The sequence below is a fragment of the Hordeum vulgare genome, chromosome 5H (genome assembly GCF_904849725.1).
Source record: "Hordeum vulgare subsp. vulgare chromosome 5H, MorexV3_pseudomolecules_assembly, whole genome shotgun sequence".
NCBI classification, from domain to species: domain Eukaryota; kingdom Viridiplantae; phylum Streptophyta; class Magnoliopsida; order Poales; family Poaceae; genus Hordeum; species Hordeum vulgare.
In genome coordinates this window covers 492,243,366-492,315,280 of record NC_058522.1, presented here as the reverse complement: position 1 = coordinate 492,315,280, position 71,915 = coordinate 492,243,366, and the positions used below count along the sequence as shown (strand labels likewise).

At 44.7% G+C, this 71,915-nt stretch overlaps 4 protein-coding genes and 3 pseudogenes across 5 annotated transcripts; 5 read left to right on the top strand and 2 right to left on the bottom strand.

Moving 5' to 3' along the window:
• Window positions 1–28,449: 28,449 nt before the first annotated feature.
• On the top strand, window positions 28,450–32,565 carry LOC123399919 (GTPase-activating protein gyp1). Its single transcript, XM_045094302.1, has 11 exons — window positions 28,450–28,808; window positions 28,909–29,083; window positions 29,606–29,738; window positions 29,815–29,998; window positions 30,516–30,586; window positions 30,679–30,816; window positions 30,904–30,995; window positions 31,261–31,532; window positions 31,780–31,865; window positions 31,938–32,039; window positions 32,182–32,565. Exons 2-11 carry the CDS (start codon window positions 29,007–29,009, stop codon window positions 32,341–32,343), a joined length of 1,317 nt encoding a protein of 438 aa, XP_044950237.1. The 5' UTR covers window positions 28,450–28,808; window positions 28,909–29,006; the 3' UTR covers window positions 32,344–32,565.
• A 1,547-nt stretch (window positions 32,566–34,112) lies between these two features.
• On the top strand, window positions 34,113–35,486 carry LOC123396998 (annotated as a pseudogene).
• A 1,991-nt stretch (window positions 35,487–37,477) lies between these two features.
• Window positions 37,478–41,517, bottom strand: LOC123396997 (annotated as a pseudogene).
• A 208-nt stretch (window positions 41,518–41,725) lies between these two features.
• Window positions 41,726–42,686, top strand: LOC123396996 (annotated as a pseudogene).
• Window positions 42,687–44,569: 1,883 nt separating this feature from the next.
• On the bottom strand, window positions 44,570–46,686 carry LOC123399918 (RNA polymerase II transcriptional coactivator KIWI-like). Of its 2 annotated transcripts, XM_045094301.1 has the most exons (4): window positions 46,545–46,686; window positions 46,343–46,448; window positions 45,285–45,307; window positions 44,570–44,816 (listed from the first exon to the last, which is right to left on the bottom strand). In XM_045094301.1, the coding sequence occupies exons 1-4, from the start codon at window positions 46,668–46,670 to the stop codon at window positions 44,757–44,759; spliced, it is 315 nt and encodes a 104-aa protein (XP_044950236.1). In that variant the 5' UTR covers window positions 46,671–46,686; the 3' UTR covers window positions 44,570–44,756. The 2 variants fall into 2 exon arrangements, with proteins under 2 accessions (XP_044950236.1, XP_044950235.1); XM_045094300.1 differs by lacking the exon at window positions 45,285–45,307 and having other exon boundaries at window positions 46,545–46,685.
• A 4,891-nt stretch (window positions 46,687–51,577) lies between these two features.
• On the top strand, window positions 51,578–53,701 carry LOC123396401 (pentatricopeptide repeat-containing protein At1g71060, mitochondrial-like). Its single transcript, XM_045091347.1, has one exon. It carries the CDS (start codon window positions 51,801–51,803, stop codon window positions 53,496–53,498), a length of 1,698 nt encoding a protein of 565 aa, XP_044947282.1. The 5' UTR covers window positions 51,578–51,800; the 3' UTR covers window positions 53,499–53,701.
• Window positions 53,702–57,280: 3,579 nt separating this feature from the next.
• LOC123451871 (PAMP-induced secreted peptide 1-like) lies at window positions 57,281–57,793 on the top strand. Its single transcript, XM_045128418.1, has one exon. It carries the CDS (start codon window positions 57,378–57,380, stop codon window positions 57,606–57,608), a length of 231 nt encoding a protein of 76 aa, XP_044984353.1. The 5' UTR covers window positions 57,281–57,377; the 3' UTR covers window positions 57,609–57,793.
• The last annotated feature ends 14,122 nt before the right edge of the window (window positions 57,794–71,915 follow it).

The window sequence follows — 71,915 nt, the reverse complement described above, 5'->3', positions numbered from 1 at the left end:
TTTTTATTCACCACATGTTATGTGTTTTGCTTGGAGTGTCTTGTATCGTAGGAGTCTTTTATTTTTGTTGTGTCACAATCATCCTTGCTTCACACCTAGAGAGAGATACATGCACTCACCGTGATTTTTTCGACCTTCACTTATATCCTTTGGTAGACAATTCAGCTCACATGTGCTTCACTTATATCTTTTGAGCTAGATACTTTTGCTCTATGTGCTTCACTTATATCTTTTAGAGCGCAGTGGTGCGTGGCTTGGTAGTTGATCTATGCTTTGAAAGTAGTCTCAAAATGAGTAGTTATCCAAAGGGATACGAAAACTTCCACCTTCATGTGCATTGAATAGTTAGAGAAGTTTGATTCATCTCAATTAGTTTTGAGTTGTGGTTATGGTAATTTTGAAGTCATGCTAGTAAGGTGTTGTGGATCTAGAAATACTTGTGTTGAAGTTAGTGATTCCCGTAGCATGCACGTATGGTGAACCGCTATGTGATGAAGTCTGAGCATGATTAGTCTTTTGATTGTCATCCTTTGTGTAGCGGTCGGGATCGCGCGATAGTTTATACCTACCAACCCTTCCCCTAGGAGTATGCATTGAATGCTTTGTTTCGATTACTAATAAAACTTTTGCAACAAGTATATGCGTTCTTCATGACTAATGTTGAGTCCATGGTTTAGATGCACTTTCACCTTCCACCATCACTATCTTCTTAGTGTCGTGCAACTTTCGCCGCTGCACAAAACCGACCATTAGCCTCCCTCAAAACAGCCACCATACCTACCTACTATGGCTTTTTCAAAGTCATTCCAAGATATATTGCCATGCAACTACCACCATGACATGTGTCACCACGTCTACATTGCCATTGCATGATCGTAAGATAGCTAGCATGATGTTTCCATTAATGTCTATGCCATGCTAGATCATTGTCATGGTACACTACCGAAGGCATTTCAGATAGAGTCATCATTGCTCTAAGTTTTGAGTTGAAAGTGTGATGATCATCATTGATGGAGCATTGTCCCATGTGAGGAAATAAAAGAGGCCAAAGATGCCCACCAAAAAAAAAGAGGCCAAAGATCCCACCAAAAAAATGAGAGAAAAAGAGAGAAGGGGCAATGCTACCACCTTTCCACACTTGTGCATATTAAGCACCATGATCTTCATGATTGAGAGTCTCTCGTTTTGTCACCACCATATAGCTAGTGGGAAATTTTCATTATATAACTTGGCTTGTATATTCCAATGATAGGCTTCCTCAAAATTGCCTTAGGTCTTCGTGAGCAAGCAAGTTGGATGCACACCCACTAGTTTTCTTTAAGAGCTTTCACATACTCTTAGCTCTAGTGCATCATTTGTATGGCAATCCCTACTCATTCACATTGATATCTATTGATGAGCATCTCCACAACTTATTGATATGCCTAGTTAATGTGATCATCTTCTCCTTTTTTGTCTTGCAACCTCCACCACACTCCACACCACTTATAGTGCTAAAACCATGGCTCACGCTCATGTATTGCGTGAGAGTTGAAAAGGTTTGAGAAAGTAAAGGTGTGAAACAATTACTTGGCCAATACCAGGGTTGTGCATGATTTAAATTCGTTGTGCAATGATGATAGAGCATAGCCACACTATATGCTTTTGTAGGGATAACTTTCTTTTGGCCTTGTTATTTTGAAAGTTCATGATTACCTTGCTAGTTTGCTTGAATTATTATTGTTTCCACATCAATAGCAAACTATTGTTTTGAATCTAACGGATCTGAACATTCATGTCACGTGAGAGGAGTTACAAACGACATCTATGCTAGGTAGCATGCAACATCAAAAAATCATTCTTTATCACTTCCCTACTCGAGGACGAGCAGTAGTTAAGCTTGGGGATGCTTGATACGTCTCCAACGTATCTATAATTTTTTATGGTTCCATGCTATTATCTTGTCAACTTTGGATGTTTTATATGCATGAATATGCTATATTATATCTTTTTTGGGACTAACCTATTAACTCAGTGCCAAGTGACAGTTTCTGTTTCTTCCGTGTTTTTGGCCCATTTTCAGACGGAGTCCAAATGGAATGAAACTTTACGATGATTTTTTTGGACCAAAAGAGACCCCCGAAGCTTTGGGAGAAGGCCAGATGGGCCACGAGGGAGTCACAAGCCCTCATGCCACCCCCCCCCCCGGTGGTGGTGCACAGGCTTGTGACCTCCTCGTGGGCCCAACTGACGCAATTCCACCGCCATAAATTCCTATAAATTCAGAAACCCCCAAAAAGAAACCTAGATCGGGAGTTCCACCACCGCAAGCCTCTGTAGCCACCAAAAACCAATCTGGAGCCTGTTCCGGCACCCTGCCGGAGGGGGAATCCATCTCCGGTGGCCATCTTCATCATCCCGGCGATCTCCATGACAAGGAGGGAGTAGTTCTCCCTCGGGGCTGAGGGTATGTACCAGTAGCTATGTGTTTGATCTCTCTCTCTCGTGTTCTTGAGATGTATTAATCTTGATGTATCGTGGGATTTGCTACAATAGTTGGATCTTATGATGTTCTACCCCCTCTCCCTCTTGTAATGAATTGAGTTTCCCCTTTGGAGTTATCTTATCGAATTGAGTCTTTGAGAACACTTGATGTATGTCTTGCACGTGTCTATCTGTTGTGATCAACTTGCGGGTTTGTGACAATTGGGAACCTATGCATATGGGTTGGCACATGTGGATTCATGTGAGTACTTGATGTATGTTTTGGTGATCAATTTGCGGGTTCGTCACATTGGGAACTTATGCACAGGGGTTGGCACACGTTTTGACTCTCTGGTAGAAACTTTGGGGCACTCTTTGAAGTTCTATGTGTTGGTTGAATAGATGATTATGAGATTATGTGATGCATATCGTATAATCATACCCGCGTATACTTGAGGTGACAATGGAGTATCCAGGTGACATTAGGGTCTTGGTTGATATGTATCTTAAGGTGTTATTCTAGTACGAACTCTATGATGGATCGAACAGAAAGAATAGCTTCGTGTTATTTTACTACGGACTCTTGAATAGATCGATTAGAAAGAATAACTTTGTGGTGGTTTCGTACCCGACAATAATCTCTTCGTTTTTTCCCCGCTATTAGTGACTTTGGAGTGACTCTTTGTTGCATGTTGAGGGCTAGTTATATGATCCAATTATGTTATCATTGTTGAGAGAACTTCACTCGTGAAAGTATGAACCCTAGGCCTTGTTTCCACGCATTGCAATACCGTTCGTGCTCACTTTTGTCATTTGTTACCTTGCTATTTTTGTAATTTCAGATTACAAAAACCTATATCTACCATCCATATTGCACTTGTTTCACCATCTCTTCGCCGAACTAGTGCACCTATACAACTTACCATTGTATTAGGTGCGTTGGGGACACAAGAGACTCTTTGTTATTTGGTTGCAGGGTTGCTTGAGAGAGACCATCTTCATCCTACGCCTCCCGCAGATTGATAAACCTTAGGTCACCCACTTGAGGGAAAATTGCTACTGTCCTACAACCGTCTGCACTTGGAGGCCCAACAGCGTCTACAAGGAGAAGGTTGCATAGTAGACATCAGTGGCCAAGGTTTATGAGGACAGAGTGAGATCCAACCCTCGAGCTCGTGTTGAAACAACTATGACATACACAAAGAAAATGTTTGGTGTGCATGTGCCCAAAAGCTTGGCATATAGGGTAAGGAAGCAAACAGTTGAACTTGTGCAAGGAGATCACAAACTACAGTACCACAAAATAAGGGACTACTTGCAGTGCGTGCTAAATACTAACCCTGGCAGTAGGTGCATAGTGACAACAATGGTGGACCCACTAAATCCAGCTCCTACACCGAGGTTTCATTACATGTTCTACTGCTTGTTTGCATACAATGATGGTTTCCTCAATGACCGCATGCCATTTATAGGTATTGAATTGATCTAAGATAGTTTCATACATGTTATTTAGCACTAATTTGATCATATCTTCATGTATTGACGGGTTCTTCATCAAGCTCGGCATTGGGCAACATATATTGGCATCTATAAGGAGGGATGGGAATAACAGCATCTTCCAAATAGCATTTGGTGTTGTTGACAAGAAAGAGACACACAACTGGACAAGGTTTCTCACATAGCTCAGAACAGTTATTGGGACTCATAACAAGTTTGGCAAATACACAATTATGTCCGACATGCAAAACTTATGTGCTACAACAATTCATGACCATCTTGTGTTTTAAACCATACTTTAGAACTTATTCATGAGTGAGCCATGTCTTAACAGGGACTATTGAATGCAATCAATGATGTGTTCTGTGACTCCCCACAAAGGTTTTGTCTTAGACATATTTATGCCAACTTCCAGTCAATTGGTTTTAGAGGAGAGGAACTGAAGAAACATTTAGATCAGGCAGCCTATTCCTTCACTAAGCATGGTTATGATATAGGCATGGCAAATTTGAAAAAGGAAAGCTTGGAAGGTTGGCAGTGGTTTTCTCACATACCAGCCATGCATGGGCCAGATATAAAATGGACATTGTGTGCAAAACATACTTCGTTGTTAATAACCTTAGTCAAGTTTTCAACAGAATGATATTGGATGTTAGGAACAAGCCCATCAAGACTATGTTGGAGGGCATAAGAACAAAGTTGATGATCAAGTTTTAGAAGATCAGAGAGAAGACAAAGGCATGCACATGGGAGATCACACCCACCTACTCTAACATTTTAGAAGAGGACAGGAAGTGGGCTAAGTACTATCAAGCATACATGACAGGTCCAGGCATGTGGCAAGTGACTAGCAGTTCTGAAAACATATACTATGTTAATTTGAACAAACATATCTGTGACTGTAGGACGTAGGACATGAAAGCTATGCCATGCTCTCAGGCCATTTCTACAAATGCAGAAACCAAAGCTATATCGTGAAGACTTTGTCAACAATTTCTTCAAAAAGCCCATGTACTGTGAAACCTATAAGCACATAATATTCCCAGTGTTAGGTCCTAACCATTAGCCTCATACACCTGGAGATGTGATTTCTCCACCAGTGTTCAAAGAAAAGAAGAGCAAAGGACAAACTGCCACGAGGAAAGGTCTATTTGAGGTGCAAGCTAAAAAGGACACCTCAAGAATTGGCACTGTGGCTTGCATCAACTGCAACAAGCAAGGGCACATGTTTAGTAACTGTGGTGACCCCTTGAAGCCTAAGTTACAGATGAGGAAGAACCAACACCAGGTGAAAGGACGTGGATGTCGCCTAGGGGGGTGAATATGCGCTTTAGAATAATTACGATTTAGGCTTGAACAAATGCGGAATAAAACAAACGTTTAATTTGTCAAGCACAAAACTAAAACAACTAGGCTCACCTATGTACACCAACAACTTATGCTAAGCAAGATAAACAACTAAGTGATAGCAAGATATATGACAAGAAACAATATGGCTATCACAAAGTAAAGTGCATAAGTACAGGGTTCGGGTAAGGGATAACCGAGGCACGCGGAGACGATGATGTATCTCGAAGTTCACACCCTTGTAGATGCTAATATCCGTTTGGAGAGGTGTGGAGGCACAATGCTCCCTAAGATGCCACTAAGGCCACCGTAATCTCCTCACGCCCTCGCACAATGCAAGATGCCGTGATTCCACTAAGGGACCCTTAAGGGCGGTCACCGAACCCGTATAAACAAGGTTGGGGCAATCTCCACAACTTAATTGGAGGCTCCCAGCAACACCATGAAGCTTCACCATGATGGCATATGGTTTCGGTTGACCACGATTGCTCGGGGCAATCTCCACAACTTAATTGGAGACCCCGATGCTTGCCCAGAGCTTTACACCACAATGATTGAGCTTCGAGGCACCACCAAGCTTCTAGGGCTACCAAGTACCCAATGGTAATAAGCTTCTCAACTTCTCACTTCCACGTATCATCGTGGAGAAATATGAGAGAAAGAACAAGGAGCTCACAAAGAACTCCAAGATCAAGATCCAAGGGGTTCCCCTCACATAGAGGGGAAAGTGATTGGTGGAGATGTGGATCTAGATCTCCTCTCTCTTTTCCCTCAAGAACTAGCAAGAATCATTGGAGGGATTGAGAGTTAGCAAGCTCTAAGAAGGTCAACAATGGGGAAGAACACGAGCTCAATAGATGTATAAGTCAAACGGGGAAGAAGACCCCTTTATATAGTGGGGGAAAGAATCCAACCGTTACCCCCACTCATAGTCGAGCGGAGCGGTACTACCGCACGGTAGTAAAAAATTACTACCGTGATAACCACCGCTGAGGATGTATATGCGAAGAAAGTCCAAGTGAGCGGTACTACCGCCCAAGAGCGATAGTAAAAAACTACTACCACTCCAGGAGCGGTACTACCACTCGAACCAGGAGTGGTACTACCACTAGATACTGAAACTGCCATAACTTTCGCATACGAACTCCGAATCGTGCAAACTCAAGCTTGTTGTCCCACAGAGATGGCTCAAGGACACACATTGCACGAGGTGTGCAGTTGCCTGATAACCCACAAGTGTAGGGGATCGCAACAGTTTTCGAGGGTAGAGTATTCAACCCAAATTTATTGATTCGACACAAGGGGAGGCGAAAGAATATTCTCAAGCATTAGCAACTGAGTTTGTCAGTTTCAACCACACCTGAAAGATTAGTGTCTGCAAGCAAAGTATCAGTAGCAAAGTGGTATGATAGCAACGGTGCCAGAAAAAGATCTGTTGACGGTAGACTATTCCTAACTTGTTGTATCAATGGCGCCAGAAAATAGCACATTGACGGGGGACTATTCTTGAGAATAATGCTTCCCCGGCTATGGCTCCAGAAAAGTCTTGCAACAAGTAACAGCAGTAGTGACAGCAGTAGCAAGTAACAGCAGTAGTGACAACAGCAGCAAGGAACAACAGTAACCAGTAGCAGCAGAGTAACAACAGTAGGAACAGTAGTAGCGACAAAGTAACGTAGCAAGGACTAGTAGTAAAAGACTCGTAGGCATTGGATCGGTGATGGATGAGTATGACGGATGTGATTCATCATGTAACAGCTATAACACGGAGAGATGTGTAACTAGCTCCCGTTCGTCAATCTAACGTATGCATGTATTCCGTATGTAGTCATACGTGCTTAGGGAAAAGAACTTGCATGACATCTATTGTCCATCCCTCCCGTGGCAGCGGGGTCCTAATGGAAACTACGGGATATTAAGGTTCTCCTTTTAATAAAGAACCGGACCAACACATTAACACTTGGTGAATACATGAAGTCCTCATACTATGGTCATCTCCGGGAGTGGTTCCGGCTATTGTCACTCCGGGGTTGCCGGGTCATAACACATAGTAGGTGACTACAACTTGCAAGATAGGATCTAAAACACACATATATTGGCGACAACATAATAGGTTCAGATCTGAAATCATGGCACTCGGGCCCTAGTGACAAGCATTAAGCATGGCAAAGTAGTTGATACTAGGGATCAATCCCCATCAAAACTAACTCGATTACATGATAGATCTCATCCAACTCATCACCGTCCAACAAGCCTACGATGAGATTACTCACGAACGGTGAAGAGCATCATGGAATTGTCGATGGAGGAAGGTTGATGATGACGATGGCGACGATTTCCCCTCTTCGGAGCACAGAACGGACTCCAGATTTGTCCTCTAGATGAAGAACAGGAGGTGGGGGTTCCTTCGTATCGTAAAACGCGATGAATCCTTCTCTCTGATTTTTTTCCGGGCGAGACGGAAGATATAGAGCTGAGTTTGGAGGCGGTGGTGCCACATGGGCCCCACAAGCCCTCACGGCGTGACCAGGGGGATGGCCGCGGCCCAGGGGCTTGTGGCCCACTCGCACACCTCCTCCGGTGGATCTTTGCGCGGGTATTTTTCATTTATTCCAAAATAATTCTCCGTAAATTTTCAGGACATTCCAAGAACTTCTATTTCTACACAAAAACAATACCATGGCAATTCTGCTGAAAACAACGTTAGTCCGGGTTAGTTCCATTCAAATCATGCAAATTAGAGTCCAAAACAAGGGCAAAAGAGTTCGGAAAAGTAGATACGACGGAAACGTATCAACTCCCCCAAGCTTAAAGCCTTGTTTGTCCTCAAGCAATTCAGTTGACAAACTGAAAGAGACAAAAGAAAAACTTTGACGAACTCTGTTTGATCTTGTTGTTGCAACTATGTCTAACTCATAACCAGAATTTCAGCAAGATCACAAGCAAACCACATAAGAAAATGACATCTAGGTCTCACGGTAAACTCATATCAATGGCATAATCAACTAGCGAGCAAATAATAATAAGCCTCAAATGTCAACACTTCAGTCAAAACAACATGAAGTGGTACGAATATATGGTATCTCACTAGCTCTTTCTGAGGCTACAAAACATAAATGCAGAGCACCTTCAAAGACCAAGGGCTGACTAAACATTGTAATTCAAGGCAATGAAGATCCAGTCACAGTCATACTCAACATAGTTAAAAGCAAAGCATAAAAACGATAGAGGTGCTCTCTAATTGGTGCTTTTTGTAAGAGGAGGATGACTCAACAGGAACATAAATAGACAGGCCCTTCGCAGAGGGAAGCATTGATTTGGAGAGGTGCCAGAGCTCAAGCTTTCAAAACATGGATAATAATTTTGGGTGGCATGCTTTCATTGTCAACGCAATGACTAAGAGTTCTCAACATCTTCCATGCTACACATGCTATAGGCGGTTCCCAAACAGAAAAGTAAAGTTTTGGCTCCCCCACCACCAATCAATCACACTCCACGGCTAGCCGAATCCTCGGGTACCGTCCATACCAACATCAATCCTGGGGGAGTTTTGTTTGCAATTATCTTTTCGATTTGAGCATGGAACTGGGAATTCCAATTACCGGCCCCTTTCTCGTGAATGATAGTGAATAAACACATATCGACGATAACACGCCTAGCATGGAAGATACCAATAGCCCCCTGTCACCACATGAGCGGTTCGGGCATGAAAAACAGATTATTTCTTGAATATTTGGAGAGTGGCACATGCAAATTTACTTGGAACGGCAGGTAGATACCGCACAAAGGTAGGTATGGTGGACTCATATGGAACAACTTTGGTTTTATGGAAGTGGATGCACAAGCAGTATTCCCGCTTAGTACAAGTGAAGGCTAGCAAAAGAGTGGGAAGCGACCAACTAGAGAGCGACAACAGTCATCAAAATGCATTGAGATTAACTAACATTGAGTGCAAGCATGAGTAGGACATAAATCACCATGAACATGAATATCATAGAGGCTATGTTGATTTTGTTTCAACTACATGCGTGAACATGCGCCAAGTCAAGCCACTTGAATCATTCAAAGAAGGATACCATCCTATCATACTACATCATAGTCATCTCAACATTCATGTTGGCAACCAAGACAAACCATTATAAGCTCCTAGCTAGGTAAGCATGGCATAAGCAACTATGATCTCTAAGTTGTCATTGCAAACATGTTTCTCTCACAACAAAGCTGAATCAGGCATGATGAGCTAGTCATATTTATAAAAACAAAATAGATCGAGTTCATACCAGCTTTTCCAGGCTCAGTCGCTTCATCATATATCGTCATTATTGCCTTTCACTTGCACGACCGAACGATGTGGACAATAATAAGCGTGCTCATGCATTGGACTAAACCTGGAATCTGCACGCAAACACAAACGAGAAGACAAAGTAATATGGCTCTTTGAAAGCTAAACAGGTATGCATGCAAGTGCCACTAAACATTGTAACCATGGTCTTCTACCTTGACCCAAATAAAAAGAAAACTATTTACACGGGAAAGCTCCCAACAAGCAAAAGAAGAAAGAAAAAAAAAATCTTTTTGGGTTTTCTCAAACTAGACAGACACACGAAAAGAAAACGAGAAAAAGAAATAAACTAGGATGGATGATACAGTGGCAAAGTGTGAACACCGGCTAACAAAGTGAAAGCATAAGCAAGAATATAAAGTCGGTGCGAACACGTACTCCCCCAAGCTTAGGCTTTTGGCCTAAGTTGGTCTACTCCCAAGGAGGGAAATAACCAGCTCCGGGGTACTTCGGAGTGGACTGAGGATGCCACTGCTATGTGAGCTCCTCTGGCTCCCACTGATAAACTACGTCTGGTACTCGACTGGCGGCTCGGGCACGGGCACCTGTGGTTGGGCTAAGCCCCAATATGCGTGGATGTCCAAGGGCATAATAATGTACCTGCCTGCATGAAGATTGAACAAAGAAGGAGTAGGCAAAGTAATGGTCTCACGAGTACCCTGACTAAATACCAGGTTATAAATCATCCTTCTATTTATATCTCTATCAAGAAAGTCATGGCGAACCATGCTATCGTAATCTAGATATCTCTCGGGAAGAAGAACCTCTTCTTCCTCCTCCAGTCTAATAGGTATCTCAAAGTGTCTAGCAAGATGAGTAGCATAGATACCTCCATAGACAACACCTTTAGAACGGTTCAGGTTCAACCGTTGAGCTACTATAGCGCCCAAGCTATAAGTTTTATCGTTATAAAGGGCTTCGCGCAAGACCGCAAGATCCGGGGAACTAAGTGACCCAGCTTTCCCACGACCAATCAAACATTTTCCCACAAATAATGAGAAGTACCGAAGCACGGGAAAATGAATGCTAGCAGCTCTAGCGCAAGACACTCCTCTCTCCTCTCCTACAACAATAGTACCGATGAAAGCTTCCAAGTCCCCTGGACGAGGTTCACGAATATCCCCAACAAAAGGCAATTTGCAAACATTGCAAAAATCATGGAGTGACATGCGCTGGGGGATATCGTAAAGTTTAAACTCACCCATAGGAGGATTCTTCCTCGGGTAGAAGTTAAAGCTTTGTACGAAGATATTAGTGAGGAGGAGGTATTGCGGACACTTATCTTCAACGAAGGCGGTAAGGCCTGCGTTCTCCACCAAGTGATAAAAGTCCTCATAAATTCCAGCGGCGCGTAAGAACACGTCGCTTGGCCACTCGCACGCTCGAACTTCTGCGACTGGAGGGACCAAATACTTGGGCTTCTTCTCACTCCCATCATCCTTGGGGTCACGACTTGACGAGCCTCTTAAGAACCTCCTCATCTTTTCCTTCTTCTATCTCTGAAATTTTCTGAAATTTTTAGTGACTCTAAGGAAAAGTGAAAAAGGCTCAACATAACTCATAGCAACTACTCCAACAAGTGCCTAGAGGCCATATTACGCATCAAAACTACTTGGGACCAGCTAGAATTAGCATGCAAAGCTCAAAAACATGGTCACCAAGGCAGCAAAAATATGCGGAGTATAAGGCACTAGAGCAAAAACTAATTGGACCAATGGAGGAGTCACTTACCAAGGAGTAATTTCCCCAAAACAGTTCGGAGAATGGTGATTTGAGCAAAGAGATCGAAAATCCCAACAAGAGGAGCAAGAACACGGGTTTGAGCTGCGAAACGATTTTTTCTAGAGGTAGGAGAACCAGATGAGAGCAAGAATGAGTGGAGGGGGTGCCTGTGGGCCCCACAAGCCTGGGTGACGCGGCCAAGGGGTTACCCGCGCCGTCAGGGCTTGTGGCCTACTAGTACAGCCCCCAGACAAGCTCTTTGTCTCAGATTTTTTCAAAAAATCCACAAAAAATCATACTTGATTTTCAGAACGTTCGGAGAACTTTTATTTTCGGGGTATTTTTCTACCGGATGCTAAAACAGAAAACAAGGAAAACTAAACTAAATCTATCCTTTTTCTTCTAAGCAACCTAAAGTGGAAGCTTGGAACAGAGGTTTGTGACTCCTCGATTCATCCATCTCATGGTCATCGAAAGAAATCCGTCAATGGGGTTGATCAAATCCCCTCGACAAAACTTTTAGAATCATAAAAGAGAACGGAGAATTTTTGAATAGTCACTAGGTCACCTCAATGGGGATGTGTATCTCCCCAACAAGCAAATCATACTTTATCTTGACACGAGGAATAGGGCATTCAAAGCTCCCAATAAGAATCTATGAAGTTTTTTTGATAACATTGATGCAATGTACTCGATATTGTTTCTTCGGAAAGTGCACCGTATGCTCATTACCATTGACATGGAAAGTGACATTGCCTTTGTTGCAATCTATAACAGCCCCTACAGTTTTTAAAAAGGGTCTTCCGAGGATGACAACCATGGCATCATCCTCGGGAATATCCAAGATAACAAAGTCTGTTAAGATAGTGACGTTAGCAACTACAACAGGCACATCCTCGCAAATGCCGATAGGGAAAGCAGTTGATTTGTCGGCCATTTGCAGAGTGATTTTAGTGGGTGTCAACTTATCCAGTTCAAGTCTACGATAAAGAGAGAGAGGCATAACACTAACACCGGCTCCAAGGTCGCATAAAGCAGTTCTAACGTAGTTGCCTTTAATGGAGCAAGGTATAGTGGGCACACCGGGATCACCTAGTTTCTTAGGAGTTCCACCCTTGAAGGTATAATTAGCGAGCATGGTGGAAATCTCAACCTCAGGTGTCCTCCTCTTATTAGTCACAATATCTTTCATGCACTTAGTATACGGAGACATTTTGAGCATATCTGTCAAACTTATTTGCAGAAAGACAGGTCTGATCATTTCAACGAATCGCTCAAAATCCTCATCATCCTTTTTCTTGGATGGTTTGGGAGGAAAGGGCATAGGTTTCTGAACCCATGGTTCCCTTTATTTACCATGCTTCCTAGCAGTGAAGTCATTCTTATCGTATCTTTTAGTCTTAGGTTGTGGGTTATCAAGATCAGGTTCAATCTCCACATCCTTATCATTGCTAGGTTGAGCATCAACATGAACATCACTATTGATATTATCATTAGGCTCATGTTCATCACCAGATTGTGTTTCAGCATCAGAGACAGAGACATCGTTTAGACTCTCAGGTGCAGCAGCAACAGGGTTGCTAGCATGCAGGTTCCTATCATCTTTCTTCTTCTTTCTAGGACGACTAGGTGCATCAGTGCTAACTCCTTGAGAATCTTGTTCAATTCTCTTCGGATGACCCTCAGGATACAAAGGTTCGTGGGTCATTCTACCTCCTCGAGTGACGACTCTGACAAAATTGTCATTCAACTCATTGAGCAAGTCATTTTGAGCTTTAAGTACTTGTTCTACCTGAGTAGTAACCATAGAGGCATGTTTACTCAGAAGCTTAAGATCATTGACATTCCTGTCCACACAAGCACTTAAATGACTAAGCATACGAGCATTTTGTTCCAATTGTCTGCTAACAAAATCATTGAAACTCTGTTGTTTGGCAACGGAGTTATCAAATTCATCCATGCATAAGCTAGCAGGTTTATCAAAAGGAATATCACTCTCAGCAAACCTACGCAGAGAATTTACTTCTACGACCTGTATCGGGTTATCGAGACCATGGATCTCTTCGATAGGTGGTAGATTTTTGACATCTTCAGATTTAATGCCTTTCTCTCGCATAGATTTCTTAGCTTCTTGCATATCTTCAAGACTGAGGAATAGAATAGCTCTTTTCTTCGGAGTTGGCTTAGAAGGTGGTTCGGGAATAGTCCAAGCATTCTCATTGCACAAGATGTTATTCAATAGAATCTCAGCTTGTTCTATGGTTCGTTCCCTAAAAACACTACTGGCACAACTATCTAGGTGGTCTTTGGAAGCATCGGTAAGTCTATTATAGAAGATATCAAGTATTTCATTCTTCTCAAGAGGGTGATCAGGCAAAGCATTCAGTAGCTGGATGAGCCTCCCCCAAGCTTGTGGGAGACTCTCTTCCTCAGCTTGAGCAAAGTTGTATATTTCCTGCGAGGCAGCTTGCTTCTTATGGTCAGGGAAATACTTTTCAGAGAAGTAGTAGACCATATCCTCGGGGCTACGCACACAACTAGGAGCAAGAGAAGTGAACCAAGTCTTAGCATCATCCTTTAGTGAGAAAGGAAACAACTTGAGGATATAGTAGTGGCGGATCTTTTCCTCACTAGTGAATAGGGTGGCTATATCATGCAGTTTGGTAAGATGGGCTACAACCGTTTCAAACTCATAACCGTGAAAAGGATCAGATTCGACCAGAGTGATTAACTCAGGGTCGATAGAGAATTCATAATCCTTATCGGTCACAAAGATAGGCGAAGTAGCAAACTTCGGGTCGTATTTCATCCTAGCGTTCAGAGATTTTTCTTTCCACTTACGCATTAGTTTCTCAACATCATAGCTGTCCTTACATGCAAGAAAGTCCTCAACTATCTCTCCCTCCATAACATAGCGCGTATCAGGCATAGGAGAGCTAGTTCTAGTAGGCAAAATAGCAGGTTCTACTTCAATAGTATCAGCAGTTTCAGAAGTATGATCACGTCTAGCAGCAACTTTAGCAATATGTGCACCAAGGAATGCACCTAGTGGCAAAGCAGTATCAAGCATAACATCATCAGGCATAGTATCAAGCATAGCATCATGGGCAGCAGAAGTAGCATCATCAAGCACAGGCCACATATCAAGATTTCTAGCACGAGGTGATGTCGCAAACTTACTCATAACTGAAGGTGAATCAAGTGCAGAGCTAGATGGCAGTTCCTTACCTGTCCTCGTAGTGGAAGGCAAGATTTCAGTTCTTGGATCTTTCGGATTCTTCATAGTGACCAGCATACGTCAATCCCAAGTGACTCGGAGAATATAGTTGTGCCTCCCCGACAACGACGCCATAAAATAGTCTTGATAACCCACAAGTGTAGGGGATCGCAACAGTTTTCGAGGGTAGAGTATTCAACCCAAATTTATTGATTCGACACAAGGGGAGGCGAAAGAATATTCTCAAGTATTAGCAGCTGAGTTTGTCAGTTTCAACCACACCTGAAAGATTAGTGTCTGCAAGCAAAGTATCAGTAGCAAAGTGGTATGATAGCAACGGTGCCAGAAAAAAGATCTGTTGACGGCAGACTATTCCTAACTTGTTGTATCAATGGCGCCAGAAAATAGCACGTTGACGGGGGACTATTCTTGAGATAATGCTTCCCCGGCTACGTCTCCAGAAAAATCATGCAACAAGTAACAGCAAAGTAGCAAGTAACAGCAGTAGTGACAGCAGTAGCAAGTAACAGCAGTAGTGACAACAGAAGCAAGGAACAGCAGTAACCAGTAGCAGCAGAGTAACAACAGTAGCAACAGTAGTAGCAACAAAGTAACGTAGCAAGGACCAGTAGTAAAAGACTCGTAGGCATTGGATCGGTGATGGATGAGTATGACAGATGTGATTCATCATGTAACAGCTATAACACGGAGAGATATGTAACTAGCTCCCGTTCATCAATCTAATGTAGGCATGTATTCCGTATGTATTCATACGTGCTTAGGGAAAAGAACTTGCATGACATCTACTGTCCATTCCTCCCGTGGCAGTGGGGTCCTAATGGAAACTACGGGATATTAAGGTTCTCCTTTTAATAAAGAACCGGACCAACGCATTAACACTTGGTGAATACATGAACTCCTCATACTATGGTCATCTCCGGGAGTGGTTCCGGCTATTGTCACTCCGGGGTTGCCGGGTCATAACACATAGTAGGTGACTACAACTTGCAAGATAGGATTTAAAACACACATATATTGGCGACAACATAATAGGTTCAGATCTGAAATCATGGCACTCGAGCCCTAGTGACAAGCATTAAGCATGGAAAAGTAGTAGCAACATCAATCTCAGAACATAGTGGAGATTGTTGGAAATATGCCCTAGAGGCAATAATAAAATGGTTATTATCATATTTCCTTGTTCATGATAATCGTCTATTGTTCATGCTATAATTGTATTAACAGGAAACAGTAATACATGTGTGGATAAATAGATCACAATGTGTCCCTAGCAAGCCTCTAGTTGGCTAGCTCGTTAGTCAATGGATGATCATGGTTTCCTGATCATGGGCATCAGATGTCATTGATAACGGGATCACATCATTGGGAGAATGATGTGATGGACAAGACCCAATCCTAAGCCTAGCACTAGATCGTATTGTTCGTATGCTAATGCCTTTCTAATGTCAAGTATCTTTTCCTTTGACCGTGAGATTGTGCAACTCCCGGATACCGTAGGAGTGCTTTGGGTGTATCAAACTTCACAACGTAACTGGGTGACTATAAAGGTGCACTACGGGTACCTCCGAAAGTGTCTGTTGGGTTGGTACGAATCAAGATCGGGATTTGTCACTCCGTGTGACGGAGAGGTATCTCTGGGCCCACTCGGTAGAACATCATCATGAGCTCAATGTGACTAAGGAGTTAGTCACACGATGACGTGCTACGGAACGAGTAAAGAGACTTACCAGTAACGAGATTGAACAAGGTATAGGTATACCGACGATCGAATCTCGGGCAAGTTCTATACCGACAGACAAAGGGAATCGTATACGGGATTGATTGAATCCTTGACATCGTGGTTCATCCGATGAGATCATCGTGGAGCAAGTGGGAGCCACCATGGGTATCCAGACCCCGCTGATGGTTATTGGCCAGAGAGGTGTCTCGGTCATGTCTGCCTGTCTCCCGAACCCGTAGGGCCTACACACTTAAGGTTTGATGACGCTAGGGTTATTGGGAATTGTTGTACGAGGTTACCGAAAGTTGTTCGGAGTCCCGGATGAGATCTCGGACGTCACGAGGAGCTCCGGAATGGTCCGGAAGTAAAGATTGATATATAGGACGGATGGTTTCAGACACCGGAAGTGTTTCGGGCGTCACCGGTAACGTACCGGGACCACCGGGACCACCGGAGCTGGCCCCGGGGGACCACCGAAGGGGGGCAACGACCCCGGGAGATAAGGTGGGCCAAGTGGGGGTGGGAACCAACCCCTAGGTGGGCTGGTGCGCCTCCCCACTCAACCCATTGCGCAAGGGAGAGAAAAGTGGGGGCAAACCCTAAGCCAGGTGGGCCTAAGGCCCACCAGATGGTGCGCCACCCCCTCCTCCCCCTTCTGGCCGCCGCACCTCCCATCTGGGGGCTGCCGCACCCCCTAGGGTGGTAACCCTAGGGGTGGCACCCCCTCTCCCCTTCCCATATATATATCGGGCACTTTTGGCCATTGAGGCACACGGTTTTTCCTCTCTCTCGGCGCAACCCTGCTCCTCTTCCTCCTCCTCTGTGCCGGTGCTTGGCGAAGCCCTGCCGGGAGACCTCGTCTCTCCATTGACACCACGCCATCGTGTTGCTGGAGTTCTTCCCCAACCTCTCCCTCCTCCTTGCTGGATCAAGGTGCGGGAGACGTCACCGGGCTGCACGTGTGTTGAACGCGGAGGTGCCGTAGTTCGGCACTAGATCAGAATCGCTGCGAGTACGACTCCATCAACCGCGTTCTAGCAACGCTTCCGCTTAGCGATCTTCAAAGGTATGAAGATGCTCTTACCCCTCTCTCGTTGCTGGTCTCTCCATAGGAAGATCTGAATATGCGTAGGAAAATTTTGAATTTATGCTACGTTCCCCAACAGTGGTATCAGAGCCAGGTTTTCTATGCGTAGATTCTATGCACGAGTAGAACACAAAAGTTGTGGGCGATGATTTGTCAATTTGCTTGCCGCTACTAGTCTTATTATTTTCCGGCGGTATTGTGGGATGAATCGGCCCGGACCGACTTTACACGTACGCTTACGTGAGACTGGTTCCACCGACAGACATGCACACAGTGCATAAAGGTGGCTAGCGGGTGTCTGTCTCTCCTACTCTAGTCGGATTGGATTTGATGAAAAGGGTCCTTATGAAGGGTAAATAGCTTTGGCATATCATCGTTGTGGCTGTCACGTAGGTAAGAAGGCGTTCTTGCTAGAAACCCAAATCAGCCACGTAAAACTTGCAACAACAATTAGAGGACGTCTAACTTGTTTTTGCAGGGTTTGACATGTGATGTGATATGGCCAAAGTTGTGATGTTGCATGTATGATGTATGAGATGATCATGTTATTGTAATAGGTTTCACGACTTGCATGTCGATGAGAATGACAACCGGCAGGAGCCATATGAGTTGTCTTAATTTATTGTATGAGATGCAACGCCATGTGCTTACTACTTTTACTTCATTGCTAACGGTTAGCTATAGTAGTAGTGATAGTAATAGTTGGCGTGACGACTTCACGGAGACACGATGATGGAGATCATGATGATGGAGATCATGGTGTCACGCCGGTGACGATGATGATCATGCGATGCCTGAAGATGGAGATCGAAAGAGCAAAGATGATAATGGCCATATCATGTCACTATATGATTGCATTGTGATGTTTATCATGTTTTACATCTTATTGCTTAAAACGACGGTAGCATAATAAGATAATCCCTCTTAAAATTTCGAGAACGTATTCCCCTAAGTGTGCACCGTTGCGAAGGTTCGTTGTCTCGAAGCACCACGTGATGATCGGGTGTGATAGATTCTAACGTTCGCATACAACGGGTGTAAGCCAGATTTACACACGCAAAACACCTAGGTTGACTCGACGAGCTTAGCATGTACAGACATGACCTCGAATACAAGAGACCGAAAGGTCGAACATGAGTCGTATGGTTGAATACGATCAGCATGGAGTTGCTCACCATGGTGACTAGTCCGTCTCACGTGATGATTGGACACGGGTTAGTCAACATGGATCATGTATCACTTAGATAACAAGAGGGATGTCGATTTAAGTGGGAGTTCATACTTAATTTGATTAAATGAACTTTATTGTCATGAACTTAGTCTAAAAGTTGTCTTTATAAATATTGTAGATGTCCAACGTCAACCTCAATTTCAACGCATTCCTAGAGAAAAACAAGCTGAAAGATGATGGTAGCAACTATGCGGACTGGGTTCGCAACTTGAAGCTCATCCTTGAAGCAGCTAAAAAGGCTTATGTCCTTGATGCGCCGCTAGGTGACCCTCCCGCTCCCGCAGCAGCCCAGGACATTCTGAACGTCTGGCAAACGCGGAGTGATGACTACTCTCTGGTCAGGTGTGGCATGTTATACAGTTTAGAAACGGGGCTCCAAAGGCGTTTTGAGCAACACGGGGCATATGAGATGTTCCAGGAGCTGAAGCTAGTTTTTCAAGCTCATGCCCGTGTCGAGAGATATGAAGTCTCCGACAAGTTCTTTAGGTGTAAGATGGAGGAGAACAGTTGTGTCAGTGAGCACATACTCAAAATGTCTGGGTTACACGATCGTCTGACTTCACTTGGAGTCGAACTTTCGGATGATGCTATAATTGACAGAATCCTCCAGTCTCTCCCACCAAGCTACAAAGGCTTTGTGCTTAACTACAACATGCAAGGGATGGAGAAGACCATTCTCGAGTTGTACTCGATGCTCAAGTCTGCAGAAGTAGAAATCAAGAAAGAGCATCAAGTGTTGATGGTCAACAAGACCACTAGTTTCAAGAAAGGCAAGGGTAAGAAGAACTTCAAGAAAGACGGCAAAGCTGTTGTCGCGCTCGGTAAGACAGATACCGGGAAGAAGAAAAAGAACGGACCCAAGCATGAGACTGAGTGCTTCTATTGCAAGGGAAAGGGTCACTGGAAGCGGAACTGCCCCAAATACTTAGCGGACAAGAAGGCCGGCAACGTTAAAGGTATATGTGATATACATGTTATTGATGTGTACCTTACAAGCGCTCGTAGTAGCTCCTGGGTATTTGATACCGGTGTTGTTGCTCACATTTGCAACTCAAAGCAGGAACTGCGGAATAAGCGGAAACTGGCCAAGGACGAGGTGACGATGCGCGTCGGGAATGGTTCAAAGGTCGATGTGATCGCCGTCGGCACGCTACCTCTACATCTACCGTCGGGATTAGTTTTAAACCTTAATAATTGTTATTTAGTACCAGCTTTAAGCATGAACATTGTATCAGGGTCTTGCTTAATGCGAGACAGCTACTCATTTAAGTCAGAGAATAATGGTTGTTCTATTTATATGAGTGATATGTTTTATGGTCATGCTCCGCTGGTGAATGGTTTATTCTTGATGAATCTCGATTGTGATGTTACACATATTCATAGTGTGAGTACCAAAAGATGCAAAGTTGATAATGATAGTCCCACATACTTGTGGCACTGCCGCCTTGGTCATATCGGCGTTAAGCGCATGAAGAAGCTCCATACTGATGGACTATTAGAGTCTCTTGACTTTGAATCATTTGACACATGCGAACCGTGCCTCATGGGCAAGATGACTAAGACTCCATTCTCTGGAATAATGGAGAGAGCAACCGACTTATTGGAAATAATACATACTGATGTGTGTGGTCCAATGAACGTTGAAGCTCGCGGTGGTTATCGTTATGTTCTCACTCTCACCGATGATTTGAGTAGGTATTGGTACATCTACTTGATGAAGCACAAATCTGAGACGTTTGAGAAGTTCAAGGAATTTCAGAGTGAGGTTGAGAATCAACGTGACAGAAAAATTAAATGTCTACGATCTCATCGTGGAGGCGAATATTTAAGTCACGAGTTTGGCACACACCTAAGGAAGTGTGGAATCGTTTCACAACTGACGCCGCCTGGCACACCGCAGCGCAACGAAGTGTCTGAACGTCGTAATCGCACTTTATTAGATATGGTACGATCTATGATGTCTCTCACCGACTTACCGCTATCATTTTGGGGACACGCATTAGAAACTGCAGCATTCACTTTAAATAGGGCACCGTCTAAATCCGTTGAGACGACACCGTATGAACTATGGTTTGGCAAGAAACCTAAGTTGTCGTTCCTTAAAGTTTGGGGCTGCGATGCTTATGTGAAGAAACTTCAACCAGAAAAGCTCGAACCCAAAGCGGAGAAATGCGTATTCATAGGATACCCTAAGGAAACTATTGGGTATACCTTCTATCTTAGATCCGAAGTTAAAACCTTTGTTGCCAAGAACGGATTCTTTCTAGAGAAAGAGTTTCTCTCGAAAGAAGTAAGTGGGAGGAAGGTAGAACTTGATGAGGTAATTACACCCCTCTCAAACAGGATAGTAGCGCAGCGCGGGAGGTTGTTCCTGTGGCGCCTACACCGACTGAAGAGGAAGTTAATGATGATGATCATGAAGCTTCGGATCAAGTTACTACTGAACCGCAAAGGTCCACAAGGGCACGCTCCGCACCAGAGTGGTACAGCAACCCTGTGATGGAAATCATGTTGTTAGACAACGGTGAACCTTAGAACTATGAAGAAGCGATGGCAGGCCCGGATTCCAACAAATGGCTTGAGGCTATGAAATCCGAGATAGGATCCATGTATGAGAACAAAGTATGGACTTTGGTGGACTTGCCCGATGACCGGTGAGCCATAGAAAATAAATGGATCTTCAAGAACAAGACTGATGCAAATGGTAATGTAACCGTTTACAAAGCTCGACTTGTCGCAAAGGGTTTTCGACAAATTCAAGGAGTTGACTACGAAGAGACTTTCTCTCCCGTAGCGAAGCTGAAATCAGTCCGAATCATGTTAGCAATTGCCGCCTTTTATGATTATGAAATTTGGCAAATGGACGTCAAAACAGCGTTCCTTAACGAGAACCTTAAGGAAGAGTTGTATATGATGCAAGCAGAAGGTTTTGTCGACCCTAAGGGTGCTAACAAAGTGTGCAAGCTCCAGCGCTCCATCTATGGGCTGGTGCAAGCATCTCGGAGTTGGAACATTCGCTTTAATGAAGTGATTAAAGCGTTTGGGTTCATACAGGTTTACGGAGAAGCCTGTCTGTACAAGAAAGTGAGTGGGAGCTCTGTAGCTTTCCTCATATTGTATGTGGATGACATATTATTGATGGGGAATAATATAGAGATGTTGGAGAGCATAGAGGCCTATTTGAACAAGATTTTTTCAATGAAGGACCTTGGAGAAGCTGCATACATATTAGGCATCAAGATCTATAGAGATAGATCAAGACGCCTCATAGGTCTTTCGCAAAGTACATACCTTGACAAGATATTGAAGAAGTTCAATATGGAAAACTCAAAGAAAGGGTTCTTGCCAGTTTTGCAAGGTATGAGATTGAGTAAGACTCAGTCGCCGACCACGGCAACAGATAGAGAGAAGATGAGTTCTATCCCCTACGCTTCAGCCGTGGGCTCTCTAATGTATGCCATGCTGTGTACCAGACCTGATATAAACCTTGCATAAGTCTGGTAGGGAGGTACCAAAGTGATCCAGGTATGGAACACTGGACAGCGGTCAAGAATATCCTTAAGTACCTGAAAAGGACTAAGGAAATGTTTCTCGTTTATGGAGGTGACGAAGAGCTCGTCGTAAAGGGTTACGTCGACGCTAGCTTCGACACAGATCCGGATGACTCCAAGTCACAGACCGGATACGTATATGTGTTGAATGGTGGGGCAGTGAGCTGGTGCAGCAGCAAGCAAGAAGTCGTGGCAGCATCTACATGTGAAGCGGAGTACATAGCTGCTTCAGAAGCGGCTCATGAAGGAATTTGGATGAAGGAGCTCATCACCGACCTTGGAGTGGTTCCAAGCGCGTCGGTCCTATGACACTCTTCTGTGATAACATTGGAGCCATTGCCATAGCCAAGGAGCCCAGGTTTCACCGGAAGATGAAGCACATCAAATGCCGCTACAACTCCATCCAGGACCATGTCCAGAGTGGAGTGATAGATATTTGTAAAGTACACACGGATCTGAATATTGCAGACCCGTTGACTAAACCTCTTCCACGAGCAAAACATGATCAACACCATAATGCTATGGGTGTTCGATACATCACAATGTAACTAGATTATTGACTCTAGTGCAAGTGGGAGACTGTTGCAAATATGCCCTAGAGGCAATAATAAAATGGTTATTATCATATTTCCTTGTTCATGATAATCGTCTATTGTTCATGCTATAATTGTATTAACAGGAAACAGTAATACATGTGTGGATAAATAGATCACAATGTGTCCCTAGCAAGCCTCTAGTTGGCTAGCTCGTTAGTCAATGGATGATCATGGTTTCCTGATCATGGGCATCAAATGTCATTGATAACGGGATCACATCATTGGGAGAATGATGTGATGGACAAGACCCAATCCTAAGCCTAGCACTAGATCGTATTGTTCGTATGCTAATGTCTTTCTAATGTCAAGTATCTTTTCCTTCGACCGTGAGATTGTGCAACTCTCGGATACCGTAGGAGTGCTTTGGGTGTATCAAACGTCACAACGTAACTGGGTGACTATAAAGGTGCACTACGGGTACCTCCGAAAGTGTCTGTTGGGTTGGTACGAATCAAGATCGGGATTTGTCACTCCGTGTGACGGAGAGGTATCTCTGGGCCCACTCGGTAGAACATCATCATGAGCTCAATGTGACTAAGGAGTTAGTCACACGATGACGTGCTACAGAACGAGTAAAGAGACTTACCAGTAACGAGATTGAACAAGGTATAGGTATACCGACGATCGAATCTCGGGCAAGTTCTATACCGACAGACAAAGGGAATCGTATACGGGATTGATTGAATCCTTGACATCGTGGTTCATCCAATGAGATCATCGTGGGGCAAGTGGGAGCCACCATGGTATCCAGACCCCGCTGATGGTTATTGGCGAGAGAGGTGTCTCGGTCATGTCTGCCTGTCTCCCGAACCCGTAGGGTCTACACACTTAAGGTTTGATGACGCTAGGGTTATTGGGAATTGTTGTACGAGGTTACCGAAAGTTGTTCGGAGTCCCGGATGAGATCCCGGACATCACGAGGAGCTCCGGAATGGTCCGGAGGTAAAGATTGATATATAGGACGGATGGTTTCGGACACCGGAAGTGTTTCGCGGGTCACTGGTAACGTACCGGGACCACCGGAGCTGGCCCTAGGGGACCACCAAAGGGGGGCAACGACCCCGGGAGATAAGGTGGGCCAAGTGGGGGTGGGAAACAGCCCCTAGGTGGGTTGGTGCGCCTCCCCACTCAGCCCATTGCGCAAGGGAGAGAAAAGGGGGGGCAAACCCTAAGCCAGGTGGGCCTAAGGCCCACCAGATGGTGCGCCACCCCCTCCTCCCCCTTCTGGCCGCCGCACCTCCCATATGGGGGGCTGCCGCACCCCCTAGGGGTGGCACCCCCTCTCCCCTTCCCTTATATATATCGGGCACTTTTGGCCATTGAGGCACACGGTTTTTCCTCTCTCTCGGCGCAGCCCTGCTCCTCTTCCTCCTCCTCTCTGCCGGTGCTTGGCGAAGCCCTGCCGGGAGACCTCGTCTCTCCATCGACACCACGCCGTCGTGTTGCTGGAGTTCTTCCCCAACCTCTCCCTCCTACTTTCTGGATCAAGGTGCGGGAGACGTCACCGGGCTGCACGTTTGTTGAACGCGGAGGTGCCGTAGTTCGGCACTAGATCGGAATCGCTGCGAGTACGACTCCATCAACCGCGTTCTAGCAACGCTTTCGCTTAGCGATCTTCAAAGGTATGAAGATGCTCTTACCCCTCTCTCGTTGCTGGTCTCTCCATAGGAAGATCTGAATATGCGTAGGAAAACTTTGAATTTATGCTACGTTCCCCAACAGATACTAGGGATCAATCCTCGTCAAAACTAACTCGATTACATGGTAGATCTCATCCAACTCATCACCGTCCAACAAGCCTACGATGAGATTACTCACGAACGGTGAAGAGCATCATGGAATTGTCGATGGAGGAAGGATGATGATGACGATGGCGACGATTTCCCCTCTCCGGAGCCCAGAACGGACTCCAAATCTGTCCTCCAGATGAAGAACAGGAGGTGGCGGCGCCTCCGTATCGTAAAACACGATGAATCCTTCTCTCTGATTTTTTCCGGGCAAGACGGAAGATATAGAGCTGAGTTTGGAGGCGGTGGTGCCACGTGGGCCCCACAAGCCCTCACGGCGCGGCCAGGGGGGTGGACGCGGCCCAGGGGCTTGTGGCCCACTGGCACACCTCCTTTGGTGGATCTTTGCGCAGGTATTTTTCATTTATTCCAGAAAAATTCTCCGTAAATTTTCAGGACATTCCGAGAACTTTTATTTCTGCACAAAAACAACACCATGGCAATTCTACTGAAAACAACGTCAGTCCGGGTTAGTTCCATTCAAATCATGCAAATTAGATTCCAAAACAAGGGCAAAAGAGTTCAGAAAAGTACATATGACGGAGACGTATCATTGCCCAGAGAGATGGCTCAATGACTATTTGTATGCAAGTGGTAACTAGAATTTCAGTGTCTGAACTTGAGTTGAACTGTTCTGGTTGTGTTTCAGTCCTCCAACTAGTATGGATGTGTGTCTTTAAGTTGAATTGCTTTGGTTTGTAATGACTGATCTATTTTTAAGAGTAATTGGACTACTTATGTTGTTTAAAGTTGCATTCATTGATCTGAAACAAAGATAGCAATATAATTGTTGCTCACAACTACAACTCCACTATCTTTGTGAAACAAATCTTAGCTGCAACAACTAATGACCTAGTTCTTAAGAACATAAAATGCCTAGTGAAAGATAGCTATACCGGTTCAAAGTTGGATTAAATGAGAGAAAAATTGGCCCATAAAGCCCAATAAAGCACAACATGTAAGTGGATGTGATGACAAAAAATAGATAGACACAACATAAAAGATGCATTACAATATACTTAAGAACATAGCATCGAAGATCCATTACAACAAACTTAGGAACATAGCAAATATGGTTCATACATACATAAGCTACTAGAGTTCAAATTAGATCCTAGACTTCAGATTCCCCCAAAATGCACACCCATATCTTCACCTAACACAGTTAGGCCACATCCTTATACCGGCATTGGATGTACTTCAACACCATAGCCATCACTTCAAGACTCAAGGATGCCTTAATTTACTCTAACTTCTCCTTGCTGGCATAGCCATCTTTCAACAACTCAGAAACAACTTGATCAAGCTTTGTCTTCTCCTTTTGAAGAAGATCTCTGTCCACTTCAACTTCCTTCATAGCCTTCCTGGTGTTCACAATAATGTCAGCTTGGGGTCTACAAAATGTATCTCTCCACCTTAGCAAGTTTTAGCTTTTCCATGTGCACCTCCAACCAAGATTTCTCCTCTGGCTCCTTCTTCTTCTTCTTCTCAAACTCTTCCTCCTCCACTACCTTCTTGTATTCCATGTTGTCCACCTTTCGATCCTTCCAATCAAACATCTTGCCTACATTTCCCTCAAGCTCGTTGTACTCAGTGCAAAGCTTGACATTTTCGTCCTTAAGATTGTCTAACTACTCCTCAAACTTCTGCTTGTCAAGTACCCTTCCACAGTTCTGCTCATGGAACATTTCCCATAGCTTAGAAAAATATCTACGAAGAACAGGAGGCCAAGGCTTGTCAACCTACTGTACAACCCCACAATTCACACCATTTTTTTGCATTTGGAAATTATGAATTTATAAACTTATTACACTAGCATGACAAAGTTTGTAAATTAACAGTGATTAATATCACTGAATATGATAACTTGTTACACTGCCATATGCCTACTGAAGCATTTGCTAAGTTTAGGTTTGGAAACAAACTAAAAATGATAACTAAAATATTTACTTTAACAGATTTAGTTACTGGAAATGTTGCCTTATGAGGTGCACTAAACATCCAATTAAAGTGCAATCAAATGTGGTGCGCTGAACATTCATATGTACTAATAAAATTGTGTAATCAAATGTGGTCCCGCAACAGTAAAAAAAGATAAGATTGAGATATAACCTGCACTCAGCAGCCATAGAAACGCCTTCTAGTTAAAGTGCCTTTGAAAGCCACACACTTCATAGGCCTCATGTGGTGTAGAATGCATTTGGGTTCAGAAAAGCTCAAATTGGCCAGAGAAAAGTGGCTCCACAATGGTGTGAGGTTCCTCCTGCATTCACAAAATCACCCACAATATTTTAAATCACCACTCGAGGCACAAACAATTAGAACGCTAACCCTAACCCTACATAAATCCCCAAATAAGGAAAAACCCTAACCCTAACCCAGTAGTCCTACATAAATCCCCAAATCAGCAAGACCCCTAACCCTAACTTAGCTAAATACTAGATCACAAGCAACCCTAACCCTACTAAGCAAGATCCGTGTCAGATGACACACCAATTTCCTTAACTAAGCAAGATCCATGGCAGTAGCTAGCACCAGTCAGTAACCCTAGGTTTGGCTACGAAGAAACGTACCAAAAGCCCCATATCCATGCCGACGGACTCAGAGTCATCATCCGACCTCGTTTCACCGTCGTTTCAAGAAGGCATGGCGGCAGGGAGGTCCGAGACCTAGGCTACCATCGACGGCGGCGAGCTCACAATGGAGTGGGGGAGTGGGAGCACGGGAGTGAGCGGGCAGTGGAGCGACCGAGGAGGACCTGGGTATTTATTACCCAGTTCCGATCGTACCGGTCGATGTAACGGCCATTAACGACCGCGTCGTGAGCACGTTGGACCACGTGGCCTGACCGGTGGGCCCATTTGGTCAGAAAACGAGTTAAAACACTAGTGTTGTGAGTTTTGAATTTTTTGAAACAGCCGACCCTAGGTTGATAGTTATCAGAATTTTTTTAATATTTTTTTGAAACGATAGCCCAAACTATAGTACTCCCTCCATCCCAAAATTGTTGTCTTAAGTTTATCTAGAAATGGATGTATCACGTGACTAGACATATTCATATCTAAACAAATCTAAGACAGGACAGAGCGAGTATATTTACCCTTTCTTTGTTGGGGAGTGATCTGCGCCGGCGCGCCGGCCAAACTTTCGGCCGGCCGCGTGGGCCGCAGGATCCACCAACCCCCGCGCGTTCGCACTGTTGGATCCGCATGCAACATTCTTCCTCCTATGCAGCAAAATTTTGATGCGATGCAACAATTTTTTCAACGGTTGCAAAAAAAAACAAAATTTGTAGCAAAAATATATCTGCGTGATCATAGCAGCAAAAATATATCTGCGTGATCATAGCAAAAAAACAAAGCTGATGGTACGTGGTATCAAAAGTCAAACACTGGTTGTAGCAGATATTTACGTGACGTGTATGCAACTTTTTTAATGAACGGTTGCAGCAAAACATGATGCCGGTTGTAGCAAAAATAACACGGTTGTAGCAAAAGTAAAAAACATCGATTGTAACGAAAAATCCGACAAACTGAAATTGCAACCAAACGTATATGTAGTTTTTTCTGGGACAAAAAATAATAAAAAAATAATTACAGCAAAAATGACGCTGGTTACAATAAATTTAAACAAAAAATGTTACATCCATTGACGAGCAAAACGCCCCGGTGAAAAAATTGTTACAAGGGCCCGCGCGCGGTTCGGAACGATTCCCTTCTTTGTTTGCCAGACCTCCGATACGCTAGAGTGACACAGCACCACTGCAGAACGTCGCCCGTCCATTAGGCCACACGTGTAATCCATCCGGCCGTTCGTGCGGGCGTGCCACCTCACCCGCCGTCGTCTCCCACCTCTCGTCTCCTCGCCCAGCGATCCCCACTCCCACCTCTCACCTCAGATCCCCATTCCCGTCCAAGAAAAAAAAAAGAACTTACACTGCGCCGCCTCCTCCCCGGCCACCTCCTCGCGCCGCCGCATCCCTATCCGCGGGAACTCGTCTACTCATCTCCCCTCCCGGCGCCGTTCACCGATTCCGGCGCCCCGCATTGCGGCTAGGGTTGGGTTGGAGCAGCCAGCCGATCCGCGGGCCCAAAGCTCCGACGCACGGCTCGCGTCCGCGACCGTTGGACCGCGCCGGGAGACCTGCTTCCCCGGTTTTCTCGGCCCGGATCTCCTGCTGCGCTGCCGCGCCAAGCACGCGGCGATCGCCACAGCTTGCGCTTCGAGGTACGTGGCCCTAAGCTGCTCGGTGCGTGCCCGTTCCAGTGGACCCTCCGTCGCATGTAGATGTGGACACTTCACGGAATGATAAGGCGAGTGCATGCAGACCCGAATCCGGAGGCAGGCAGCAAGATCCGGCGAAGAGCAACTCCTGATCGGTTGCTCTCCACCGCCACCTCCGGCGATTCCGTCTGACCAGCGGCGATGAGCGGCGGCGGCGACGGAGGAAGCCCCAACAACTCGGAATGGCGCTTCAACCAGACACTCCGCAACGTGCAAGGGTCAGTCCCCTCCTTCTCGCACAACTCACCTGCTATCTGTTTCTTTTTTCTGATTGGGTGCAGTCAGTAACAGTACACCCCTCACAAAGAAGGAGTATGATGATTTAACAGTTAGCAATATAGAGTTTGATACTCCCTCTGTCCCAAAATAACTGTCTCAACTTTATACTAGCTCTAGTATAAATTTGTATTAAGTTTAAGACATTTATTTTGGGACGGAGGGAGTACATGAAATAGGAATATATCAGTATTTCAGCCTTTTGGAGTACTCCCTCTTTCCTGTAATATAAGAGCGTTTTTAACACTATACTAGTACACACAACGCTCTTATATTATGGGACAGAGGGAGTACATTTTTAGTGTAAAGATCGTTGGCTTCTGTCCACTTATATAGTGTTCCTGTCTAAATTTCACTCCATGATCATGATTAGAGATACCAGTTATTGCTTGCTAGTATTGCAAAGTCTGTCTGCTTGTAACCTTACAGAAAAACTTGTTGCTATTCTTACAATTCTTTGTCAGAATGCTCAAAGGACGGAGCTTTCCTGGGAAGGTGATGCTAACCCGAAGATCTGAGCCTCTTTCACCTCCTGAATACTCCCCACGCTCTGAGAATGATCGCTATGAAGATGAACAAAATGAAGGCTTACAGGAGGTAATGTGTCAGTTCTTGACATTGCTTTGCGACGTATGAACTCCAGATTGAAACTGATGATATTCAACTTGTTCAGGTAGAAGGGCAAGCATCTGGTAACACAACTGACAACATTAGTTCTAAGAAATCAATTTCACCATCAACAAGTAGTGTCAATTCATTACCGGATGCCCAAGGATTAGTTTCTGGGGCTAGAGCGACAGATTCCGCAAGGATTACCAAATTCACAAATGAACTCTCTAGGCCAGCTGTTATATTAGGTATGCTCAATTTCTATATAGGATTGATTCAATGAGTTATTAAGTGTGCGCGAATTTGAATTTTGAAATCAACATTGAAGTTATTTTCTGCTTTGGAATTTTATTATTTATATTTAGCTACTATATGGTCATTTTGATTGCGACCCAAATGGAAAAGAATGCAAATTTTACCTAGAGTGACAATCTAAATCTTGTGAGTTGTTTCCACTGACAGCTACTTTTCTCACTTGTGGTGATGTTTTCAGTTTCTAAAAGTTAAACATGGAAATTTGGCTGTAATACTGAGACGGTAGTAAATTTGAATTTTATACTTTCTGAACTAGTGCCATTATTTTTTAAAGAAAATTAGTTTAATAATTCTGTATTGGTTAAAGGGCACCATATATTTATAGTTTCAGGTTTAATTCTGACTGGATTTTATGTTAGTTGTATACTTATAGAATGTTGTTTTTCCCTTAAATTTTCGTAGTTTGTCCAGAATTCAGTTGTCATCCACTGCTCTTACTTGATTATGTAGATAAATTGCGTGAATTATCTTGGAGTGGCGTGCCACCTTATATGCGACCTAACATATGGAGGCTTCTTTTGGTGAGTAGACATATAACATGTTTATTGTGAGATAATGTTACCTCTTTCAAGTGTTGTATTTCAGTATTGAATTTAATATCAGTTGGCTATAGGGATATGCACCACCCAATGCGGATAGAAGAGAAGGTGTTTTAACGAGGAAAAGACTTGAGTATGTAGAATGTGTTTCTCAATATTATGATATTTCGGATACTGAACGCTCAGATGAAGAGATTACTATGCTTCGCCAGGTAACATTTCAGGCCTGAATTCACATCACCAGGTCTGCCCCTTTTTTCATAGAATACGTCAATCTTTACTCACATGCTGTCTTGTAGATTGCTGTTGATTGCCCAAGAACTGTGCCAGATGTTACATTTTTCCAGGATCCTCAGATTCAGAAATCCTTGGAACGTATTTTATATACCTGGTGAGGCGCTGCGCTTGTGTGATTTATCTTGATTTATCAATAAATATGTACCTATATTTTTTTTAACATGCATTCTGATTTTTGTCTGCGAAAAGCACCTTTTGCTACCTTATAATTAGGCACTGCACTGCTTGATGCATTTTGGTGGAAAATGGGATCAGATGGATGGAGTTTTTCATGAAACTTGACCTCTGATGCTGCCAGAATAATGATTATTCTTTGCTTTTCTCCACTATTTCCTAACACAACAATGTTTCATTTTCAGGGCCATCAGGCACCCTGCAAGTGGCTACGTCCAAGGAATAAACGACCTTGTTACACCGTTCTTGATTGTGTTCTTATCAGAGCACTTAGAAGGCAATCTGGACACTTGGTCCATGGAAAACCTTTCTTTGCAGGACGTTTCTAACATAGAAGCAGACTGCTATTGGTGTCTCTCGAAGTTTCTTGATGGCATGCAGGACCATTATACCTTTGCACAACCTGGAATACAACGCCTTGTATTCAGGTTGAAAGAGTTGGTTCACCGAATAGATGGTAATGTTCCATCGATTGACATCTATGATAGTCCTTCCTACCATAGTAATTAAGTATAGCGTGATGAAGGAAATTTAAGGAGTTACCGGACATTAGGAACGTTGAAGGAATAATAATAATAATAATTCTAAGAGAAGCATCCTATTAAGTACATTGTCATTAATTTAGCATGCCATGGGACACATAGCAGTTTTGGCTAATACTTGAAATACTGATATTGTCCTCCAATCATCTTCCATGTATACAGAACCTTTATCGAAGCACATAGAGGAACAAGGATTGGAGTTCCTTCAGTTTGCCTTCCGTTGGTTCAACTGTCTTTTGATACGCGAGGTTAGTCTAGTCAATGGGCATTGTATATGTAATCTGCACATTCATGTCCCTTCATATTGTACATCATGGCAGGTTCCTTTTCATCTTGTGACACGCTTGTGGGATACATATCTTGCTGAAGGAGATTATCTACCAGATTTTCTCGTGTACATATCAGCTAGCTTTTTGTTAACAGTAAGTCAAAATATTCCTTGCTCTCTATTGGTTTGAGGCTGTCTATCATGTTCCCCGCCTTCATTGTGTGCAATCCAGCTTATGGATTTCCACTAAAGATTTGGATTCAGAGTGATGTTCCCTTTGTCTCTTTCTTCGCCAGTGGTCAGAGAAGTTGCAGAAGCTGGATTTCCAGGAGATGGTCATGTTTCTCCAGCACCTCCCAACCAGGAACTGGGCGCACCATGAGCTCGAGATGGTCCTCTCCAGGGCGTACATGTGGCACACGATGTTCAAGAGCTCGCCCAGCCATCTCGCAAACTAGGAGGACTATGCGGCTGTTGATCATGCCTGGGAGCAGGCGGCGGAGCAGTCCAGCTTCCGTTGTAATGTAGACTCACATATACCCTTCGGGGATGAACGAGGGGGGAGTTTCATGTTTATTTTGAGTGCTGTATTATTAACATCTGCTCCGATTTGTATATCTCGCTGTGAAACTACCGTCTCGGTGATAATGAATATATGTCATCGGTTTTGGATGCAGTTACAATACTTCTCAAAATCTGGTGGCCATTTTGACATTTTGTGGTTGAGTTATTTAGAGTTCATAGACGAAACTTTCTGAAACTGTTACGAGTCTGAACACGCAAACGCAGGCCTAGTCTCGCACCATGTGCAGTGTGTTACACTATAGAATGTCAACAAAGATATAAGAGGGTGCTTGGATCCAAGGGACTTATTTTAGTCTGACTAAAAATAGTCTCTTTTAAGAGGCTAAAGTTCCAGGCATCCTTGACTAAAGAGGGGCTAAAACTTAAGACTAAATTTTTTTAGTCAGGGATATCCCTACTAAAATATGAATTAATCATCTCTTTCCTTATTTAACTCCTCTCCTTTAACACAGACGAGTTTTGGATTGAAGGCTTTGAAGGATACTAAATAATTATTAACTTGATTTTAGTCTCTTTAGTATTTGGATCCAAACATGGATGAGGCTAGCAAGTTTTAGTCCCATTACTTTTAGTCATGAGACTAAAACGTATCAAGCACTCTAAGACTTCTAGGATAGTGTTTGGCCGCCGTTATAATCCCTTGTTGGACCTGAGCACCAAATCTTGATTCTTGATCTTTGTTGATGAGAAGAATAGTTGGATCCTACAAAAAAAAAAAAAAAAAAACTGCAAAGAGTGCAACTATGAAAGGGGTCCGAGGAGGAGCCAGGCACCAGATTTCATAGGTAGAATCGAGGTTTTAAAATACAGAAAAACAGAAAAATTCCAGTCCTCACAGAAGTATGCGAACTTTTGGAAATCATTTCAGATTTTGATATATCAAAATTCATTTACTTTTAACGATTTTCGACTAAATTTAAATATGTTTGAATCTGGCTCAAAGTTTTGGGATTACAAATATTTTGAATTTTTGATAGGGAACCGTTTCCCACCCGTGCGCCGGTCGTCCCCTCTCGCGCTTGGACCCATGCAACATTTTTCCATCTGCGTGCTTCGCTGGTCAGTGGATGCAACATTTTTCGTCTAAATATGTTGCAACCAGCGTCATATTTGCTGCAAGCGTTTTTTTACTATTTTTTGCCCCAGTAAAAAAACTGCATATACATTTGGTTGCAAGTTCAGTTCGTCGGATTTTTCGTTACAATCGATGTTTTTTTACTTTTGCTACAACCGTGTCAGTTTTTGCTACAACCGACATCATGTTTTGCTGCAACTGTTCACTAAAAAAGTTGCATTCACGTAAATATTTTTGCTATAACCGCGTTTGACTTTTGCTACTACGCACCATCAGCTTCGGTTTTTTTGCTACGATAACGTAGATATTTTTTTTTGCTACAAATTTTGTTTTTTGTTGCAATCGTTGAAAAAATTGTTGCATCGTATCGAAAGTTTGCTGCACAGGAAGAAAAATGTTCCATGCGGATCCAACGATGCAGACGACGTGGGGTTGGTGGATCCTGCGGTTCATACACGGCCCGTCGAAAGTTTGGGCCGGCGCGCCCGCGCAGATCAGTCCCTTTTTGATAACCACCGAATTTTTCACCACTGCATGGTGCCACCATGTTGTGGCTCTACCTCAGCCATGGCGTGGTGTCTGCTCGCTGCCGCGCCCGGCCGCCTCCGCAGACTCGTCGTCGCCGCCGCCTTCTTCTCCACAGCGCCCTCCCACGGCTGCCCGCTCCACGCCTCGCTCGCGCGCCGCGGCGCCCCCGCGGCCGCCTCGCTCGCCCTCTATTCCCGCATCCGCGCCGCCGCGCCGCCCACCCCCTACACCTTCTCCCTCCTCCTCGCCGCCCTCGCCTCGTCCGCCTCCGGCGGCGGCTGTACCCGCCTGGCCGCGCCTGTCGCCCACGCGCACGCGCTCAAGTGCGGCGCGCTCGCGCACCCCGTCGTCACCAACTCCCTCCTCAAGCTCTACTGCGCCCTCGGCCTCCTGCCCCACGCGCGCAGGGTGTTCGACGACTCGGGCGCCGCTCTGGACGCCGCCTCCTGGAACACCATGGTGTCCGGCTACGGCAAGAGCGGCGACCTGGCAGCGGCGCGGGAGGTGTTCGGCAGAATGCCCGGGCGGAACCTGGTGTCCTGGAGCGCCATGGTCGACGCGCTTGTGCGTGCGGCGGAGTTCGACGAGGCGCTGCGGGTGTTTGATCGGATGATGGGGGAGGGTTTCAAGCCGGACGTGGTGGTGCTGGTGAGCGTGCTCAAGGCGTGCGCCCATCTCGGTGCCGTCGAGAGGGGTCGGGGGGTCCATCGGTATCTGGAAACAGAGGGGCTTGCAGGCACGCAAAGGAATGTCATGGCCGAGACCGCGCTGGTGGACATGTACTGCAAGTGTGGGTGCATGGAGGAGGCGTGGCGTGCTTTCGACTCTGTTCGCTGCCGTGACGTCGTGCTGTGGAATTCGATGATCGGGGGGCTTGCCATGAATGGCCATGGCGAGCGTGCACTCGAGTTGTTCCAAAGGATGTTCGAGAATGGTTTTGTGCCAAATCAGTCGACGTTTGTTGCTGCTTTGTGCGCGTGCACCCACACGGGTCGCCTGGATGAAGGGAGGAAAATTTTCCAGTCGATGCGGCAGCACGGGATCGAGCCACAGAGAGAGCACTATGGGTGCCTAGCTGATCTCCTTGGGCGTGCGGGGCGCCTTGAGGAGGCTGAGGCTGTCTTGTTGGACATGCCGATGGAGCCCCATGCGTCGCAATGGGGTGCGCTGATGTCGTCATGCCGGATGCATAATGATATTACTGTTGGCGAACGTGTAGGGAAGCGGCTCATTGAGCTAGAGCCACAACATGGTGGACGTTATGCTGTTCTGTTCAACTTGTATGCTGTCAATGGTCGATGGGAAGATGCAAGAGCCATTCGGCAGATGATGGTGGAGAAGGGAGCCAGGAAAGAGTTGGGTTTTAGCTTCATGGAGTGAAATGATTGGCTCCATGAATTACACCCCGGATAAGGCAGATCTATGCACTGTTGGAAGATACTAATGTCTCGTATTGGTGTAAGTGCTTGTGAGTCTTCAAGAGCAAGACGAGGGATCTGCTTCGATGTTGACAGTAGTACCTTCTCTGTTAACTGGTGTGGCTATCTATGGCAGTTTCATGTTCTCTGGTGGCCAGAACACAAACTAGTCACATGGCCCATCAGACTTTTTCTGCACACGTTAGTGTTTATTCTTCTGCTCCAATTACTACCTGCAGCGGCTGCTGATGCTGTTCAAGCACAGCTTATTCTTCCCATAAAGCAATAATCTGGAGAAGAGAGTAATAGATTCCGCAAGGATTACCAAATTCACAAATGAACTCTCTAGGCCAGCTGTTATATTAGGTATGCACAATTTCTACATAGGATTGAATCAATGAGTTGTTAAGTGTGCAGGGATTTAAATTTTGAAATCAGCATCGAAGTTATTTCATGGTTCGGAAATTTATTATTTGTATGTAGCTTCTATTAGGTCATTTTGATTGCAACCCAAATGGAAAAGAATGCAAATTTTTCCTCGAGTAACAATCTAAATCAAGTTAGTTGTTTGTTGTTTCCACTGGCAGCTATTTTTCTCACTTGTGGTGATGTTCTCTTTAAAAATTTACAGCCACAGAAGCTGGTTTTTCGAGAGATGGTCATGTTCCTCCAGCACCTCTCGACCAAAGCTGGAGATGGTCCTCTCCAGGGCGTACATGTGGCACACGATGTTCAAGAGCTCGCCCAGCCATCTCGCTAGCTAGGATGAGGCTGCGGATCATACATGGAAGCTCGCCCCTGCTCCGTTGTAAAGTAGACTCACATATTCCCTCCAGGGAGGAACCATGGAGTAGTGTTTTTGTTTGTTCTGAGTGCTGTATTATCAATATTTGCTCGGATTTTTATATCTCGATGTGAAACTACTGTCTCGGTGATAATGAAATAGATGGCATTGGATCTCAATTTCCTTGCATTGCTCGCAAATTTGGTGGCATGTTCCTGGTCCACAGCATAAACTTGCTCGATGAACAACAGCTTAATTTCTATCTGCTTTTACTTTCCATGAACATGTATTCTACTGTGCCAATAATGTCTGAAACTGTCAAGCTGAACGCTGATTAGGAATTTAGCGACTGTGTTCTTGATTAGGCGTATGTTACCGCATTCCCATGTGCCGACGTTTTATCATCTGTGGCTAAACCCTCTGTACAGTGAAGCTGAATTGCAGCATTTCGGTTAAATATTCAACATTCTTCAGACCAAGGCCAAGAATTCAACGTACAGCATTAGCATTATGCAATGTACTACACATTGAATATTGATCCCATATACCAATGCTGCTGCATCTGCAAGAAACTAAACTGCAGTTCTGAACTTCTGATCAAACCAAGTTCAACTAGCGAGGAGAACTATTAGGCGACCGTGTCCGGAGGCGGCGACACTTTTGAAGAGGGGAACTATTAGGCGGCGACACTTTTGAAGAGGAGAACTATTAGGCGACCGTGTCCGGAGCTCACCGTTGACTGGATTGGAAAAATTGAGGCAGTTAGACAGGAGATAAACAACCTCAATGTTTTTCGAAACAGTAAACCAATAACAAGATCAAGGTACAGCTAGGACAGAAATATGGAACGGGAAATTTCTCCAAGCTTTGGACTTCTGCACTGGCGAACGAAGTCCAAAACCGTGGAGTGCGATCGAGCCCACACAGCCTCGGTCTCACACCATGCGCCAACGTGCAACAGAATGTCTCCCGCCACCCTCCATTCTTTCGAGACATAACTCTAGTTCAAACTTTTGACCACCAATATCTATATGGAAGTATTTTCTTGTCATGTGCAAATGTTATTGCTAGATTCTTTTAGTAGAAAATAATTTCACTAACATACAAAAGGAAGGTAATGGTCTAATGGTGAAAAGTGTATCCCAAGACAATGTCGATGCCCACGATAAGAATTAAAAAACAGCGGAAGTAGCTTTACCTTCTTACCGCCTATACATGACAGGGATGTGTTTCAGCCTTCTTATTCTAGCGCTTTCTTGCAAATTGGCACTGAAATCAGGATGCATGGTGCCGAAATGTACCTCCCGTATGGACCGGAGAAATTCGATGCCATCAGGGACACCAGCTAATTCACCGAGACCACCAATGTTCAGATACTCGAGACTGATCAAAGCTCCCTCTTCTATGCATATCCGACGAACACATGCCATGTCTATCAAGGCCATCCCTTTCAACTTTGGGAACCAACCTGCATCGAACCCCAGTTGCTGCCCGGTGTACGCCATTCTCAGGCGCAAGCTTGTTAAATTTGATAACTTAGACAGATGCGGCATTGGGTTTTCTGCAAAATTGCACCAACACAAACTTAATCTGACAAGGGTGTTTGTGTGAGCCGAAAAGAATGGAGATTGCAGCACCCCTCCCGACAACTGTCCTGTCAGCTCAAGTGTCTGAAGCTGAGAATGCAACGACAGCGATTCCAGCCGGAGCACCTCGCCATGGTTGCTTGCTTTCACATGCAATCTTATGAGATGTTGCATCTTTGATGTAGACGAACACAATTGTGAGCAGTATTTACTCCTTACCTCTGAAATGTAAAGACTCCTTAGTTGGGCTAAATCTCCCATTCTGCTCACAAATTGTTCATTTGCTTGGACTTCATCCAAGGTTTGCAGTTCCTTCAAATTGCAAAGGCCATCAGTTGTCCGAACACCCAAGGACTGACTGAAACTTGACTGTGCATTATCTAGCAATTTCCAGACATGTACATGCCGCAGCTTCTTTAGTTTCGCAAACCCAGGAGGGAAAGCTATTAACTGAGTCCTTTTAAGACTTAAGGTTTCTAAATTCTGAAGTCTGCTGACAGTTTTTGGGAGTGATTTCACATTGGTGTCATTGAGGCACAAATACTTGAGATTAAACAATTCCCCAATTGAATGGCTGATAGTCTCAATAGGCAAGCCTGACAAGTCCAACACAGCAAGGTACTTACATTTGGATGGAATGTAATGAGACCAAGAACAATGCAGCATGGTCCTGTCAAATGCTAATAAGGTGCGAAGTATCGATGATTCTAAGGTCAATCTGATGTTGGTGTTGCATCGGAGTACTGACACTCGGCGTGAATCTGGCACGATCTGTGTAACTCCTGAGGTGTCATCATAACGCGAACTGAAACACTCCTTCTAGGAGAGTTTAATGGCCAATTCACGTACAAGATCATGCATACGGAAACGTCGAATCCGACCAAAACTGTTCCTCTCTACAACTTGAAGCATGCTTCGATGGACGAGCTCTATGAGATAGCTTTCAGCGGCCTCCTCCAAGCTGATTGTTCCTCTTTGTTCAACAAACCCTTCTGCAATCCACAGTCTAATCAACTTCTTCCTCTTAAGGAGACGGCCTTCCGGGAACATAGCACAAAATAAGAAACAGTTTTGCAAATAATCCGGTAGATGCCTGTAACTTAAATTCAGAATTCACTCCACATGATTTATATCTGGATTGTCATGCAATTCACATGTTAGTTTACTGTACAAAGACTCCCATTCCGCCTCACTCTTATCTCTTAGTGATAATAAGCCCCCTAATGCCACAAGTGCTAATGGCAAGCCTGCACATTTGTTCACCATCTTTTCACCCCACTTCAGCAATTCTGGAGGACAAACATGATTTTGGATTCTCCAGAACACCTTTCTGCAGAATAAAATCCATGCGTCGTGCTTGTTTAGAGGCTCAAGACTGATCTTGCATGCATCTTCAGCAATAGAAGCCACCTCATCAATTCTAGTTGTGATGACAACTCTGCTTCTCTTCCCACAATTAGAAAGGAGATTCCTGATTTCCAAAGCAACTGCACCTCTCCATACATCATCCAGTACAATCATGAAGCGCTTTTGCTCTAGAAATGTCTTCAACTCTGTTCTTAAGTCCTCAATGTTCATCTTCCCAACCTCAGATTGTACTTTGTCATCGTTACCACGGAGTTGTTTTAACATGTTTCTCAGAATATCATTAATTTTACATGATTGTGACACAGAAATCCATGCTCTACAATCAAAATGGGACAGTTCCCTCTTGTAGACACTGTGAACAAGAGAACTTTTGCCCAATCCACCCATACCATAGACAGCAACGAAATTCAGAGAACAATCTTCAGAGTACAACAACTTATTCAGGATTTCTCTATATTTGTCAACACCTACAAAGTCATCCTCGTTGTCTGATTGGCTGTGTCTGAATTGGTATGCTTCTTGTTTGTTGTCATAGTTCAGTATCTCAACATCGAGTGCACTAGAGTTTGATTGCACCCGGCGGTCTCGCCGAGCCGACAGTTCCCTCAGTCTATGCTTTACTTTCTCAACCTCGGTAGCCATCCTATCCAGTGAAAACAAGGACTGGGGTTTCTTGAAAAGTTTCTTCAAATTACTCAAGAATGATGTCACCTGGCTTTCACCGACAATATAGATAAACTGATCCACAAGATCTTCAATGTCATAAGCCAACCTCCTAACTTGACTTAGCCATGTTTCCAAGACTATATCATTGCATTGAGTTGTGCTAATTTTCTTGATAAATGCATGTATGATCTCAAGTTCTTCTTTCACCAAGTCCATGTTAGTCGGGAGGGCTGCGGCTAATCCAGATTTCTTTCTAAACATGGGCTTTGCTAGGCTCAATATTTCCCCTGCCATAGCTATGGTTATTTCCTTCACGGCTAGAAGAATAGCAGTCTCAGCCATGGCGACGGGCAATGGTAAATCAGCATCCCATTTTAGGTCACAGTTCCACTTCCACCTGCATAGTTTCAAAATAAGCTCTATCAAATAAGTGGAAGCCACTGGTCAAATTTTACTACTGCAATATGGAAAGCATAGCAATTCCTAAAGTAAGGTTTGGAAGGAACTTGTTGTCAAAGTATTGAATGCTGGTTAGAGATGCTAGTGTTGAAACTGGATGACAGAAAGTAGAAAGTGGTTGAATAGAAGAAATAAAAAAAATCCGAAGATTATGCACTTGAAGAAATTTGAGAGAGAGAGATCAACATCATCCCCGGCGTATCTCTAGTAATAGAAGGGGTCTTTAAATTTGCAGGGTGCTTCCATTGGATCTTGAAGTAAAACTTTGCTTCAAAAAACATTTGGTATTCCGGAGATAACGAAAGGGAGGAACACCTGTCCGTACGGTACCGTACCGTACCTGATCAGACTGTTCGGGCCGTTGAATGGTCAACCAGCGAAGGGCTGAGGCTGAAGCACGCGGTGGATTGAGCAACTCTCGGCAGCATTCCGAAACGTATCAGTGGCTTCTCAAAACGAAATCAGACAGGAGAGGCTTTCCCATTAGGGCATGTATAATGATGCTATCTTAGTAATGCCATTTAGGATAAATGATGAGGTAGATGAGAGAAAACTCATAAAATAAGGTTTGTCTTCTTTTATTTAAGAGAGAACAAAAGGTCACCTCTATGTCTTATCATATTTTTAGGAATAACTAGTTATTGAAGGTAAGGCTAAGAGGTGACCCATTGTACATGCCCTTAGAGCAACTCCAACGGGGCGACCCATTTCGTCGAGTGGCGTTTGTTTCGGTCGCCCCGAACACAAAAGTCGGCCCAACGCGCCGACCCAAACAGACACGCGTCCGCTTGGCGTCCGCCTGTCGACCCATTCCCGACCCATTTTTGAGCAGGATTTTCATCGGCGCGAACACGAGACGGACGCGCGTGCGCACGCCTTCTCCTCCCCCGGGCCCGCTGGTCGGTGGCAGCCTCCACCATTTCTCTCCATTTCCCCCAAAAACCCTCCCGCCCCACCCCCGCCATGGACGACGACCTCGACGCCGTCGCCGGCCTCGCCTCCCTCGCCTCGTCCGGCATGACGACTGCCCCCTCCGGCAAAGACAAGCGCAAGACCGCAGCCGTGCCCAAGCCGAAGAAGACACCGACGCCCGAACAACACGCAAGAGAGTCGACCAAGAGGAAGGGCCGCAGGCACGCGACGCGCACGAGGGAAGAAGCCATCGCGGCGGCCAACGTCGCCGCCGCTGCGCAGCAAGAGGTCACGAACGCCCGCGTCGCGGCGGCAACGAGGGAGGCGCTCTATATGCTAGGGTTAAACCCTAACCAGCACGGCCTTGTCAACGCCGCCATGGTTGCGGCCAACACCGGCCTATACGCGTTCCCTCGGATGGTGCTGCCCGACTCGCCCCACGCGTCGGCTTGCAATCCGATGCCCGGCTTCTACGTCTACCCGCAGGCCTCCCGCCTCTCCGGGGAGTGCTCGCCGGAGGTGAGCGTGGTGGCACCTTCCACACTCGCGCCCGCGCCCGCGCCCATCGACCTCAACACCACACCGGTGGCCGATGGCTCATCATCCGGAGGTGAGAGGAAACGCGCGCAACAGATGCCAGCCAACGTGCTGCCGGGTGCATGCAACCTGTTCGACGGAGTGTCGGTTGCCGGCGACGAGGACTACATGCAGAACTTGATCTTCGAGGGTGGTGTGCCGACCGACGATCCCGCTGGCTACGATCCCGACGAGACACAAAGTCAGGACGCCTGAGGGGCATTCACGTCGTCCACCTTTGATCAAGATCAGGCGGCCTTCATGCGTGATCAGGTCGGCATGGACCCGGACGGCTTCCCACTCGACCACGAGTTTCCGGAGGACTACGAGCAAGAGGAAGAGGACGAGTGCGACATCGAAGGGGAGCCTTTTTTCGAGGACGAGCTCGCCAACCAAGCCGTTTGGGCGAAGCAGCCCAAGCGCAAGAGCAAGCGGACCAAGCCATACACGACGGCCGAGTACAAGCTTCTTTGCGAGTGTTGGAGAGACATTGGGCAAGACCCCAAGACGGGCGTCGAACAAAAGCATTCAACTTTTGGGATTCGTGTCCACTGTGAGTTCCATGAGTGCAACAAGTTTTGTGTCACTCTTGAGAGCGTCAAGGCTCGCCCCGTGAGCGGCATCGACATGCAAGACATGGTATGCTAGCAAGCCGCCCTCTTTTGTGTCATCAAGTTTTATGCTTGTGTGTTCATTTGCATACCATTTGCCAATATGCTTGCATGAAATACATTTGTAGGCATTTCAAGCTTTGGAGGCATTCAAGGCCCAACACAATGGCAAGTGCTTCAACCTCTCCCATTGCTTTAGGGTCATCAAAGACGAGGAGAAGTTCAAGGCGTAATATGCCACCCTCAAGTCGCGTGGGGGGAAGCAAGCTGTGGAGGAGGTTGGGGACAGCGAGAACGCACGGTCGCGGGAGAAGACCAACTCCAAGAAGGAGGACAAGCGGGATGCGGCGTCCAACGCCTTGATCGCAAGGGTGGAGGGCATGATGAGCAAGAAGGACTCAAGGGAGGAGGAACGCCGACATTACAAACAAGAGCAAATGAACGCCTTCATGGAGATCCAAAGGAGGAGGCTTGAGATGGAAGCGGAGAAGCAAGCCAAGATGCTTGAGATGGAGGCGGAGAAACATGCCAAGATGCTAGAGATCGAGGCCGCCAACACCAAGACCAAGGCGAAAGAAGTGGCTCTCGCGGGCATGATGACCGGGGTGGAGATCATGAAGGTAAATCTCAACACCGTGTCGCCAAGGAAGAGGTCGTGGTTCGAGAAGATGCAAGCCAACATGGTCAAGTTCGACGAGGAGTGATCTATGGTCGCGAACCTTTTTTTTATATCAGCAGGTGTGCTGGCATGACCACGGGGCCGCGATGGCGTGGTCGAACTCAAGTCCCATCCCTTTTTTGTGTGCTGGCATGTGTGCCGGCCGCTAGCGAGTGTGTCAACATGAACTGTGTGGTGATTGTATGCCGGCATGATCTATGGCCACGGACCTTTAAAAAAAATTATGTGCAGGCATGAAATGGGTTGGTGTTGGGTACAATATCGACTCAAATCTAAAACAGAACGAACACCGGACGGGCTACCGACCCAAACGGACAAAAGCGTCGTTTGATTGGGTCGGCATGTTGGAGTTGCTCTTACTACGTGGGTACTAAATGAAGTACTCGTACCAGCTAACCCCGTTCACCACCCCCTCAACTTTTCTACTTCTAACTAGAGGCATCACAACACCCAGTGAAATCACATCAACAATCCATAATAATATGGTTCATATATGGGATAAAATTCGCGGAAATCAGCAATGGTGCACGGGCACCATGATGCCCTTTTTCAAAAATCATATTTTCACAATGTAAAAAAATAAAACTTTTTGGAGAGGCACATAAAATGCTCTTTTTCAAAAATCATATTTTCACAACGTAAAAAAAATAAAACTTTTTGAAGAGACACGCAAACATGTATAGTATGTATTTGCAAATATTCAAATCATTTTACTTTCACATGTGGCATACAAAAAATAACAAATATATATTTTTAAATGGGCTTCTGTTTTTTGTTATTGGGCCAAAATTTTGTTATTTTTGTACAGCTCACAAATTACATTTTTTTCAAAACGAAATTTCATTGATTCGTAATGAATACATAGAAGTTTTCAAAGAATTATTTTTGAATTTTTTTTTGAAACTTTTAAATATGTTTTTTGATTTTTTTCAACAAAAGGGCACCAAGGTGCCCGAGCACCAAAACTTCACACTCATAAAATTCGTCGCTTTTTTACGTAGTACTACATGTACTCCTAAGGGAAGTGCTGATAAACAACATTTTCATCACACTACACTACAGCCACTGCCTTGCCCCACACCACGGCACTCAGCCATCTCTGGAAGGAGGATTCAGTGGCCGGCTTCTTAACGGTGGCACTTGCTCGACGTCAACATCCTTCTGGATCTCGGCTAACTCTAACTCCTCAGTCACGATCAAGGTCTCAGCAATGGCCACATTGGCATCGTCAACTCATAAGAGCTCTTTAGGGTCACCAAAAACCATGATCACTCTGGTGGGCCCAACATCTTGAGCTAGAGGTACATGTAAAATGACCCAGAATGATGGTAAAAGCAACAAACTAATTAACAAGAGTTTTTGAGCTAAAACGACTAGCAATGACCGCATTGATAAAATAAGGCACACCAAAGACTGGATAAAGGGCAGATAAGGTACTAAACTAAACCATTCTACCATTAGCATTAGGTCACCTTTGAGACAACAGTACTTAGAGCCCACCATAAGTACGACATTCCAGGTACAGTGGGACTAGAAACAGCCCTAGACTACTGGTACTATAGCATACTTAAGCAGCGAATGAGCAAAACTTTGCCCAGCAATATCTCCTTAACCGCTTTTTCCATTAGGTGTTCTCCTTGACGGCCTCGTCTATGGCTTTGATGTTGTCCCTCAGTATCTCCCACTGCACATGTACAGAACAAGCTGTTATAAGAAGGAAGTGATGACTTGCTGCCGCAAACCCAAGTAAAAGATCAGTTGCTACTAGAGTACAACCTATACAGTAAGTCAATCACAGCCAACAAAGAGAATCATGGCATATATGTGGCAAGTGCGGTAACAGGCACGAACTTGACGTGCACGATGATTTAACATATTAAGATACTTGTGATCATGTTCCTGTAACAGACAGCATGAGAGATGGGTACTGAAACTACAATTATTCAGCTTTAAGGCAGGAGTATCTTCTGATGTGTTTGTGATATCTTCATGCTCAAAAAAGGATGTCAAAGCTTGCCAAGAAATTTTCGCGCGGGCTACTAGATATTCCAATGCATCATTCACGTTTGAAACAAATCATGATCTATCTTTTCAGGGCAACAGATTTGCTTTATGCGTATACGATACAAACAGATGTAGAAATGCATCTTACCTGATCCATTGAGAGCGATATACCTGAAAAAGAAGGCAAACGAAATAATAAGCCGAGAAGCTATATCATCATCTTGAACAATTATTACAGATAGTAAATTACTTTTAACTGAAAACATTACAGATAGTACATGAGCTGGAGGGAAATAAGCAAATTCTTTCCACCGTGTGTACGTCCAAAGGTATCATTTCTGGCAACTGGTATTTAATGATACTGAATAAGTAGAACTTGGAACCGTGTTCTGGGTTTAAAAACGATATCAGCTGCATAGGTACACATTCAGACTTTATTATACCCCACAAAATCTAAGAACGGGACTATAACTCATTTATATCTATCACTAGGGTAATGAAATATTTGTAACTGGAAGTACGAATCCCTACTTCATCATTTGACCAAATATTGCATTTCCAACTGATCCAAGAAGCGCAGAGACGAAAGCTAATCAAGGATTAACGTCAACATGTGAGACGCGGATTAAATGGGGTTAGATTCACCTTCAACAAGTTCTCTACCTACAGCCATGAATTTTGCAGAATACCATATTCATCACCTGGTTGAGTTTACAGCATAGCATGCTAAAGATTACATAACGATGCTCATTTTTGTATGTCTGTTTCAAGATATGGACACCCATCCATTATAGTGTTAGGCGGGCGGCGAAGCCGTATCAACGCTGAAGATGTTTCATTGGCGTAATCCAACTAATTGTTAAAGGGAAGAATCTGTTATTGTACTTCCTACTGGCTCATTCATAAACCATTCACTTAATAGAGTGCTTCACACGTGACGGAACCAATACCAAGTACAAACAACAAAAGAGCGATTACAGGCCACATGTTATGTGCTTCACCACTAGATACGTCAGGTGTCCCCAAGATTCAACGTATCTGTACCTTCCATGTAGGCGAAAGAAATGCAATGTGCTAACATTCAGATAACAACATATTTCAGATCCACATGGATTATGGCAGGGTAATAGTACAATCCGCAAGCGCACAGGCAAACATTCAGGTTTCGAACATACACTACGGAACAAGAAGGAAATGGCAGGATACCTTTGCGGGTCGGGAGGCTCTTGCCGTCCTTGACGTAGAACTCGCGCATGTCGACCATGACCTTGCCATTCCAGCTCCGCACAGCCACCCTCTTGTTCTTCGATATCTGAAGAGCAAGAGCGAAAAATCCACGGGTCTAGGGTCTTAGGGATCTGCCTTTTGAGAGGGCGCGGTGGGTTGGTCGGGTGTACGGAGCCGGCACCTGCGCGACGACGATGCCGTCGTCGGTTTCCTCGGAGGGGCCGTCCTTCCCGGCCGCCTGGCGCTTGGCCGGCGGCTGGCCGCCACCGCCGCCGCCGCCGAAGCGCTTGTTCCCCTTGAGCCCCATCTTCCCTGGATCTCTCCGCCAAGTCTAGTCTTCTAGAAACCTAAATCCTCAACTGCTCAGCCCGACTCCCCAGTCCCCAGCCGAGTTGGAAAACCGTTCGGGAGCATTCGATTGCTAGCGCTCGACTGGGCTGGCAGCCCATTAGGCTCATCTGTAGCCCATTATGTTCTTTTTCTTCCAAGAACAACAGGTTGTGTCCCACTATTCAGTTTTGTCATTAAAAATTATGACTGCTAGAAAATGTCATCGTTTCATGAGATGCTTCTTTATAAATGCACCTAGAAAACGCCATTATTCCATTAAGTGTTTGCTAAAAATGCTATTAAAATCGTTATTGTCAGGTCAAACCTGTTAGACCATGTTATATGACCAGAATATCCCTAGACCCATGTGTCAACTATCTCTATCTCACAATGATAAGTGTAAGCCTAATTTTTTCAGGAGTAAGCAAATGAATAATTTTAGAGGAAAATAAAAACAATGGTGTGGTTTGAGTGGGACCCACACTTTATCATAACGAGATAGAGATAGAGCTGGCATGTTAGGATTATCTTGGCCATATAACTTATTAAACGAAATTCGAGCTACATTAATGGTACTTTTGGACACGCGTCTAATAGAACGATGGCATTTTTGAGCAGTTGAAACTCGTGATGGCAAAACTGAATAGTGAGACGCAATAAGTAACAAATAATAATAACCCAAAAAGCAAAGAATGACTCTTTCTCAATACATAAACAATGACGAGAGAACAACTAGTTGACCCGTATGAATCGTGGAGACATGACGGCTGGGGCCAATTGATCATTTACCCCACCTTTGCTTTGTCAATGTCAAAATGCCCCGACTTGTACTACAATTAATCATATGCCATGCCGCTAGACGAAATGCCACACATTAGAAATAAACATAATATATCTTATCAGATGCCAGAAATAAGAAGGTCGACAAGAACAAAATACCCCTGAATAAAAAACAAAACGATTGTATCAGATGCAATCTCCTATGAATCCCCCCCAAATTACAATCGTGTCCAATAAACTGCATAAGAATCTGATATTTTAACAGAAATGAAGAATAATCATAGTGGTGTTCTATTCAAATTTCATATTATTCTAGAAAACGACCCAAAGATAAAACCAAATTTTAAATTTTTGTCTAGATTTGTTTACATTTGGGGTAAAAAGTTAAACAGCCTAGGAAAATATATTTTTTAGATAAGAACAATAATAATCATAATAAGGTTTTTTAAAAAAATAGACAATTGTGAACAAGTACCAAAGAGAAAACGACATTTTTTTGCAGATTTGTTCAATTTTAACTGTGTGGAAAAAACTGAAAATGCAGAAAATCGAGTATAATGGGATGACATTATTGTTCATTTTTTTAACCAATTCAAAACAACTATAGCCAAGAAAATGTCATACATACGGTGCTATTACTGGAGGATCATTACAGCGACCCGACCAATAAAGAGATGCGTGTGCGTGTAGAGTGAAGTTGTGTGTTGCATGCGTACCTTTGGTGAATTCTGATTGAGGTTGGGGGTGTCCCTTGCCCATATCAACCAGAAACGGATGGTTATGTTTACTATGGGACATCTTGTCAAGTGACCTAGCAAAGATGTGACATGTACACAATTGCAATATATGGCTCGGTATTTTGCCCACACAGAGTAAACGTGGGTAATGATCAATTGTCGATGACTAGGGAAAATACGACGAGATCAAGAGGGTGATGCGCCCAAGGTCGAGACGGTTGTGAGCTTGGTGGAGGCTCGAGGAGGCATTTCCTAGTTCATATTCATGTTTGAACTTTTGTGGATTCTATCTATTTTGAAGTGAACCCTAGTTCATATGATTGATGTTGGTTGAACATGATTGATGTTTGATAAATATGATGAATGTTGGTTAAATATCATTGATGTTGGGTAAATATGATGGATGTTGGTAAATAACTCATATGCACAAATGTTAGTGAAATTGATAGATGTTGGTAAATGATTACCTTGGTTGAATATGAATGGATGTTAGTGAATAGGAAAGATGGTGGTAAATGAATGATGGATGTTGGTAAATGACTCATATGGTAGTTTGAAGTTTTCTTTAGTTAGTACATAATAGTACACTAGTGGATTAAATGCACATATAGAATGAAATGTTGGGAAATGATTTTTGTTCTCAAAAAATTAACTTGAATTGTCATTTGTTTTAGGAGGGCCTTTGATCCGAACATCATCTCTCGGTATGCTATGTCTGACCCTGTCTTCGACAAGGGTCATCGTGCAGGTTTTATCAAGAATGAAGTGGCAACAACTATGATCATATTGTTGCAAATATTTATTTGGCTTTACAAAAGTAAGTTACTAAATATTATCATTGAAACTTTGGCACATGCTGCCACCAGTGTGTACGAGAGCTCAGAGGAAAGGCCTACCATATGGCATACGACGTCCGCTTCGGCCCGAGAGCAGGGCCGCTACCATTTGCGCAACTACATACCGTTAGGATCTCTCGCAGTAGGATTGCACGACCTATCGTAAAATAAAAACCTGTTTCAAAAGTAGAACCGCCTTAGGGTTTTTTGGGAAGGAGGGGAGGGGTGTGGATCCTATTGCCGGGGTAGATGACGGTAGGTTATAACAATTTACCGTTCCTTGTTGATGACAATAGGCACTTTAGCCACGTCAGCAACACCCAATGACTGTCCGCCTCTGCCGTGCCCCCCTAACGCTGAGGGCCTCGACAATAGGTGGCTATATCCTACCGCCGTCCACCTTGACAGTAAAAAAAATGGTCATATCCTGATTTTTTGAAACCAGGGGCAGATCTCTTTCTAGGTTTCGAAAAGGGTAAAACACTAGATTTTTCCTCTTTGTACGTGGGTGGGACCTCTGTGACTCAATAGGGCACAAAAATAAATCAAATACCGACCAAATACTTTGTCAACGCAAATTCCCGTGGCGGTGGGATGGCACACACATAGCGACATGCGGTGCTTGGCCATAAGTAGCATTTTTCGGGCAAAAGCCTAGTTTCTGGATATAAATATTTTTCTGGATAAATTTGATCATATAAGTTTAAAGGACGTGGCTAGGCAGCGCCCGCGAGCTCGGTGAGACATTCATGCACTCCTCTCATAAAGGACAAGTACAATCCAATCACACCTCACATACTAAAATAGAAAAAGCACCTGATCCCCCGTGTCTGCTCGTGCCCTCCCGCCCCACAATTCCTCAGTAAGATCCTACGTGCATACATTTATTTAAGATTTTATAGAATTTTAAAATTCATAACTTTTGATTTGATTGTTGGAATTCAAAATAGTTTTCACGTTTGAGTTTCTCGCGATGAATGCTTTAAAACCAGATCCCATATGGATATGTTTCGACAAACTTTTTTCATGGGCAAATTTGGATGTAATGGAGACGACTTCAGTGCTGTAGTGAATCAACTCCTTCTTTTTGGTCTAGTAGGGCTACCTGTTAGGTTGGTTTGTGTACAAACGAGAAAATCACACGAAACATAAGTCGCCTTTGGTGCTACATGCAATCAACTTCGCTGGGCTTTTTTTACATGTGAACTTTTGCTAATTTTACACCAACCTGCCTATCATTGATCGTCAGTTGCGTACATTTGAACCATCGTTGCCTACAAAGACTTTGAAATTGCCTAGTATAGTTTGTAAAGAAGCCTAGTTGCTTGCTATTGGTAATTAGTTGCCTACCATTGCTCATTAGTTCCGTAACTTTGTAAATTAGTTGCCTACAATAGTATGAAGTTTCTTATCTTTGGTTTTCGAAGTTGCCTACAAACATTATGAAGTTGCCTACAAACATTATGAAGTTGCCTACTAGTGATCCTTAGTTGCCTGTCATTATACTTTCAGTTGCCTACAATATATTATCCCAACTTGCCTATCATGGCTGCTCAATTGCCTACGACTAATGCTCAATTGTCTACAAATACTATGAAATTACGTGAGTTGTCTATAAATACTATGAAATTATCTATCATCAATTCTCAATTGCCTGCTATTGGTAATTAGTTTTTCTACCGCCGCTGCTCACTTGCCTATAAAATAGTATGAATTTCCTACCACACAGTTGCGTGTTATTGATAATTAGTTGCCTACCATTGCTTATCAATTGCCTACAAATATTGTGAGGTTGCTTATGATTATTTTTCTAAGTTGCCTATAAACACTCTGAAGTTGCCTACCAGTGATGCTTAGTTGCATGCCATTACTCTTTTAAAGTTTCAGTTGCATAAAATACATTGAAAAGTTGTCCATAAGTGGTGCTAAGTTGCATACCTATGAAACTAAGTTTCATTCTTTTTATGCAACCAAGGATGATGCTAAGCTACTCACTAGTCATGGCGGGCATCTTAGGATAAATGTTAGCCTAACTCAAAAACTAGGTTGCCTACAAATACTATCAACTTGAAGGCAAAGCTAGTTATGGTAGAAATCATAAAAATGAAGCTAGTTAACTTGATAGTCATGTTAGTTAACTTTGAATGAGATTTTCAACAGCACACAATCATTTTACACGTACTAATAATAAGTTGTTCTTCTATAACACTAAAGTTGTATTTGTTTTATCCAAAGTTGCTCAAAAAAATTAGGCAAAAATATTCATATCGGATATATTTTTGAAGAGCTCCTCCCAAGAAACCTGAAAACAAATCTTAATTACGATAGTTGGTTCAAACCTTATACTTCCTCCGTCCCAAAATAACCATCTCAACTTTATACTAGCTCTACTACAAAACTGTACTAAGCTTAAGACACTTATTTTGAGACGGAGGAAGTATAATTTTGAAATTCTAAAAATGTAAATTAAATGCATGCAACGTAATATCTTGATGGGTAATCAAAGGATGGGAGTAAGTCTGTCCGTACAGCAAACGGTCCAGCGTATTACACCTCGACGTGCTCGGCTCTTCACTTCACCGATAGGATTCGCCGCCGCGCCGCCCAGGCTCGCCGCCGCATCGTCCGTAATCCGCCCTGCGGCTGCGGGAGCACAGACCTCGCCAAAACATCCGTCCGGGGTCCCAGCTGCCGGCCTTGTCGATCCCCACCAAAACATCTCTCGCCGCCGCCACGCTCCACCTCCAAGGCAGGATGCGCTGCCTCCGCCCCGCGGGCGCGGCCGCCCACCTGCTCCGCTCCGCGAGGAGCTGCCCCGAAAAGCACGCTCGCATGGCCCTCGAACAGATGACTCCGCCGCCTGCTGCCTTCCCGTGTCGCGCGCGCGCCCACCACCTGCTCGGAGGAATGCGCGGCCAGTGGCTCTGCACGGCGGCGGGCCCCACCGGCGCGCACAACCTCTCCGTGGACCAGCACTTCACCGTGGTCCCCGGACCGGGCCCCGATGTCTCCAAGGCGGCGGGGCTCACCGGCGCCCACGATCTCGCCGTGGACCAGGACTTCACTGTGGTGCCCGGCCCGGGCCTCGACGTCTCCGAGGAGGCGGAGAGGGTCTGCCGCGTGCTGTCCACCCTGCCGGAGCCGAGGGTGCCGGCGGCCCTCGACGCGCTCGGAGCCTCCGTGTCGCCCCAGCTGGTGGCGGAGGTGCTCAAGAACCTGAGCAACGCCGGCATCCTCGCCCTCGCCTTCTTCCGGTGGGCGGAGAGGCAGCAGGGCTTCGTGTACACGGCCGACAGCTTCCACAACCTGATCGAAGCGCTCGGTAAGATTAGGCAGTTCAGGCTGGTTTGGAGCCTGGTGGAGGCCATGCGGTGCCGCGGCTTGCTTTCCAAGGACACGTTCAGGCTCATCGTCAGGAGGTACGCCCGGGCAAGAAAGGTCAAGGAAGCCGTCGAGACGTTTGAGAAGATGGCCGGTTTTGGGCTCAAAGCAGACTTGTCAGATTACAACTGGTTGATCGACGTCCTGAGCAAATCCAAGCAAGTCAAGAAGGCGCATGCCATCTTCAAGGAGATGAAGAGGAATGGAAGGTTTGTTCCTGATTTGAAGACCTACACCGTCCTCATGGAAGGCTGGGGCCATGAGAAGGACTTGCTGATGCTCAAGTCGGTGTACCAAGAAATGCTAGATGCAGGCCTGCAGCCTGATGTCGTGGCATACGGGATGCTCATTAGTTCCTTTTGCAAGTCTGGCAAATGTGACGAGGCCATCAAGGTGTTCCGTGAGATGGAAACCAATGGTTGCATGCCAAGCCCTCATGTGTATTGTATGCTTATCAATGGGCTTGGTTCAGAGGAGAGGCTTGATGAGGCTTTGAAGTATTTCGAGCTTTCTAAGGCCAGTGGGTTTCCCATGGAGGTACCTACATGCAATGCAGTTGTTGGGGCTTACTGCAGATCCTCAAAATTCCAGCATGCCTTCAAGATGGTTGATGAGATGAGAAAGAGTGGAATTGGTCCGAATTCCCGGACTTATGATATTATTCTTCACCATCTTATAAAGTCTCAGAAGATAGAAGAGGCTTATAATGTTTTCCAGGGAATGAGCAAGGATGGCTGTGAACCTCAGCTCAATACATATACAATGATGGTTGGTATGTTCTGCAGTAATGAAAGGGTTGATGTGGCCTTGAAGGTGTGGAACCAAATGAAGGAGAAGGGTGTTCTACCATGCATGCACATGTTTTCCGCATTGATCAACGGGTTATGCTTTGAGAACAGGTTGGAAGAAGCTTGTGCATATTTCCAGGAGATGTTGGACAGAGGGATTAGGCCACCTGGTCAGCTTTTCAGTAATTTGAAGGAAGCTCTTATTGAGGGAGGAAGAATTAGTCTGGCACAGGAGATGGCTTTGAAGTTGGATGAATTACGGAAAACACCTATGCGTCGTTGAGGAATCATGCAAATGATTTGCAGCGCAGCATATGGCTTTTGGCTATTAGAAAACAGTGTAGCTCAATCAAATTGTAGTAACAACGAGAACTTCAGAAGTGCTGATCTTCAACATTAACATTTACTTTCAATTTTATAATGTTTTATGAAGGCCAATTTAGTTTCAGTAGCATCAATATATGATCAGGGACTTGCCTAGTTAAATTCATTTGCACTGAACAAGCTCAGCTAAGCTGGTGAGATGAGATAACCAAATCCTTTACAAAATGCATGGTGAAAGTTGTGCAACGCTTATTATTCTTCTCATTAGCATCTACAGCCATAGATAGACGAACCATGGTTTGGAACAGGTCAACGATAGGTTGAGATTGCTCTTAGATTATTTGCATTGACAATACACACAAAAATGACAAGCTGGGATATACAGCAAAGCAGGAGCACATTTTTTAAATTGGCAACTAGGAAAAACAATTATCTGGTTGGATCTCTGTTTTTGTGATAATTTGTTACGAGTTGCTGATGTATTAATTTCAGCTTCATCTACACCTTACTTTTGCTTGATCATAATTTAAAGTGCATGACAACTTCATTTATATTATACTCCCTCCGTCCGGAAATACTTGTCATAAGAATGGATGTATCTAGATGTATTTTAGTTCTAGATACATCCATTTTTATTCACTTGTGCGACAAGTAATTCCGGAAGGAGGGAGTATTTGGGTAGCGAATCCCTTCAGCTATACAAATTCCTCAAGCAAAATTCATGTAGCCCATTATCTCATAAGCATCCATGTGTATTATTTAATAAGTCAGGTTGCGAACTTTTCGTCAATTGCCTTCTCTTTTATTCTTCCCTGTTTTTTCCGCCATCATTAGAATCACACTGCGCTTAACCAACATTATCCTGGCACTATTGGTGGTGGTGCCTTTAGGTTTACATGAAATGGGTATGCATTTTGTATTGACGCCTGTCCTAACCAGCAGTTCATCACTATAGTTCGTAGAGTGTCAAAACCTTCCATGACATGCCTTCTTTTTAGTTTTCACATCAAGCCAAGGGTTTTCCCCTGCTTTGAGTTTAGATAGAAGCTGATACTGAACCACTTCACTTTATTGCTTCGATGCCATTGTAAGATTATTTTTTAAAGGTGTTCAATCTAACTTAACAGTAAAAAAAAGCTCACTGTTCGTTCTGCTTTGATTTCCTGGCCACATTTCTTTGGTTGGGTTGGTGCAGGCCACAGTTGCCAGGCTGCTTTGCTCTCTTTCTTTGCCTTTCGCAGGTCCTTCTGTGTGTCGCTGCTGTCAGTTGTGGCCTTACTGCTTGGAAGAGAGGATCAGGGGCTTTTGCTGCACGAAGGAGGGCGGTATTTGGGGTGTACTGGGTAAACAACTGTTCTCCATCTCTAGTACATCTGTTCAGCCAAGTGAATTTGGTCCCATCACTCACTCATTTCTGTTTCACTTGGTGTTCATATGTGAACTTGTGAATTGATACAATATTTCCACTGCTGTCATCTTGCTTTTCATTAGCTAATTCAGTACATCAATCGACCGTTTACAGTAATGAGCCAGACAATGGCCTGATAGATGTTTACAGTAATGAGTGGACAATGGCCTGATAGAGGTTTCTCTGTTACGCATGGGTAAGTGTTGTCCCACTTTCTATCAGAGGTTATTGCTGTCTACATTCATATGCGTATGCTTTTATTTTCAGCTTATTGTTAGCCATAATACACAACCTGAGGTGGTCACCTTTGATCTAATGCCCGCGAGTCTTCTATACATCATCCTATTCGTGCTAAAACATACTCAGGTTACAACCGAACAAATGGGCTTCTGGTATGGTCTAAACATTATTAGAATAAAATTTTGGTCGTATCTACTAACATGGACCGATCGTATAAAAAAAGAGATTAATGAATCTTATTGTTGTGAGAGAATGCTTTGCTATGTAATGTATCTTTTAAAGCATTGCATTTTGCTGAGGCTGAATCCTGAAACTGTCTGGACTAGCACCCAGCCTCACGCCACCACCACAGATACTCTTAACATTCGAAGGGAAGTCAGGTAATATCCCTCCGCGACAAGAATATGACTCCATTGCCTGTTGTTCTTTTAGGGGAAAATGAAAAAAAAAAAAGACAACAGAGTCGTATGGCATGTCGTTTGCAAGTTAGCCGTTGCCCCAATCCATGTTGGACTGAAGCACTTGAAAAGTCGTTGCTCGTTGCATGATCCGTATTAATCTGTTGACGAGAAGAGTAGTTGGATGATCCGTAGTGAAAAAAATACCGTGTTTAGTCGATACACCAAGCAAAGCATGACTGCAACTACTAAACCATGACTAAAACTCGTAGCCTGGCAAGCGCGTTGCAGGGTTGGTTGGACGATGAGAACACGTAGTACGTCAAAAGTGATGCCATCTTTCTTTCTTTTATTTATTTATTAATAATGATAGTGATAGCGGCGACACCCGAGTCCGGCAGCTAGAGTGAAGTACGTACTTTCCGCAGGCGATCCGATGAAAAGAATCTCTCAAGTCTACAAAAGCCATCCAGGCGAAAATCGGACGGTGGTCACCGTTCACACGCACGTATGCATGCACGTATGCAATTTCCTCGTCGATCTTCCTAGACAGCACACCGCTACAGAGTTTGAGCCCTTGATTCTGACCCCTCCGATTTTCTAGCAGCCGCGCAGAGGTATCAAATTGCTGATCCAACTACCCCGAAAAAAATACTCCCTCCATTCTTAAATATAAATCTTTTTAGACATTTTACTAGAGGGCTACATACGGAGCAAAATGAATGAATCTATACTCTAAATTATGTCTATATAAATCCGTATGTAGTCCTTTTAGTGAAACCTCTTAAAAGACTTATATTTATAAACGGAGGGAGTAATAAAAATTGGCGATCCAATGATGCATGCCTTATTTTACATGCATGTTCAGTAGAGCTGGAAGTCTTGCTGATCCGCCCTCCATCAATGGTGCTCCGCGTTGCTAACCCAATTGGCCATGTAATCCATTTCCTACATCTGAATCTAGTGGCCATGTAATCAATTTCCTACATCTTAATCTATGGTTACGCCATTGCCCATTGTTTGTTAGTTGGCCGTCGTCGTCCCGATCCCATGTTGGACTTGTTGAGCCGTCACTCGTTTCCTCTGGCATCGAAATACTAATTCCTTGACGAGAAGAGCAGTTGGATGATCCAAACACGAAAAGAAACATGTTTAATCCAAACACAATCCAGCCGGCAACCCTCCATTTGTCCCCCGTACGTGCCGACGACTCGATATGAAGTTGCATTGTGAACCGTGACTCTTTTCTAACGAATAACCTGAGCCAGAGTGAGGACGTCGCACGATCCGCAGGCGGGCATGCACTCTCTTCCTTGTACGCAACAGAACCTGAGCCCCTCGATTCCGACCTTCCATTTTTCCATGAGCGGTACGTGTATAGTATTTGCACACCTCCAGCCGTCACACCGTCATCTGGAAATGCCAGGTTTCCTTGACTTGCAGGCCAAGAAGAGGCAAGAATTCTCAGCTCGTCGGCCGGCCACTCGGCAGCCTGCTGCATCTTTTTCCATGGCCGATTGGTCAGCACTCGGCAGATGTACACGCGCCATTGGAGTCCCCCTTTCCACCACACCATGCGTACACATTCTGCGAGCTCAGCAAGCACGTCAACCCCACCGACCCGACCCTATCGCCGCCACTCTATAAATACGCGCTCGCACACCCGGCGAACCACACCAACCAACCGTCCGAAAGCAGACTCGCTGGTAGTTTCTTCAGAGCTCGTCGAGGCACACCGAGCAGACTACACCGGCGGCATCTTCGTCTCTCGCCTTCTCGGCAGTTCTCTGTGATGGCATCGTCGTCGGGGCGGCGCGCGGTGGCTCTGGCGGCGCTCGTGGTCGTCCTTCTGGTCACCGGAGCGGGCCTTGTCGGCGCGGCGCGGCCGGCGCCGGCGGACAGGAGCGGGGACGGCGCGATGTACCCCGCCGCGGTGGTGGTGGCGGACAGGGCGAGGGAGACGGTGGAGATGCTCATGGCGAGGCTGCCGGCCGGGCCCAGCCCCAAGGGTCCCGGCCACTAGCTACGCGCGGGCGGCAAGGGCGTCGCTGTCGGCTGATCGGTTGATCTGATCTGCCTGTGAATAGTTCAGGGTATAGACACATGAAAGTTGTATTGATTTCACATGCTCCTACTGTACATAGCATTGTGATAAAATCTTTGATACCTTTCTTCTTGTTTTCCCTTCTCTTCTTGGAAATTGTTCATACGGAGATTGCATATGGATTATGATCTAGAGTGGCACACTCGATGGATTCTTGTCCCGGCTCATTAGTTAGCAACTTAGCTCGTTCTTGATGGGTTGTGGCAGTTGACGGTTAAAACTTGCTCAAGGTTCATGTTACACGTGTTATTATCTGCTTTGCTGCCTGATGATACCTGCCACACGTCTCTTAATTAATCGGACGCATACCCTGATACCCCATATATATATGGACATTGCTGAGGCTGTTAAACTCTGAAACTGTCAAAGTCTGAACTCGAATGTTGTCCCTTTCCCACAACACGTGCCAACTTGTAACAGAATATATTTCCAATACAAGAATAAGACCTTTTTTATCGGTTGTGCTAAATCTCAGTGGACTGAGATTACCCGATTATAGCCATCCAATTTGAATAGGACCTCCTAGCTTGCAAGAAGGCATGCCTGTCATCGTTAATATGAATAGTGCGGAGGGAGTGGCGGTGCTCAAAGCACCCACGACAGACAGATTGTAACACCAGACACTTATAGAAGAAATTAACAGTTTAGTCGCTCCAGACGCTATGGAGATTTTATTCACTCTGTAGCCCCTGGCAGAACAATGTTAGTCCGAGAAGCACAACCATGCCTTCACGAAAAGCAAATCCGTGACTTTCATGAAAGGAAAAAACACTTTTCCCCTTTTGAATAGGCACGACTCAGCCTGGACGTACCGAGCGGGCTTTTTGGTCCGCTCGTGGCCCGTTCGGTCTTAGCCCGCTCGGTCCAGGTCCGACAACAAAACAGGCCGGTCTGGACTCAGTAATCCAGACCGAAAAAAGTTCGATCCGGTCCGGTCTTTAACCGGGCCGAACGAGCAGACCAAGCCCAACAAGGGTTGATCTGGTGTCTTCTCTTGGCCCTCGCTCGGTGTCTCCTCCTCCTCGCTCGATTCCTCCTCCTGGTTAGCACAGACGCCTCCTCCTCTCCTCGCTCGATCACGGCGATGTGGGCACTGCGTGGAGGTGAGCATCATGGGCCGCGTCAACCAGTCAAACCTCATTCGCCTGTCTATATCTGCATCACTGCATGCACGGCGGCTACACATACATGTTGTTGTAGACTTGTAATTCGCCGAGTGCAGCCCGCTCAGCGAGTGGCTCTACGTCCATGACGGCGAGGTGATCGGATGGATGACCCAACACGTAGTCGATAGATACACACACAAGGAAGCGACGGTCGGGGTCGACGCACACGCACACGCACCATATGTCGTCCCTGCGATGACCGCAGTTAAAAGTTGTTGCCAAAGTTTCAGAAACATTCAGTTTCGTCAGGCGTGACTGTCATGTTAAAAGTTCAGTTTCGTCAGTAAGAATTTTAATCATTAGTTTCGGCAATGATGAGGACGGTGATCGTGCTTGTGTGGCTGCCTGCATGTAGAAAATCGTGGATGATTTTCCTTTCCTTTTATTCCGCCGAACAGAAAACAGAAACAGCAAAAGAAACGAGGTTTGATCCGTTAACCTAAGCGTCATCCATGATTATCTCCACGTTAAAATTGATCCGCTAATCACGGAAAGGCCCGCACACACAAAATCATGGGCTCATGCACGCGTGAAATTACTTACATGTAACAGAAAACCTGCAGGAACAAACATGCGCGGCTAACAGTTGCGCCCTAACCGGCGCCACAGCGTCTCATCGCTGCTATGTGTGAACCGTCGCAGATCTTGACCATCTAGTTGTCTCCATCGTTACCAGAAGCTCGCCGGAGTCGTCTGTCGCCGCCGCCATGGTTGGTCCTCTCGGTCCGGCCCCAGCTTTACCTCCGACGGTCCGGTGCAGGAAAAGGGGACCGCTGGCGGCCGGTCCAAACGTCGGACCGGACCGGACCGTGTCCAGGCTGAGGCACGACCTTACCTCTCGCGGAAGAAAATATGTGCCTCTAGTGAAAAAAACGCGTTTCCTCCTTTTGTGAGATGCATACCGGTGCCTTTTCGCGCATTTTGTAATTTATTTTTTGTTCCAACCCCTAGAAAAAACCGAAAAGCAGGAAAAAACCCCGAAAAATCATCTAAAAGACGAACACGTATAAAAAATAAAATAAATAAAATTTGAAGGAAGTTTTAAAAATGCGACACATGGCGGCGGCTAAGAGGGCGCGCCAAGTGACATCCTCCCGGCCCATCTCAAGTGACCCTTGGAAGGCTCTGTCGAAGTACTCCTCAAACAACATTAAACCATGTCTTCAGTCGATGGAACTACGACATCCCAAACTGTACGTCAAAGTTTGCAGCATTTGATGATGGAAACACGTGAGCAGACATGAGGCGGGTGAGAGAAAAGCCTTGGGATATACTAGACTCGTTCTGGTGGTTAGGTTCTTTGTGGTGGATCCAGCTAATCAGGGTTTAAGTCTTGGAATTGGCATCGATGTTTGCATCTGTGATGACTTCATCAATCTTAAAATGATTAGAAATATCTCCTAAGATACATTGTATGCATGTATATTGCATGTTTCTGTACAAAGATATTTTAAAATATTAGTGCATATAGCTACACTATAATCTATGTAAACTATTTATTCTAATCTACCGAACAATACACATTTCGCAAAAGTTAACCTTCTATCTATGGAGATTTCAATTGCATTGTATGTTTTATTAAATAAGAATGTATGAAACTAATAACATAAACCATGTTGCAAAAAGATGGTTCTAATCCATGTAAATCTACATGTTAGAACTTTGTAACATTCAATTGTGCATGATGATATTTTTTGCGAAATTTTATCTTATGGTTAGAAAATATATAACATGTAAACATGTTTAGTATAAAAACAAAACTATTTGATGTTAGATAATAAGCACTGCGCGCTTTGCTGCATCGAAGAATCTTTAAAATGTATCTGACTAACTTTTATTAACAAATCTAATTTATAAGCTATTGAAGCATGAGATTCCTAGAGATGTCTTTTTTTCTCTTAGAAATATAGATAAAAATTTAGAGGCCATTTCAGCATGCAAGTATGACAGCAACAACTTCGTGAAATATCAGTAAGCACTATGAATTCATGTTAAACTCCCAACTAAATTAATGAAAGAAAACACCTCACAAGCATCTCCAAAGAACACAATAAAAATGGAATGGATCACCTGGTGACCTTGGAAAAAACACCAATATAGTTTTCTTTCTGCGGATTGTTTTTTTATAAAATGAAATGAATCACCTCATCACCCTATGATAAAAATGGGGCAACAACCAACAACTTAAACGGTCTCAGATGCTTGTTCATGTTGAATTTCATGCATTTTATGCAATAATTAATTATAATCAAAATAACAATACATAAAGACTCGTCCATAAAATAATCATAACATCAATTTTCGCTAGGCGTACAACAAGGTGTAATATCTTTACATAAATGCCTCCGCGTCGTACCATCATCCTTTTCTGCAAGTGATTTAAGTTGAAGCTAAATAATAACTTTGAGACTGTTAAATCACACAGTAACTCAACAATAACAGTAGCTTAACAATAAATAAATTAAGAACAAAATCACATTTCACTATAATCGCATACCTTGTTCTTTGTTGATTCATAATCCCATACACTGTTCAAGAATTCATTCGATTAACCAGTTAACTTGCTAGTTAATCGCTACTCTTAGGGTGATCGAATCAAATAACACCTATTCATCGTGTTAACTTGCCATGCTGATTAATTGACCAGTTAGACTGATTAATGAGTTGTCATACCGATTAATTAGTTGCCAGACCGATTAATCACTACTGGCCTATTAACTGGTGGGCAAACAAATTCTAAAATTTTGGCACATAATGCCTCCCACACCCTCTTTCTACTAAATACCTAGGGTTTGGCCCTCCTCACGCTTCCTCATGCTCCTTTCATCCCCTCCTAACCTTGTTGGTGGCTAGTCGTGTTCTCACCAGTGCCGGCCTTCACACTATACGTGGAAGATCTAGTTGCTCCGTCATTCTGGTCGCTTGCCTCGACCCCACCCCCCTTGGGTAATTCCCATCCTCTCCCATGGGATGCTCCCCAATCTCTTCCTCAATGACGTCACCTACAGGCAAGGTACTACCATCTTTCCCTCATACCTTACTGAAGAATCCAGCATTCATATATTAGTAGATTATGAATTACAATTTTGTAGATGGATGGATGGAATTGTTGGTTTTGATTGTTATCTGTAGTATATTATGTGATGTATGTTAGCAAGTATATGGATAAGTTTAAATGTTTAATTGCTCAATTTGAATTTTGAGATTTTATATATTTAGATGTATAATGATTATTAATTTTACCTCTTATCTATTTTCTATATGCCTACAATAGAATATTTGATATATTACATAGCTAGGTGCATGGAATTATGGTATGATACATAGAAAATTCAAATATAAGTTGGCAAGTTTCTGTTTAATCTACCGATTAATGGTCGACCGATTAATCTAGTTAATAGGCCGATTCACCAATTAATCGCTACTCCCGCCGACCGAGTAGCTACTAGTTACCGATTTCTTGAACAATGATCCCTCATTGTCTCAATGCTTCTCCTTTCCAGGGATGAGATCACATTTGCAAACATAAGATATCTTTAACAGGATACGGATATCCACAAACCTTCCTTTAATTTGGGTCCAGATTGTGGGATTCCCAAGTTTGTGGATCAATGATGTAATTCATCTGTTTCAAAATAAGTGTCTTAACTTTATACTAGTTTTAGTATAAAATTATATTATACTTGAAGCTCTTTTATGGTACCCAGCAATAAATAAGGATCGTTCGTTCGTAAAATCTTACGGTGGCAAGTAACATGTGCTGCTTAAATTGACTAATTGAATTGCAAAGCAGTATAGAATGGACCGCTTCGCTTCTGGTCCTCCAGTATACATGTCCCGAAGGTATTTTGGGAGGTAAGCATTCAGCCCGTATGGCAGATCAGCATGATGCCGAGCTCGGCCCCTCTACCTCGCTATCTATGTTGCGTTGTTCTCTCCCATCTGTTCCTTCATCCTCTTCCTCCCGCCGTGAGGCCCTCGAGGTCTCGTCACCCACGCCGCTGCTCCCTTGAGACCCGTCGACATTCAGGAGTCAGGACCGGTCGGCACTTACTCGAGACTACTCTTGCCTCGTCTTCATCTCCACGGAGGTTCCTACCGGCTCCCCATGCTGGAGCTGTGCGCCCGTCTACTCTGACGACCTCCCAACCGGCAGCGCGCACAGCCTCAACTCGGCTTGACCACATACGCCAACTTCAGCCCCGCTATCTTAGCCTCGGGGACTAGACTGCCGCTGATTTTACCCGCTGAGAACGGCTGGTCCGGCCTTCCGGTGTCCAGGCCTTCCGGACATCTGGCGCCTTCCGATGCATGTTGCCCATCCGCTATAGCGGCTAGTTGTGCAGGCCAGACGAGACCATAGTCTACAGAATGGTCATCCAGTCATCCTACAACGGCTGGTTATATCCTTAATAAATTTGAAACCATAGAATGTCCATCCCACCCTTAGAAAGTCAATTGCCAGATTTTAATATACCGCTCCCTCCCCTGGCTGCAGTATAGGGTACCGTAAAAACGGTCTATACTTGAGACATTTATTTTAAGATTAAGGGAGTATCGCGTTAGGTAATTTGAATCGTCCGGACAACTAGATCCGGACTCGTTTCAAGGGCTGAAGATCCCCTAGCAACGGAAGCTGAGCCAGAGTGACGACGCATGAATCATGATTTTCCGCAGGGTGGCGCCTGGAACTTTCGGTACCTGAGAAAGTTGCGTGGTACCAACGACTTGGTCTCTCAGTCTCAGAATACTTTACAGTCAGGAGCTAGGCAATGCCTTTGACGAAACGAATCTCTCTCAATTCTGTGAATCCACCGAGGCGAGCCGGTTGGCAAGCTCTAGGCCGGTGACCTCACATTCACACGTACGTACCTCCTCTTCTTCCCAAACAAACAGCACACCGCAACAGAACTCGAGCCCTCGATTCTGACCTTCCATTTTTCCCCATCAGCGATATCAAATTCGCTCACCTGCAGCTGCATGCGAGTCCGTTAGCTGGAAATTAAATGACATGCCTTGTTGACTTGCAGGGCAACAAGATGCAACAGTTCTCAGCTCGTCGGTCGGTCGGTCAGCAGCTGAGCCCGTACGTCGTTTTCCATGGCCGATTGGTCAGCACTCAGCACATGTCTGCGTCTTTTTCCACGAGCTCAGCTAAGCTCACGCGCCATGGGAATCTCCCTTTACACTTGACGCGACATTGTGCGAGCTCAGCAAACACGTAGTAAACCTCACCGTCACCGACCTATCCCCATACGGCCACCACCTCTATAAAAAACACACTCGCACACACGACGAACCACACCAACCAAGCAACCATTGCAGGACGCAGACTCGCTCGTTTCTTCAGTCGTTCAGGCGCAGACAACACCAACAACCACCTTTGATTCTTCGTAGTTCTGTCATGGCATCATCGTCGAGGCGGCGTGCGGTGGCTATTCTCTTCCTCGTGGTTGTCATTTTGGTCGCCGGAGCCGGGCTCGCACGCGCGGCGCGGCCGGCACCGGCAGGGAGGAGTGGAGACGGCGCTGCGTACTACGCTGTGTACCCGGCCGCGGTGGCCGCGGCTGAGAAGGCGAGGGACACGGTGGATATGCTCTTGGCGAGGCTGCCGGCCGGGCCCAGCCCCAAGGGTTCCGGCCACTAGCTATAGCCGGCTGATCGTTCTGATTTTTGACGTTAATTTTAGCAGGTGATTGCATATAGCATGATGTATTGATATACAGTTCCTTGGTTTTCCGCTTCTTCTAGAAGAGGTCTTCTTCGGTACAACTCACTTCCCACTAAACGTAGAAGGACAATATGGTTATTGCACGTTCTGTACCATATCTGTCGCCCCGTCCGTCCGCCCGCCTGTCGTACATACGCCACGTCACCCACGCGTCGGCGGTTTGGTTGAAAAAAAAACCTAGCTTCATCACGCCCGACTCCGCCGCCGCGACTTCGCCGCCGCGACGTCTCCACCGCCGTCCCCGGCGCCGACGTGGCTCCACCCCCCCGCACGTCTCTGCCGACGCCGCGAGTCCAGCACACGTCGCCTCCACCGCCGACAGGACACCCCCACCGCCTCGTCTCCGCTGCCGCCGGTACGCCGCCGCACATGTCTCCATCGGCGACGTGACCCTCTCCCTCCGCTTCGGCGCCGGCGGTTGCAATGACCGACGTGGCACCGACGTCGAACGATGTCGATCAACCCTTCGACGACGGACAGTAAGTTTTTTTTCATTTAATCCATACAATTTTTCATGATTTCATTGTACATTGACACAATACCTATTGAAAGTTTATTAATAGATCAAGACAACACCGGATATGCTGGCGATGACTCTAGTAGTGAGGATGAATCTTCGTCATTGAATGCAAATAAATCACTCGGACACAACTATATGAGTTAGGATGAATCATATAGTGGTAATGTAAGTGTTGTGTACGTTGACTATAAATAATGAAAATATAAGTTATTACATTAACACTTACAATTGCTATTGAATTTAAATAGGTGCATGCTAATGATGACAATGACGATTATGACAACGATGATCAATCTTATGCTGAAAGTGGAACCCATGTATGTTTTAGATATGTTGTTGTATTATTACTAACATACGAATTGTGTTACCACTTACATTTTTAAATCTGCACAGATAAATACCGATGGTGCCGCTGAGACAAGAACCTTACATGATGACAATGATGAGGATGATGACAATGATGAGGATGGTGATAATGATGAGGATGATGACAATGATGAGGATGATGATAATGATGAGGATGATGACAATGCATCTAATGAAGGAAATATGAGCGAAGTAAGTTAAATTACATGTTCAAATTACTCATGAAAACTGAAAACATATCAAAAGACTGACGAACATGGTGATATGTCTTATTTTGCGGGGGGGTGTTGATGGTTCTAATGGGAAGGATGAGCATGTTGGCGATCTTGATTTTGACCTTGACATCGGCTATGATGAATATCAGCAAGAGACATTGGATAGGCATTGAGAAGTCATGGCCAAGACATTCAGGTCAGAAGGAGAGGCGTACATGTTCTATAACCAGTACGCCAAAGATCATGGATTCAGTATCAGGAGGGACTTGAAAAGATTTGGAAAAGGTTCTCAAAAAGTTTTACGCATGAGGAGGTATCTCTATTCCAGGGCAGGAAAACGACAGGCAAAATTTTTAACCATGGAAGGCCGGACCCGCAGACTGAGACCGGAGAGTCGATGTTTCTGTGAAGCCCATTTAAAAGTGAAGCTTGATAGAAAGAGTGGACTTTGGTATGTCAGCAGTTTCTTCGATGATCACAACCATGTTCTTGCAAAACCGGACGAAGTCCCTTTCCTCCGGTCTCACAATATAATCAAAGATTTCCAAAAAGCAGAGATTTTAGCTATGGCAGGAGCTGGGATAAGAAAGCATATCATTTTTGATAACTTTGTCAGCAGGTACGGTTCGTACGCCAAGACAGGGTTTGGAAGGAGGAAATTGTATAATATGTGCTACAAGGAGAAGATGAAACTGCTTGTCCAAGGTGATGCTGACACTGCTATAGGAATCAAGTTGGCTAGAAAGTACAGGGATCCGGATTTCTTCTTTGAACATATCGTTGACGCTGAAGGTAGGCTGAACAACCTGTTCTGGTGTGATTCACAATCACGTCGGGATTATCTTGACTATGGTGATGTCACTGTGTTCGACAGTATGTATAAGATGAATAGGTATGGAATGCCATTAATCCCTTTTGTTGGTCTCCCTGTAGCGCCGACGTCAACGCGGGGCCGCTGATCCCGTCGTTTTCTGGGCCAAAAAACATCGCGCTGACTGCATCCCCCGACGCCACGAGAACGCAGATGCCCGTTGGTTTTTTCGTGCAAAAAAAGACGTCGCGGGGACTGCATGCGCCGACGTCACGCGGGGCCGTTGATCCCGTCGTTTTCTGGGCTAAAAACGTCGCGCCGACTGCATGTCCCGACGCCACGCGAGTGCAGTAAACGTCGCGCCGACTGCATGCAACATTTTTAATACTACTGCATTATTTGTATACATTACAACCACAAGAACATACCTTAGGTGCTTTGAAATACTCGTTGATACACCTATTTATGGGTTCATTAGAATTTGACACTTTTTCATACTCATTACCGTTTACATTCTTATCCTTTCTATATTCAAGTAGCCACGTCACCCTCCAAGTAGGTACTATGTAACGTTTGTTTTTAGCTTTCCCCAACAAAAAATATGAGTACGCATTCATAACCTGAAAATAATATAACAAATGTAATGATTGTACTTTGTTTTCAAATATAATGTTAAAAATATAAATAACTTACATCGCCGCTTATCCATTGGCGGTTAAGAATCTGACAAGCTCTCTCTGCAGTCAAAGCGTCGGTCACACCATCATTGAAAATTTGTGTAGCTTTATGTTTCTTTGAGCGCTCACATGCGCGTAAAAACATAAGACTCGATTTTATCACATCGACGTGAGCACTACTTTTCTTACCATCTACTTTATTAAACAGTTCTGCAAATCACAAATTAAAATTAGTAAGCGTAACTCTACAATAAACTTTGTTCTACGAAAACAATATTGATTTATAACAATCTTACTCGCTTTGGCAGAACGTTTTGCACGCTTGATGGGTTTAACAACAACAAAAGGAGACTTTATGGCTCTTGATGCAGTGCGTTTACGTTTGCCAATCCCCTTTTCCACTTGCTCATCTACTCCATTATAATAACCCGATTCGTGTGATGAAATTTCATTTGTATTTAAAGACGTGACCGCCTTCTCATCTGATACCTCAGGTACTTCGATAGGATCACTCCAATCACCCTTGAAACTATTCAGATATTCTGGAGTGCAATAATAAGGTACCTTACCTTCATCATCGTCCTTTTGCTTATTAATTTTACCTTGAGAAGGTGTGCGATAGTTGTCCTTATCAGACTGATAAACAAACTCCTTATGACCAAATGCACCATCATTTGTAGATTCATTAATGTCACCATATAGATTCTCTTCTTCTTCCTCCATGTTACCAGTTCTATAGAACACAGCGGTTTTGTTCATTTTCTCAATCATCTTCTAAAAATATATTTATTAACAAGAGTTATTTAAGTGAATGAAATACATTATGCACGATAGTAAAATAGTGTTGCGTCGTTACCCGTGCGCATAACTCTGGCAAGCGACACATTTCCTTGCGTATTTCCTTCAACTCATGTCAAATGCGGTCCATAACATTACTCGTGGAAGCCTCCGATGTGTTGCTCTCTTTCTTCTTTCCACGTCGTTGTAGATTTTTGAGTACTTGATTTTTTATGTTTTTCAGCTTGTTCTTGAGCAATTTTTTTCACCCTATACTCATATGTAATATTGTCATCAATCTACAAAAACAATAATTAGAGACCGATAATTATACGTCTAATTTAGACAATAAGTCAAACCATGGAAATGTAACATTAAAAAATAAATTTAGAGAATATGGATTACCATTCCAACACCACGACCATAATCATAGTCGTATTTGTCTCTTTTTTCCGCGACAGGTTCCGTCTAGTTCCTCATCAAGGGGCTCATAAGTGACAACGAATCATATTTTGGACCTATAATTGGTTGTACTTTCTCCCAATAGGCATACTGCAATACACCAAATAATTTAAATAATATATATTTGACTAACAATACGTGAGTAATAAATCGAATAATACATACCTGTAAAAGGGCAAGGTTTCCATGTGGCCATTCCCTCACACGGCCATCCTCTAGAATCTTTCCAATCTCCGAAAGAAAGAATTTCAAAGTAAACTCGTTCCAATTAAACTTACTTATCATCCTTTTGTCCTTAACTAAGGCATAATATTCCTTCAGAATATATTCATGGGAGACTGGTGCGATTACTGTTTCCAACAAAATTAGAAACGTCATTCGGACAAAGTCATCATCCGTGTTTTCATTCTTCACAATTTTATTGATAAGATCATCAATCATGATCTTACCTTTTTTTGTGTCCACAAAATTAGTTGGTATTATTTTCATACTTTTTTGTTCTTCTGTTCTAAGAAAACCAACTACATCAACTCCTTGATTTTTGAATCCAAAAATAGATAACACATCATCATGCCCTATTGAAATAAGGCCTTTACTACCAGCTGACTCTTGAACCATGAATTTTTTGTTATGGCGATTGTAGCCTTGGATCAAAAAGTGAAGTAAAAATTCACGCATCTTAACGGACGACATTTGTAACATGCCTTGCAAATCCGTTTCATAAAACGTAAATTTTTTACTTGCTGAAAGTTTATCAACAAGACTAACCCACTTCTCAACAGAAAATGAAATCACACCGTCGATTTCCATCCTTCATAATTTAAAAAATTTGTCACATACGATGCAATTTATTTGATATTTTAATAATAACATGAACATTATAAACATACTTACCCAATTATAATGCCGATGAAGGAAGAACGGACGGACGAACGGTGAAGGCCGCGGTGACGCACTGACGTACGGTCAAGGCCGACGGCGATGGACGGTGAAGGACGACGGCGGACGGACGGTGACGACCAACGGCGAACTGATGGTGACGGTGACGGACGGTGACGCGCGGATGGACGGTGACGGCCACGGTGACGGAGTTGTGATGGCGCGACGTCAGAAGGGATGGAGGGCGGCGAGATCACGTCGGCGTACGGCTAGGCGTCGGGGGAGAGGGGGTGGCGAAATCACGTCGGGTGCACAGCGAGGCGTCGGGGGCGCGGCGGCGGCGAGATCACGTCGATGTGGCTAGGGTATGCAACGTCGTTAATCCCGCCGTCATGGGAAAACAATATGACGACGTCGGGTGTATTTTTTTCATTTGTTTTCATATGAATATTTGCAAGTCTCCTACATGTAATCTTTCCATATGAATTTGCAAGTCTCCTTCATGAAATTTTTTCATTTTTTTCCACGCTTCACGATGAACTTCACAAGGCGGCACGTCAAATTTTCGAATTTTCCACCAATCTGTCCTTTTTTATGAATTTCCATTCAAAAACCGGCAAAAACAGATGCCGGACGTGACGCAACGTGCGTTTGGTCTCCGATTTCGTCGAAATTTTGCGTGGCATCATTGCATGTGCATTCTCAGGTGCCGGCAAAAGTTGAGTGAATTTCATGAATGCATCCATGTACTTCATGTGCAACCCATGGGTGTCGATATGACGGAAGGGGTGCTACAACGCCATCTTGCAACTCTCCTTCATGAAAAAATTCATTTTTTCCACGTTTCACGATGAACTTCATAAGGCGGCACGTCAAATTTTAGAATTTTCTGACAATCCGTGCTTTTTTATGAATTTTCATTCAAAAACCGGCAAAAACAGATGCCGGTCGTGATGCAACGTGCGTTTAGTCTCCGATTCCGTCGAAATTTTGCGTGAAATCATTGCATGTCCATTCTCCGATGCCGGCAAAAGTTGGGCAAATATTTTACGTTTATATATCATTTAAGAAAAATTATAAGTTATTTATATATTATTTAATAAAAATTATTTTATATAATTTCATGAATGTTTGTATCGTTTAAGAAAAATTTTACGTCTTAATATAATTTCTTGAATGTTTATATCATTTAAGAAAAATTATAAGTTATTTATTTTTAGGTTTTTTTTTCATTTTTGTAAAATTTATATGTTAGATAAAATTTAAATATTTAGTTAACTAATGTAAACAATTTAAATATTTCAAATAAATAATAATAATAATAACAATGTAAACACTGAATTTAGATTCATAATAAACTTACATAAAATTTCATAGTTCCCGATTACATTTGAACATAATTAAAAAACTAAAAATAAAATTTAATTAAACATTACTAAATTCTAATAAATCCTAATCTGATCGGAGTCCAGGTAGATGACGGCGGGCCCGTCCACCGCGCCGTCGCCGTCCCCGCCGTCGTCGTCGTCGTCGTCGGAGCTGTTGGCGAGGGCATCCCAGTCACGTCGTCGTCATCGCCGACGGGTGGCAGGTTTGCCCCCACTGCCGCCGTCGCCTGGATCACCGCCGCGTTCTCCGCCTCTTCCCTTGCCGCCGCGGCCGCCGCCGTCGTCGCCTGAGACGCCCGCATGGCAACGAGTAGCCCCGGCGAGTCGTCGGGGTCGCCGTCCTCGCGGAGGACGAACTGTTCCGGCGGCACTTCGTACTCCGCCGGGACAGCCGGGGCCACCACCGGGGCCGCCGGAGGTGGGTGGGGGATCGCCGCCCGACGGCGACGCGGGATGCTGCCGGCGCCGCCTGCCGGTAACGCCGGATGACGTCGTTGTAGTTCTTTCCGTCCCAAAAGTCGTGCCGGCCGCGGGTGTTGTAGCAGCCGCCAGGATGGACCCGGAGTTGCTCCGGCGTCGCGGGGTTGTCCAGCGTCGGATAGCCGTCCTTGCAAATCCTCCACGGTTTTGCAAGGCGGCACCCCGGCGGGACGAGGAGGCCGAAGCCGTAGAGCTCCTGCGTTAGAGGCTTGTCGAGGCTCTGGGGCGAGTTGCTCTCCGACACGCCGCCGCCGCCACCGCCGCCGGAGCTGCTGCCGCCGGCGTGATCCATCGTTCGGACGACGGAGAACGGTGGAGGGAGGAAGAGAACGTCGGGACCAGTGGCGGGACAACGAAGAGCGGGGGAGAGAAGGAGAGCAGGGGAGCGGCGGGTGTGCCGACGAGCCGCGGGACGACGGGTATATATAGCGCAGCGACGGGAGGGGAGGCGACGGGGCAGCTGGCCGACGTAACTCCCCCGGAGTGAATGCGCGTTGCCTCGGAAGCCGTCGAACCAGCGGGCCAGAGGCGACGACGTCAGAAACCAACGCGACTGGGCTGTGATGACGGGCCCGCCATTAATGGCGTCGCCTTGGGAGCCGGAGAACCAACGGGCTAACGGCGGCATCGGACGATGGGGCGCTGACGCGGCGATTAATGGCGTCTTCGGGAACCGACGAGACGAGCTGGCGACGGGGCGCTGACGCGGTGGTTAATGGCGGGGGCTTCGGGAACCGGCGCGAACTGGCGACGC

Bases quoted from the DNA above. Each gene is read 5' to 3' on its own strand.
- LOC123451871 (XM_045128418.1), top strand. From the start codon at position 57,378: ATGGCATCGTCGTCGGGGCGGCGCGCGGTGGCTCTGGCGGCGCTCGTG.
- LOC123399918 (XM_045094300.1), bottom strand. From the start codon at position 46,670: ATGGGGCTCAAGGGGAACAAGCGCTTCGGCGGCGGCGGCGGTGGCGGC. The intron at 46,449-46,544 runs GTGCCGGCTCCG...CTTGCTCTTCAG, and splicing joins ACGGCATCGTCGTCGCGCAG to ATATCGAAGAACAAGAGGGT. The intron at 44,817-46,342 runs GTATCCTGCCAT...GTACATGTGCAG, and splicing joins GAGCCTCCCGACCCGCAAAG to TGGGAGATACTGAGGGACAA.
- LOC123399919 (XM_045094302.1), top strand. From the start codon at position 29,007: ATGAGCGGCGGCGGCGACGGAGGAAGCCCCAACAACTCGGAATGGCGC. The intron at 30,587-30,678 runs GTGAGTAGACAT...AGTTGGCTATAG, and splicing joins ACATATGGAGGCTTCTTTTG to GGATATGCACCACCCAATGC. The intron at 30,817-30,903 runs GTAACATTTCAG...GCTGTCTTGTAG, and splicing joins AGATTACTATGCTTCGCCAG to ATTGCTGTTGATTGCCCAAG.
- LOC123396401 (XM_045091347.1), top strand. From the start codon at position 51,801: ATGCGCTGCCTCCGCCCCGCGGGCGCGGCCGCCCACCTGCTCCGCTCC.